Source organism: Nicotiana tabacum, chromosome 2, assembly GCF_000715075.1.
Source record: "Nicotiana tabacum cultivar K326 chromosome 2, ASM71507v2, whole genome shotgun sequence".
NCBI lineage: Eukaryota > Viridiplantae > Streptophyta > Magnoliopsida > Solanales > Solanaceae > Nicotiana > Nicotiana tabacum.
The window spans coordinates 100,302,033-100,374,121 of NC_134081.1; the positions used below are offsets into that span (position 1 = coordinate 100,302,033).

Below are 72,089 nucleotides of genomic sequence, written 5' to 3' on the forward strand. Positions count from 1 at the left end.
TATATAGAGAAAGAGAGAAGAGATTCGTATTTCTTCTTCAATTGTGTGTATTTTTCTATCTATTACAAGGCCTTTATACAAGTATGAAAAGTGAATAAAATATGTCATTGAATATGTCATTAAGCATTTGAGATGAAGATCATGGAGGAAGAGTAGGCATCCACCATAATTTGATATTTCTTATAACACTCCCCCTTGGATGTCCATAGATAATGTATCTCGTAAAAACCTTATTAGGAAAAAAAAATTCTAGTGAAGAAAAAAGAGTACACGTGTTTAGGAATACGCTTTTTGGTTGCCTCATTAAAAACCTTGCAAGGAAAATCGAGTGGGACAAAATCTTGTAAGAGAAAAAAAGTACACCGTGTATTAACTTCCCCTGATGAGAGCATCAATTCACATCCTTAAGCATTCTCATCCCAATCTTGTACACTAGTTTCTTGAAGGTTGACGTCGGTAGAGATTTGGTAAACAAATCGGCCATATTATCACTTTAACAGATCTGTTGCACACTGATATCACCATTCTTTTGAAGATCATGTGTGAAAAATAACTTTGGTGAAATGTGTTTTGTTCTATCTCCTTTTATTAATCCTCCCTTCAATTAAGCCATGCATGCTGCATTGACTTCATACAAATTGGTGGGTAGTTTGTCACACTTTAAACCACATTTGTCTCGAATTAGGTGTATTGTAGACCTCAACCATACACATTCTCGGCTTGCTTCATGAATAGCAATTATCTTAGCATGATTAGATGAAGTAGCCACGATTGATTGCTTAGTTGATCGCCAAGATATTGCAATGCCTCCACATGTAAACACATAGTATGTTTGAGATCGAGCCTTATGTGGGTCAGATAAATACCCATCATCGGCATGACCAACAAGATCGGGACTGCAATCATTGCCATAAAATAAGCCTATATCGGTAGTCCCTTTTAGATACCACAATATGTGTTTGATTCCATTCCAATGTCTCCTTGTATGAGCAGAGCTATATCTTGCTAAGACATTAACTGAAAAAGTTATGTCAGGCCTTGTAGTGTTAGCAAGATACATTAGTGCACCAATTGCAGCAAGATATGGTACTTCAGGACCAAGAAGCTCTTCATTCTTTTCTTGAGGTCGGAACGGGTCCTTATTCACATCAAGTGATCGAACAACCATCGAAGTACTCAATGGATGTGCTCCATCCATGTAAAACTATTCCAATACATTTTCTATGTAGGCAAATTGATGAACAAAAATCTCGTTTGCCAAATATTCAATTTGCAAGCCGAGACATAATTTTGTCTTTCCGAGATCTTTCATCTCGAATTCATTCTTTAAATAATCAATTGCCTTTTGGAGTTCTGTAGGAGTTCCAATCAGGTTTATGTCGTCAACATATACGTAAAGTACAACAAACTCCGATGTTGTTTTTTTTATAAAAATACATGGACAAATGGCATCATTTATATAACCTTCCTTTAATAAATATTCACTAAGGCGGTTATACCGCATTCTTCCTAATTACTTTAGACCATACAAAGATCTTTGCAATTTGATTGAAAAGATTTCCCTGGATTTTGAATTATGTGCGTCAAGCATTTTAAATCCATCGAAAATTTTCATATATATCTCATTATAAAGTGAGTCGTAAAGGTAGGCTGTAACCACATCCATTAAATGCATGCCAAGCTTTTCATGGACAGGAAGACTAATGAGATAACGGAACGTTATAGCATCCATAACAGGAGAATACATCTCTTCATAATCGACACCAGGCCTTTGTGATAATCCTTGTGCAATAAGGCGTGCCTTATATCTTTGTACCTCATTTTTCTCATTCCTTTTACGTGCAAAGACCCATTTATAGCCAACATGTTTAACACCATTATGTGTTTGGACTACAGACCCAGAAACTTCACGTTTTGCAAGTGAATCCAACTCATATTGGATTGTTTCTTGCCATTTTGGCCAATCACGTCTTTGTCGACATTCTCCAACGGATTGAGGTTCAAGATCCTCATTATCTTGCATAATGCTAGATACAACATTATATGCAAATACATAATCCACAACTATATTCAATCGATTCAAATTTGTCTCAATATCGATTGAGTTTATTGATAGTTCCTTATTTTCTTGAGTCTCAGGCTCATTGATTTCCTCATGAATTTCAGGATTGGTTAAATCATGGGTTTCTTTATGAGATTCATTCGTAGTATCGTCTTGATTATTTATTTTCCTTTTTCTAGGATTTCGATCCTTAGAACCCAACGGTCTGCCACACTTTAGGCGTACTTTTGACTCAGTAGCTATGACACTAGAAGATTGTCCAACAGGGACATCAATACGGATTGGAACATTCTATGCATGGATATGTGATTTTGTTATCCCTTTCACATCCGTAAATGCATCTGGCATTTGATTTGCTATTTTCTGCAAATGGATAATCTTTTGCACATCTTTTTCACAAATAGAGGCACGTGGATCAAGATGAGACAATGATGTATTTTTTCACAAAATTTCACGTTTGGTTTCACCAATTTCTCCCCCTAATTTTGGGGAAAATGTCTCATCGAATCGACAATCTGCAAATCGAGAAGTGAACAAATCTCCCATTAATGCTTCAAGGTAAGAATAATGGAGGGCGATTCAAACCCAACATATATTCCTAACCTTCTTTGGGGACCCATATTGATGCGATATGGCGGTGCTACAAGCACATATACAACGCATCCAAAAATTCTTAGATGGGATATATTAGGTTCATGACCCAAAACTAATTGCAACGGAAAATATTTATGATAATTTGTCGGTCTGAGACGAATTAGCATTGCTGCACGCAAAATGGCATGACCCCAAACAGAGGTGGGTAATTTCGTTTTCATGAGTAACAGTCTTGCTATTAATTGCAAACGTTTAATCAAAGACTCTGCAAGGCCATTTTGAGTGTGAACATGAGCTACAAGATGTTCCATTTTTATCCTAATTGATAAGCAATAATCATTAAATACTTGGGATGAAAATTAAGCACCATTATCAAGTCGAATAGACTTAATTGGATTATCGAAAAACTGTGCCCGGAGTCGAATTATTTGTGCCATTAATTTTGCAAACGCCAGGTTACGAGATGACAATAGGCACACACGAGACCATCTAGAGGATGCGTCTATTAAGACCATAAAATACCTAAACGACCCACTAGGTGGGTGAATAGGTCCACAGATATCCCCTTGTATACGTTCAAAAAACGCAGGGGACTCAATCCCAACTTTTATTGGTGATGGTCTAATAATTAACTTGCCTTGATAACAATAAGTGCAAGAAAAAAATATTACTTAAAAGAATCTTTAAATTCTTTAATGGATGCCCATTTGAGTTTTCTATAATTCGTCTCATCATAATTGATCCAGGATGTCCCAATCGATCATGCCAAAGTACAAAAGTATTGGAATCAGTAACCTTTTGGTTTACGATAGAATGTGCCTCAATTGCACTAATTCTTGTCCAATACATACCATGAGATAAAATAGGAACTTCTCAATAACCCTTTTCTGGCCAGAGACATTCTCGGTAACGACGAGATATTCGATATTAATCTCATATATTGTCTCAATATGAAATCCATTTCGACGGATATCTTTAAAACTCAACAAGTTCCTCTTGGACTTGGAGGAGAACATTTCATTCTCTATGATAAGTATTGTTCCATTAGGCAGAGTTATAGTGGCTATTCTAGAGCCTTAAATTAGATTACTACTACCAAAAATTGTAGTAACATCTCCCTTAGACATACCTAAATGAGAGAAATATTTTTTCTATTTGAATATTGTATGTATCGTACATGAATCAATTAAGCAAATATTTTTACAATTGAAATTTGATCCAAGTTTGCTTTGAGAGATATCCATATTTTCTTCCCATGGTTTGACATATAAAAGAAGTATATGAATAAATATTAGTATTTTTAGAGAAAAAGGAAAAGAAATAAAGTTAAACCAATAATTCAATAGTGATCTTTTAGTGTATTTTCTGGCAAATTCTAATTATTATACAAATAATTACGCAGCAAAAATAATACAATTACAAGTACATTACACATATGACTAATACAACTATAACAAATTTATTTACATGTATAAGTTATTTGTATTTTTCTACACATTGTGTGAAAAATAATTGATCCGTGTAAGAAAAGAACATATTTAGCTGCTTCTCTTTTCTTTATTCATAATATTTCAGCCATGTATATGAAAAAGAAATTGAGGGTGAAGTAACAAAAGTTGTTCTAGGGTGCTTGTAAACCTTTTCTTAAAGAGAATTAAAGTAACGTAAAGAAAAATCAAAAGCGTTAAAAGATTACTGAGACTAGGACCCTAATTACTTAGATATTACTCATTGTTTTGTGAAATTTATGGAATCTCGGAAATACATATATTTTTAAGAACTACATAAGAAATATTATTATGTGCAATAAAAATTACAAGATGTTTATTCATTAGATACTACGAATAGGAAAACATAAAAACCAAACTGCTCAATCATCTTTAACCACAGATCCATCACCGATCGAGTGGTTTATTTTTCCACCCGAGCGCTCAAAAAAATATGCCACGTCCAAGTGGGTGATGTCAAATTCATTATCATAGACAAAATTAACTTCGGGGGCTTTATTATTTAGAGATGCTTGATAAAGCTCAACCAAATATTGTAGTATGCGACAAATATTTGCCCAATGCCCTTTTCCACCGCAACGATAACATTCGGTTTCTGAACTATTTGCCTTTGGCCCTTTCCACTTTTGGCGATTATTTTTCTTTAGGGGGTGATTAACACCAGAAAAAATTCTTCTTTGGCCACGGCCACGACCATGACCACGAACAGGGCCACGACCTTTTTCACGTTTAGAATAATGAGAATACACCTCATTTCATTTCAAGTAATGGTGTAGACCCAGTGGGTCGATTTTCGTGATTTCTCATGAGCAAGTCGTTGTTTCGTTCAGCCACAAGGAGAAGAGAAATCAACTTAGAATACTTCTTGAAACCTTTCTCTCTGTATTGTTGTTGCAAGACCATATTGGAGGCATGAAACGTTGTGAACGTTTTTTCAAGCATATCATAGTCAGTGACAATATCTCAACAGAGTTTCAATTTAGAAGTAATTCTGAACATCACAGAATTATATTCAGAAACATACTTAAAGTCTTGGAGCCTCAGATGAGCCTAATCATATCGTGCATGTGGAAGAGTGACCAACTTTAAGTTGTCATATCTTTCCTTTAAGCCATTTCACAAAACAAGTGGATACTTGACTGTGAGATATTCTATCTTCAACCCTTCATCAGGGTGATGGCGCAAGAAAATCAAGGCCTTAGCACATTCATGGGTAGATCTTTATTTCTATCTTTAATGGCATCTCCAAGACCCATTGCATCTAAATGGATTTCAGCATCTAACACCCATGTCATATAGTTCTTGCCCGAAATTTCAAGGGCAACGAACTTTCTTTTCATAATATGAGTCATAATTAAAAGAGGAGAAACGTTATACCTTAGTCTTCTCAAATAGCTTCTTGAGACGGTAGAGTCTCGTGCTGATAACATGTTATAAAATATAACTCAAAGTAATAATATATAACAAGGAAAAACAAGCTAAGAGATATATAGAGAAATGGAGAATAGATTCTTATTTCTTCTTCAATTGTGTGTATTTTCTTATCTATTACAAGGCCTTTATATATGCATGAATAGTGAAGAAAATATGTCATTGAATATGTATTTGATATTTTTTATAACAACTAACAAATTGTTCTTCTAGTCTTCAATTAAAAAGTAAACTTGTTCTTTTACGTGTAGGTTGATCTGATTTATATTTAGTTGTTTTAATTTTTTATAGGTAGAAATCTATTGCAGTAATCTATTTTTTTTATTAAAATAATACAGTAAAAGGTGAAAATTTGTCGGAATACAAAAAGTAAAAAACATTTAACTAAAAAGAAGAGAAATGAAAAAAAAGAAAAGTTCCGGATGCACAAATAGAGAAAAAATGGTGCAAGAGAAACAGAAATCGCCGCGCTGAAGCATTTTCAGTCCGCCATTGGCGCGAGCTTCCTCTTAGACAAAGCTATAAATAAATCAACTCAATTTACCAGCTTATTTGGGCGCCAACCCCTTTCACCATGTTTCGAAGGTAAACCTAAAGCAAATCTGAATTTGTACCGTATCAATATCTACTCTAATATTCATAGGTTTTGTTCATTAATTAGGTTATTAAGAACATAAATTATGCTAATTCTTCCGGATTATGGATAGTTAGTTTGTGATTGTCCATATTATTATTGATTTTACTAATTAAAAACACTAGTAGTATTAATTTTACAAAACTATTTGAATTAAACGAATTAGGGTTCTGAGATGAATTTTTGTTGCTTGAAATGAGAACAAAGTCGTTGAGCTAATTTCTTCTACTTTTCTTTTTTAGGTCCATCCTGCGACTTTCGGCTGGTCAATCAGTAAAAAGAATTCCAATAGAGGTTACAACACAGGTACTTTTAGACTATCCTCTTATTTTCATGTAAAATCAGATAAAGATGTTCTCTATTATTTATTTATTTACTATTTGTTTATCTTTTGTCGGTGCTGGGGAGCCAAACAAAATTTATTGATTGGTGATTAACATATCTCCGGCACTTTTGGTGTATCACATTATGCAGCAGCTTTGTATGGTGTCTCCATTTCATGATTACCATTATGGAAATAAATGTTGGGTGGTGTTAATGAAGTAAATTTGTTATCTTCTGCCACCCATTATAGTAATTTTAACTAGTTTATGAGGATATTGGATTTGCATAATGAAATACTCCTAATTAAGTGGTGCTGGCTATACATATAGATGCTGAGTATTTGGCTTTCAGACAAAGGCACAGGGAAAAGGTTTTGTTCATTAAAGTTTAAAAGAAGGTGGATCATAGGTGATGGTTGTTAATCTAGTTGGAAGCACAGATGAAGGATGAGAGAAGATGTTCCATAAAGGGCGCGGTCCTTAAAAGTTTCCTGTTTAAGTGAATATGTGGTGATTATCTTATCTTTTCTTTTGCTTTCCTCCTTAGCACAAGCAATGAGGGATTAGGGAGGGAAATGTGAAGGGAAATGCAGTCTTGGGTGGGTATCACATTTTCGTCTACTGTAACATAAGTAAAATTGGAAAAGAACATAACCAAAAATTTGTTGGATGTTAGCATTCTGTACTAGTTTGTGTTATTTTCTTCTTTGCAAAATTGAATACCCAAGCCATTGTTGGCATAGAGAAGTTTTTCTGAAGAGTTCACTACAGAAGGTAAACATATATATCTTTGGTTAACGAAATAAAACAACTTTCTGAAAGACAAACATAAAGCTAAAAAAAAACAACCAAAAGACTGTCAACCAAAAAAACTTACTCCTACTATAATCCAAATATTTTTGAATGTTATCTCTACGACTATTTTTATGAGCTTTTACCTTTTTCTATTTTGACCTATTTTTCCATCTTTGACATTAATTTATCTTTTTTGTAATTTGTTTTATCTTTTGTTAAGATAAATAATTTTATTGATTTGAAAAACTCTCGTGTACAAGTAGTTTACCAAAAAAAATGAGAGCACACACCAAAATATAGTTTTGTACGATGACACACAATCTTATGTACAAACAGGAACCTCATAGGTGCAAAAGCTAATTAAGAATTATTGGCTTCTCCTTAAATATAGAAAGAAAAAATATAGGAAGTTATTTTCTATCCCCTCAAAAGTTATGCTATTTCTTCCCTTTCATAGGACCCGCATGATAGCTAGACGGGCATCATTATATGCCCTAACATCTTCTGTTCCTTCTTATAAAGGCTCAGTCATGTAGCGCATGCTTAGTTGACATAACGTCATCGAATGCACCCTGAACCAATTCAGAGCTACCTTCCTCACCAAAAATCTGTGATGGCATGGCTTTATTGTAAACATTTCATAGCTCCTTGCACCTAACTTCCACTAGTCATGTCCATGGAATGTGGCGTTCTATTTGTAGAGCTTATTGATCAGCATTTTGAAATTCATTATCTTGATGACCACTTAAAGGTCTGTCACCTCAAGTCCTTCCCTATTATTGTAGTCGTTGTACTCTCCAATTGACCAAGTGATACTTGCCAGTTTCATCTGCCGAATGGGCCTTTCCACCTTTTCCATCATACTAGTGTTGTAAATAGCGCTCGCCTCAGTGCTAATAGCGTGAGGCGATGCGAAGCGGAGGCTTAACGCTATTTTCATCTGAGGCGTAGCATTTTCTGACAAGCGACAGCGAGGCGACGAAGCGGCAACGAGGCGACGAGGCGTGGAGGCGACAGAAGCGTTGCTTTTTTAAACTAAAAAAAATGACAAGAGACATAAATAAAACATTAGGGTTTCTTCTCTTCAAACCACTTCTTCCTCTTTCAGCAGTCAGCACAGCCGCAACTCTTCTTCGAGTTTCAGGTACTGATTTTTCTTCTTTCTTTCTTTTTTCTTCTTTCTTTCTTTTTCTTTTTCCGGCAGTAAGCCCTCTATTTTCTGGCAGCAAGTCCTCTCTTCTTTCTTCTTCCGGCAGTAAATCTTCTTTGTTCTTCTTCTTTGCGGTAGCAACTGATTTCCGGCAACAACTGATTTCCGGCATAAATGTTCTTTCTTTCTTTTCTTTCACCTATGTTTTCTCTCTTTTCTACTCGTCTTTCTTCTTCTGTTTCTCTTTTACTCTATTTTTTCAGTTTTTGTATACAAGTAATTGCATATTAACTTCTCTCTATAATTATAATTAGAATTAACTGTTCTTTTCTCTCTTTAATTACAATTAGTTTCTCTCTTAAACAGTATATTCAATGAAATATTTACTAATATTTTATTATTATTGAGTTTTTGGTTATTTATATATGCAAATTTAATATTTTATTTTTTTTGTATTAATTGGCGCTTCACTGCAAAAAGGCGAGCGCTTCGCTTCTTGCTTCTCGCCTCAGCGAAGCAGGCACTCGTTGCTTTTTATTGCCTCTCGCTATTCAAAACACTGCATCATATTAGATCAATACTTTTCCATCATGCTCTTTTTTAATACTTTTTTCTCCCTTTTGACAAGTACCTCCTTTGCCACGTTGCTTGTCTCTTCTCAAATCTTTGAATTATCAGGTTCCGCACATATTGGTCCTTGTTTAAAGCACCACAAGGCAGTTTGAAGTAAATCGTCAGGAGAGGTCCAGTCCTGCAATCAAACACTTGTACTAGGTTTTCAATATTGTCCATATCGCTCATTAGTATTATCTCACACTTTCTGAGGCAGGTCTTGAGTCCTGACACTTTATGGAACCATACAATGATCTATCTCAAGGATGTCAACTGGGAAATATCTGCATCGCAGAACACCAATGTGCCATCCATGAATATAGGTGTGATTGATTGTCACTCTACTCTGTTTCCCGATCGAAACAGTGAACCCCTCAAATAGCCTGCTGCAACTGCTGTGTGCATCATTTTGCTCAAAGGTTTTATTACTAAGGTGAACAACATAAGAGATAACGGGTCTTCCTACTACACGTCCCTTGAGCTTCCAAAGAACCAAATGAGCTTCCATTTACTAAGACAATTTTTTTGTTTGTTCAGATACAAGACTTGATCTACTTACTCCATCGATCCATGAACACATTTCCTCATTGCAACAGAATCCAAGAACTGTTAATTCACATGATCATATGCCTTCTCAAGGTCAATTTTGCACAAAATCCCGGGCTTTCCCTCCGTACTCCTTGATCCACTGTTGCGTTTGTCACCAAAGTCACGTCTCAAATCTCTCTCCCTCTCACAAACACGTGATCTCTGAACTCTTCATAATTCTCCTAGCCACCGCGAACAAGATCATAGCTTCCGAGTTGGCGAGTTCCGACTAGCCGACCCATCTAACGAAGTGTCTAACTAGGCTATTTCTCAACAAACAAAAAGCCTTTGCTCTTTTGTTTGTGTTTGTGAGATACACGTAAATGGGTTGTTTTCCAGTTTCCAATCTTTTGCAGTTTCTTTCCAAATCTAGCATTAGTCATGTCAAACAATCTTTGTATGTATGTAGTTTGAGCTTTTGAGCCTATTGAGAGATAAACAAGCCATCCTCTGAATCCTATCAAATTAACTCCAAACGACACCAATTTTTATAGACAAGTTCTAAATACCATAACTGACCTATTCCAAGTCCCAAAATCAAATTCCAAGCTCGAAAGCTAAAAGTTAACCTACTGTCAAACTTTTTAACTTCAAATAGCTATGTTTCGCCAAATTAATCTACGGACTTCCGAAATCAATTTCAGGCATACGCCTAAGTAGGAAATCACGATACGAAACTATCGAAGCCATCAAAATACGGTTCTGGGATCTTTTTCACAAAAGTCAAAGTTTGGTCAACATTTCTAATTCGATGAGGACTCAACTACATAGTAGGTACCTAGCCAGTTGCTGAAATTCGGCACATGCACTGGTGTGTAAAGCCCTCTCCCGAAAACCTGCTACTCTGAGTTCAGATTTTTTTATCCCGTGCTGCTTCTTTTAAATGTAAAATTTCTATCATATTTTATCGTTTTTCATAGTGATATATGATACAAACTTACTTTTTCTTCTTGCAGATGTTACTCTAGCAATACTGTTAGAACATTTACGTATTGTATTTGGAGTTAACAATGTAGAAGTTGATTAATAGATTTTGCAAAGTACAGATTTGCCAATTATAGTTTTATGTTGAAAAACATCCAATCCAATACCAATTTTTTCTATTACTTTTATTCAAAAATCAGAGACCTAAACACAAATTGTATCTTGTAAAATAAAACCTGTTCAAATGCCTCCCAGATGTGGGTCTTTCTATGTTTCTTATCAAAATTCTCGAGCTTCAAAAAAAGGTCTGGGCTAAATTTGAAGAAGTCTGCTCCTTGTTGTGTATTTTGCGTTGTTTATAGTGCTTCTTATGACAAGAAGAAGAAAGAACCATTTTTATTAGCTGTGACATGGGCAAACTTGAATATCTTGGGGGTCTCATGGTGACGGGGTAAAATGTGGAACTTTTCAGAATTTTGGATGCTGTAAGTGGTTTTTGTGCTTTTTTGTTTTTTGTTTTTTTGTTTCATTCTCTTACATTAGCATTTTCATAAAGGAAGAGTAAATATGATTTTGAAGAGAGTAAAACGTTGTCTAACCATGAGGTTATGAGTTTGAGTATCTAAGGGAGCAAAAATGGGGGAGAGCCACTGTTAATTGATAAGGAGATTGCCATTGCTGCAGGTTTTGACAAAATGGGCGATGTGTTGGATTGCCTTGTGGGTAAGGGGGTTGTAGGGTAAGGTAGGTTTAGGTTTACCATATCAAAAAAATAAAAAGAAAAATGAAGAAAGAATAAATATTGGACAAACTCTTTTGATTAGTGCTACCAAAATGAGTTGGTGCATTGTTGTTAATTGTGATGCATCATTGGAGGTAGAACAAATCTAATGCCATTGCAGAAAAACACAATGATCTGGCATAAGTGGACCTTCCTGGCAATGCTTAGAATTTTGATTTTAGTCTTCGATTCCCTTGCTTTTTCCTTTTTCCCTTTATCACACGAAAAAAGAAAAAGGAAAAAAAGGATTCATTGCATTTTCTTTGAGTACTGGTGTTATGTCTTACAATAAGTAGATCACATTGAATTTCTGTATACCCATTTGTTTCTCTGTATATTGGTTCAGGTGCCTTCCTATCTTTTTTCCAGAAGAGAGTTCTCAGTCTCACCCAAACAAAATGGGCCACCACGGGGGCCAGGTTCAACTGGCAAGCCCCCAGAGACAGAGAGTCTCTTGCCAAGATTTATTATTGGATCTGTTGCTTTAGGTGCTGGATTTATTGCAGCTTATCAAACTGGATATTTGGATAAATACCTCGTTAAAGAGCCACATTCTACCCCCGAATTAGCCAGGACAGGAACTGCCATTCAAGATGGGAAGGAGCTAAAGGGTAGTAGTGAAGTTTCACAAGATAGTGAAACTTTAGAAAGACCAGATCCTGAGTCTAAATTTGTAGACTCTGATAGTGTGGAGCAAACTGACAAGAACATTGGAACTCTACAAGATCCCCCTGGACCAGAAGAGCCAAGTAAAATGGAAGCAGAAAGTCAATTTCAGTTAAAATATTCACCAGAAACTACTGGTGGAGAAGCCAACTATACTGAAGTAAAAGAATTATCACCCAGCTCCCATCAGGAAAGTGTGACACCTGATGAAACAAGACTTAATTATACTCAATCACCTGAAGACACGTTGGACACAAAGAGCCCAGAGGTAACTACTGATGCCGTGCAGCCTGAGGCAATTGAAATCACTCCAACTCTTACGCAGGCTGATACATTTCAGAAGGAAAATGAGGCTAGTGCCATGCCCCCAGAGCATGTAACCAGTCAAGCCAAGATGGAGGTATAAAGCAACTTGTGCTAACACTTTTAACTTGTGAATTACAAGTTTTTGTCATGGTTCTCTAAAAAGCTACTTTTTGAAGGATGCTCCTCATCATGATGAAAATTCTAATTCCCTCCTTGATCAATACTGTTTAAGAGATGGGGGTGGAGCTACCACTACAGCCTCCTCTGACAAGCATAAGGTATATTCTCCTTCCTCATGCCCTCCCCCCCAGAAAAAAGCAAGAAGGAATAGACAAGGATATGAGGGAGAGAAAATCTCCTATTTGGTTTTCCTTAATCTCTGTGTTATGACTCTGAAGGTTATTGAAGGTCTGGGTGATGCCTATATATCAAAGGATGGAAAATTGGTGCTTGATTTCTTACAAGCGCTTCATGAAGCTGAGAGAAGACAAGCAGAGATAGATGCTCGTTTATTTGCTGAAGAAAAGAAATATATGAAGGTGTGAGACCTTTGGGAATTCAGCACAAATTTGAAAATAGGATGTAACGTTATTGTGGTGATGCTTTACTCTTAAGATTTGTGTTATTTCTTCCGCATGATTTGCTTTTTAACAGTGTTGCTGCTTATCATTGTTGTTATTGTTGTTATTATTATTATTATTAAAACCTTTTCTGCTCACCTGATTTAGGAGAAATATGAAAAGGAACTTAAAGATGCCAGGGCCAGGGAACTAATGTATGCTGAACGAGAGGCTTTACTGGATAAGGTTGTAGCACATTTGTTTCTGGTTTCATATTTTACCCTCATATACGCTGCTGCAGTGCGTCATATCTTTTGTTCTTTATTCAACTATTCATGGCCACATTTCACTTTTTTTTAGGATCACGTGCGTGAATGGTCATCTTGGTTGATGATTTATCATTGCCTCTTCATGATCTTAATCTTTTTGTTGAACTGATTAATGATGGACCACTTTATTAGGAACTGAAAAAAGAAAGAGCAAAAGCCATCGCAGCTTTGAAATCACTTCAAGAAAAATTAGAAGAAGAATATAAGATGGAGCTCGAGGAAAAGGTGCTATTTGATGTTGAAAGTGTTTGCCAACTCTCTTAAGAATATATTTTCTGTCCAGCAGACTTATGGAGATTCGTAATTGCAGGAAGCTGAAGCAGAACTAAAGCTGAAAAAAACTCAGGAGTTAGGTAAAGCAGAACTGGATGCAGCTATTGCAAGTGAGAAAGCATCTCAAATTGAAAAAATGGCTGAAGCCAATCTCCATGTACAGTTTCTTGCTGATATTAATTTTCCACATATAGAAGTTACTCTTTTCATTTGATTTTACACCAATCTTTGTTATGCACATTCCAATTCAACTGAGAGTTAAAAACTTTCACTGCCTTGAAACATCTATACGAGGAGATTTTGGACCACAGTTAATGAAACCAGATAACTTGCTATCCTAAATTCTGTTTAGACCAACACCTGCATCTAGTTTTGTGCTAAACGGAAAAAACTTACTCCATCGTGACTGCTTCAGTAAAGTATTGTCGGTGTACAAAGCTCTCGTTTTGATTCATTTTTGTTTGTCAGATACAAGTACAATGTTTGTCTGATGTGCTTTTGGGAAATAACTGATGTAATTGACTGCAGTTATTTCTTCATTTTTTTTCATGAGTCTGTATTGCTTTATGTATGGGTTCATTTCTTGCTTTGGCTATGGGATTAGATTTCACATGACTGTAAGTTCAATAATGTTTAAGGCAGGAGATGCTTTGTACGTTTGGTGCGAGAACAAATTACATTCTTTGTCATGTTATTTAGCATTCAACGTTTATGGGCTGCTTAACGTATGTTTCTTCCTTCTTCCCAGTAGGAATCTTACTACTTGCAATAAAGGTAAATTGCAGAATTGTCCTAATGCTGAATGCTTGCTGAAAGGTCTATATCATAATCCTTTACAACAACAATAACAATTACGCCTCAATCTATATGAATCATCTTTGTATTTTGTTCCGTTCAGAACCGTTCATACCAATACTCAATAGTTCGGGGTTCTAACTCTAGACTTTCTCTACATACTCCTGGCATAAGAATCTCTAACCATACTAAAATAGCTCCTACCGAACTTTGGACTTGTTGCAAGTGAACCAACCTTGCAAGCTTTAATTCTAACTAGTTGGTGTCACCTACATTGGCTTTTGCTTCCATCCAATTTTTGCTAAGTTGTATGGAGAAATTGTCGGTCTTTAGAAAATAACTTCCTTCCGGCTTCCATATATCTTTAGGTCTCCCTCATCCTCCTTTTTACACCTTAAATTATGATGGTGTCAGTCGGAAAAAAAACTTCATGGTGTCATACTTACAAGTCGGTGCATTTGGAAATTTACGTAGGACATATCCAAACAATCTCATGTGATCTTCTCTTATCTTATCCTGTGCTACTTGCACTTTCTGTGAGATGTTATGATTTTTTATTGTCTAACATGGTGTGAGTGCGTATTCATCTTAACATATGCATCTATGTGATGCTCATCTTGTGAATATGTTAGCATTAGAGGCCCAATATTTTACCCTGAGAAAGCCCAAGATTCACTCCCACATAACATTGCTATTCTTAGAACCGTTCTATAGAACTTGTCTTTCTTTGGTAGGTATCCTCCTACCGCAGAACACTCCAGCAACATTCCGCTTTTTCAAACAATCTTTTCAATTTTATGTGTTGCATCTTCATTTATACCATTCTGAGCATTAACCTAGATATCTTCTTATGCTAGCTAAATTTGCAGTGTATATGTTCGTACGTCTACTTATCTTAAAACACTATTCTCTAGAGTGTTTCTCCATAGTTCATTTGTCTAAGTGCTTGACATTTTCTATGGCTGATTTGATTTGATTTGATTTGAATTGTTATTCTTTTGCAGATAAATGCTCTGTGCATGGCATTTTATGCACGGTCTGAAGAGGCTCGCCAGAGTCATTCTGTTCACAAGCTTGCCCTGGTAACGTATCTACCTCTGCGCTTTTCTTTTTATTTTTCTATTCTCTCTCCTTTTTAAAAAGTGTCTTTTATCCTGAGGTTGGGCGTTAGACAATATATAAATAAATTCCCTCATTCTGAAGAAGAATCTCGCCATCAGGGATGAAATTACATCCTTAATCCAGAGTATTGTTGAACTACTAACAGAATGTTATCGTATATGGTTGCTATATTTCCATCTGCACATATGTTTGTGTATATGGGTTTGTTACATTGCCCTCTCCACATATATGACGCCACTGCAAGACCTCTTACTGGTAGTCCTTTCTTTATGTATATGACTGCCCTGCTAGAATTTGGGAACATCTGGTATCATGTCCAAAAAGTCTAAAGCAAACTTTTAAGTTCAATTCGAATTTTCAGACGATCAATTTCAACTCAACTAGAAACACCTCGGAAGTTGAAAGCCATAAATCAACCATTTTAATACTTGATAACATCCATTCCATCCTTTCTCAGCTGATTTTCAGTTCACTTCTGTTTACTAATCATTGCATGATTGAGGTTGGTGCTACTGGACTCGCTTTGCCCTGGCAAGGAGGTTAGTTAAAGACTCTAATATCTGTTGAATGTCACCTTTTAGAGCCTGTTTGACCAAGCTTCCGGGTGGAAAAAGTACTTTTTGAAAAATTTAAGGTGTTTGGCCAAAATGAAAAAGTACTTTTGAGCAACATAAGCAGTTTTTCCGTTTTGGGGAAAAACTACACATTCTAGCTTCTTCTCCCTAGAAGCAGAAGCAGAGAATCAATTTGTTCAAGACAAAAATAACCTTACGATAAATTTATATTTTCCAAATTATCTCTCATTAACATTTTTCTTTTCCTTTTCCTTTTTCTTTTTATTTCTACTATACATTTCTTCTCTTTTTTATTTTAATCAAATTTTTATTCTCTTTCTCCTGTTCCTAAGAGTAGGTTTTAAATTTATATTGAATGATGTATTTTGAAGTATTTAAATTATCATGTAAACAATATGTAATCCAAACACTCAATGTTATTGCTTTGGAATAACTATATTTTATATTGACTGGAATTTTTAAATTATTATTTTACTTTACGTTTTGTATTTTAATTGAATTCTTTTATAATAGTTATTTAAACTTATTTTCTTTTCTAAATAAAACTAATTGCAAATTAAACCTTTACTCTCCTTTTTCGTAATTTGATACTTAAAAGTACTTTTTTAAAAGATTGACCAAACACAATGAGCTTCAAAAAGCACTACTCAAACGAATTGGCCAAACATAAACTCCTATTTTGCAAAAGTACTTTTTCAAAACGCACTTTTGAATGAAAGCACTTTTCAAAATAAGCAGTTTTTGGCAGCTTGGCCAAACGGGCTCTTAGTAATATCAACCATTGGTTTTCAACATTTCATCTTCGGTCTCTAATTTCCTTAAATTGGTGGTGTTGAAATTTGGAAGGGACTAGTTTTGTGTGTGTGTGTGAGAGAGAGAGAGAGTATTAAGAGAAAGAAATTCAGACTGTAATACAAGGTGATATATTACTCATTTTGACGTTGAAAGTTAAAACCATATTGATGTTACCTTACTGAAAAAGGAACAGAAAAGGGGAGGCTAAAACCATATTGTCAATAAAAACAAATAACTTTTGGAATATACACAGATTATCCATCTAAAATACAAGAAACGTAATGCATCCAACCAGAATAATAGCACAGTGGTTGTTAATGAGGAAGAACGGGGGTGTTCTGACACTGATTTGGTCTTTGTTTGTTGAGCTGTTTAACCAGTTAATTTCTATAATTGTATTGTCAGGCCAACTGCTTAAGTATCCCTTTCTTTTAAGTGTTAGCGAGGGTATTCGAAGGGAAAAAATGGGAACAAACAATGCTAACCCACTTACTCAACCCTGTATAAGTCTACAGGCTATACATGCGATCCTTTGATTGTTTATTGTTGCAGGGGGTGCTTGCTCTGGAAGATGCACTGTCGAGGGGTTTACCAATTCAAAAAGAAATAGAAGTTCTTCACACTTCTCTTGAAGGAATAGATAACAACTCACTGCTGGAATTGGTTCTATCATCTCTTCCTGAGGAAACACGGAGATATGGTTCAGATACTGTTTTACAACTGAATCATAAGGCAAGTATCTGAAGCACTGCGATATTATGCATTGTACTGTGATTTAGTGTTGAACATTTCCTTTTTTTACCAAGTAATAAGATTTTATAAACTATGGGCAGAAAATCACCCATATACAACAAGTATACCAAAAAGTAGAAAACCTTACAAAATGATATGATTTTCACGAACGACACCCAATCTTCTATACCTATAGGGACCTCATGGGTGCACCTAAAGAAAATAAGGGATAGAAGACTATTCCTCAAGTGTAGAAGGTCCTCTCTATTTCATCAAAAGCTCTTCGTACCGGTGTAGGGCTAGTCTCATAATGTCTTGTCTTAGAATGTTAGTAGTACATGTTGTTTTCATACTATTTTTCCGCTCCGGTTTCCTAGTATCTTGCCATTGTTACTGCATGTTGCTATTGCTTTTTCCATCTATTTTTCTGGCTCTTAGGGTGCTGGTACTATCTTTCTGGCCTAGTATCTTGCCATTGTTGTTGTTACCACTAAGTGCAAGTGGAGCAACATCCCACGACTTGTGTCTTCTCTTCCGTCTTCTAGGTCCAGCTAAATAATACATTTCTGATTGTGCCTGACATCACCCATTGAAGATCAAACCAGCATAGTATTTCCCACCACAATCGAGACGCTATCCAGCAACGTAAAAGGAGGTGATTGACGTCTTCACCCGATTCTTTACACATGTGAAATTGCTAGCTGCTTGCAACCTATGTTTTACCAAATATTTTAAAGCCTTGATGGTATATCCACTTAGTAACTTCTCTCTCCCTTCTAGAAGAAAACAAAAAGGAATATTTTTTTTGCTTTTTCCTTTTAGCATAGTGCTCTTCCTGAGTGACACATTGCTGTTTCCTTTTGCTATGTTTTTACTGCTACAACAGGAGAAGTCTTCCCTTCTACGCTGCGTTCTTTTGTTTTCTGAACTTTCATGCTAAGTCCCCAAAAAAAAACAGAAGAACCTGATACAATTACCTTCTCTCCATGTTGGTGAAGAAGAAACCATTAGCAATGGAATGGTACTGAAGGTGATAAATTGGTAAAGCAAAGATCCTCGTTACAAAGGAACTAGATCATTTACAACAACAACGACGACCCAGTAAAGTCCCGCAAGTGGGGTCTGAGGAGGGTAGTGCGTACGCAGACCTTACCTCTACCCTCTACCCTGAGGGGGTAGAGAGGTTGTTTCCGATGGACTCTCGGCTCAAGAAGACGGAAAGAGACAATATATTAGTACCATCAACAAAAACCATAGAAATAATAACAAGATCACAAAAATCAGTAAATAGATGGAAAGCAAACAATAACCAGTAAATAAGACCCGACACTATGAATACGGAAGAGTAGTGTGAACACAACATTGACCACTAGCAATCTAAGACAAAATCCTATCAGATTAGCCTCACATAGTTATGAGTTAGAAATATGCTCAAGTACCTCCTAACCTACAATCTTAATGCTCGACCTCCACAACTTCCTATCGAGGGCCATGTCCTCGGAGATCTGAAGCCCCGCCATATCTTGCGACTCGCATGATCACCTCTCCACAATACTTCTTAGGCCGCCATTTACCTCTCCTCGTATCCACCAACGCCAACCGCTCGCACCTCCTTACCAGGGCATCTGGGCTTCTCCTCTGTACATGCACGAACCATCTGAGCCTCGCTTTCCGCATCTTGTCATCCATGGGAGCCACGCCCACCTTCTCCCGAATATCTTCATTCTTAATCTTATCCATCATAGTGTGCCCGCACATACACCCCAACATCCTCATTTCTGCTACTTTCATCTTCTGGATATGCGAGTTCTTAATTTGCCACACTCAGCCCCATACAACATGGCCGGTCTAACCACCGCTCTATAAAACTTACCTTTGACTAGCGGTGACACTTTCTTGTCACACATGACTCTAGACGCTAACCTCCATTTCATCCACCCCACCCTATACGGTGTGTGACATACTCGTCGATCTCCCCATCCCCCTAGATAACCGACCCAAGGTACTTGAAACTGCCTCTCTTTGGAATGACCTGCGAACCAAGTCTCACGTCGATGCCCGCTTCCCTCGGCTTGACACCGAACTTACACTCAAGATATTCCGTCTTAGTCCTGCTCAACTTGAAACCCTTGAAACCCTTAGAATCAAGGGCCTGTCTCCAAACCTCCAGCCTCTCGTTAACGCCGCTTCGTCTCGTCTATCAGAACTATGTCGTCAGCGAATAACATACACCATGGCACCTCCCCTTGAATATGGTGTGTCAGTGTGCTTATCACCAGGGCAAATAAGAATGGGCTGAGCGCATATCATTGGTGTAATCCCATAGAATCACCTCCCACTGTCTTAACCCGAGTCTTAGCTCCATCATACATGTCCTTAATCGCCCTAATGTAAGCAACCAACACACCTTTAGCCTCTAGACATCTCCAAAGAACCTCTCTAGAAACCTTGTCATACGCTTTCTCCAGATCAATAAACACCATGTGCAGTTCCTCTTCCTATCCATGTACTGTTCCACCAACCTTCGAATAAGTTGGATAGCTTCCGTAGTAGAACGACCCGACATGAACCCGAACTGATTGTCAGATAGACACCGTCCTCCTCACACTCGCTTCTACCACCCTCTACCAAACTTTCATGGTATGACTCAATAATTTGATACCCCTATAATTGTTGCAACTCTGGATATCACCTTTGTTCTTGTACAACGAAACCACCGTACTCCACCTCCACTCATCCGGCATCCTCTTCGTCCTGAAAATAACATTAAACAGCCCAGTCAGCCACTCCAAACCTGCTTTACCCACACTTACAAAATTCTACCTGAATCTCGTCAGGCCCGGTAGCTCTACCCCTGCTCATCTTACGCATGGCACCCACGACTTCCTCAACCTTGATGTGCCTACAGTACCCAAAGTCACGGTGACTCTCGGAATGCCTCAACTCGCCTAGCACAATATCCCGATCCCCTTCTTAATTCATAAGTTTATGAAAATAAGTCTGCCATCTCCGCTTAATCTGGGCCTCTCCCATCAATACTCTACCGTCCTCGTCTTTGATGCACCTCACTTGGTCCAGATCTCTCGCCTTCATCTCTCTCGCCTTGGCCAGCCGAAATAACTTTTCCTCCCTGCCTTTGGCACCTCCTAAGGAGAAGATAGTCAATCTGAGTCTTTGCCACCGTACTCTGAAAAGTAACCAAATGCTCCTCCCTCTTCGGAAAACTAGAGTTCACAATCACCAGCTCAAATGCCTTAGCGAAATCCAACAGCAAAATACTTCCTGCGTTCCTATCCTCAAAATCGAAGCCACCATACACCTCGCCATAGCCGCCTGCAGTCGACCCCCCTCTCAGCAGACATAATATTATGCACAATCTCATCCAACCCCTACCAAAATCGCCTCTTAACCTCCTCATCCAAGCTCGCTTGCGGCGCATAAGCGCTAACGACATTTAGGGTGCACTCTTAGATCAACGAATCAGGAGATGACGAGTGAATAGATTGACCTTGAAACAACAACGATTAATTACTGCGCTCCTGGGAAGGGTTCCAACCACCAACTTAATAGACATTAACCAATCATTCACCCGCCTAACCTCTACCACAAACTCTGTAAGTTCCCTATCCACCAAAATACCCACCTCATTCTTACCCTTCGGGACTCCAGAGTACCACAACTTATACTCGTCCGCATCCCTCGCCTTCGATCCTACCCACCTAGTCTCCTGGACATACACTATATTGACCTTCCTCTTCTGGAGGATCTTTGCCAGCTCTATAGACTTACCCGTCAATGTACCTATGTTCCATGACCCAATTCTCAACCTATAGGCTCCCTTGTGCCCCTTACCTCCCTTGCCTCCTGTCCCACCCCTTGTCCCCCGCCCCACCCCCTGGCCTCCTCGAGGACATGACCTTACTCTACCATCCCATACTACAGTCACTATACCTACAAACAGACTAAGGAGAATCACCAACACACCATAGGCAAACGGACCAGACTAGGAGAAAACAAGTTGTAACTACAAGCACGCTAATTATATGATTTAAACAAATACGAACTAAAAAAGCAACAATTTAACTAACACAAAGGAAGAGAAAACAAGAAAGCGGGAGGTACCAACTCCCGGGAATAGAACCTGGAAATTGTCTTGGTGAACACGACGCTGTTGCGGCACCTGGCACGTTCACGTCCAACTTTCACCGCCCCTTACTGCTACTCGCCCTAGGAGCTCTCATATGTTTGCACGCGCGCTCCTCGCTCGTCTCCAATAGCCACCGCGTATTACCTGAAAGATACATAAAACCCAAGAACCAAAAAATGGGCTGCCTCCGCTACCGCTGGTGAAGCCCCAACAGAAACAAAGAAGAGAAAAACAAGAGAAAAGGAGGGAGAAAAAATAGTGGGGGTAATGTCCAAATAGTCTAACACACAAGTACAAAGAAAAGGAAAGAAAGGGAAATAAGTGAAGAACATCATTTAGTTTACAATTTTTACGTAGTGATGCTTTTAATTCATTTATCTGTATGTGAAGTGTTAGAAGAGCTTTAACCCTGGTTCTCTTTGTTGTCCATCCAAGATTAGTGTTGTTCTGAGACCAGCTGTCAGGAAACCTAATCTAATTTGGGACTTCCAAGTTGTATTCCTGTTAATTTAATTCAATTTCAATTTCCACGATTTATAACTTCGTGTAGGACCGGTACTAAAATGAACCTGGGGAAGTTTCAAAGGTGGAACTCCATGGACGCGGTTGCATTGCAGTTTTTGGTTAAACTTCAATTCCTTTCTAAAATATTCTAAGGAAGCTTGTTAGACATTGAATTTTTCCATACCAAATCGGTTTGTATATGGGTGATAAGACTTGCAACCAATTTAGATATGATAATTGTTGTGAAGGTGCCATGATTGTTTGTTGAGAATGACAATGCAAAGAGAATGAGGAAGGGGCACAAAAAGATAAAATATTCTGGGTATGGGGCTAGGGCCAAACTTGACATTACACTGGCCTCTGAGTGGAAGACTGACAAGACTTGTGACGTGTCACAGAGTTACTGCAACAATTGTCTGACCAAAGTCTTCCCCTTGCTTTCCTTTTCGACTGGCATTATCACACCGCCATCACCTGAATTAATATGCCTTGTACAAGTTATTAGTTTGAAAATTGTGGGTTGGCGTAGGACCAGTAGTATTTAAGCTCTAAGGTTTGATATGATTCTTGTTGCCATCTGCAATATGCATGCATTTCCTTGATCTCGTAAAGGTTAACCGCTACTTTGCTAGGGTAACTGATCGGCTAGCTTGCTAGGCCCTGTTATCTCTCACAGTATGAATATGCCAATCAATAGAATGGTTGGCGATGTCAACCTGGGCTCTGAAGCCTTTAAGCAACCCTGATGGAGATGATTCCATATATGTTTTAGGAGAAGACATTCTTCACTTTTCCATTTGATAATCCAGGCTTCAATTTCCTTGGCAACGTAGAATGGATGCCTTCTCATTATCAGTACTTGGAAGCTAAGTCTGCCAACTTGCACGTCAAGTATGCGTTGACTGTCTATGAAGGCCGAGTTTACCTTCTGAGGTTCAAATGCTTGATGTAGTGTTGAAGACATAATTAAGTAAATAGAAATGTGCTCTCTAGCTTTTAGATGAGATTGTCACACACTTCAACATGGTAACAGAGCAAATATTACGACTAAGGGAATGGCGAACGACAAAGAAATTAACCCTGCTAACACCCAAGCCAACGTCACCCAGGATGCCGCTGGCAAGAATGGCTGCAACAGAAAGAGGAGTGTCGTCAATAAGAGCCAGGAGGTGCCGCACAAGGTTGTGTCAAACGAAGGGCTTACGCCCCAAGAACCATCTGCCACTAAGGCGAGCGAGGATGAAGTGGAGGTCCTGCATGAGGGCGTCTCGCTCGGTAAAAAATGAGTTATAGGAGTGGACGTCTTGGTCAACGCTTGGGGAACAATACAAAAAGCTTCTTTTGACAATTCTCTTGTGTTCTTTCTATCATTCCCTTAGCGATTCTTAGTGTCTTAATTTGACTTGAAATAGCAAGATCGTGAGCAAGTTGTGCAAGAACATGAGCGAGTTATCAAGTGTTGCACATGCACTTAGTTTAAGACTAAGTATGGTACCAGAGTAGGCAAAGGTTCTGGGTTCGAGTCTCACCGTCACCCAATATAAAAAACAATTTCCACGTGTTTGACTCATATAAGAGAATCAAGCTCGCACGTGACGGAGCGTGTTGAAGACATAATTAAGTAAGTAGAAGTGTGCTCTCTCTAATAGCTTAAGCTTTTAGATCAGATGGTTAAAGGGTTTCTGAGTGCTTCACTATAGTATAGTTATTGTTGTCCTACCACGGCATATCAGAGTTTGAATTAATTTATGCTTCAAGAATTGAAAGCCTTACAATAGAATTCATTGGACCATTAGTTAAGACCATTTCTTCTGAAGGACTATTGTCACAAAATGGGATTTCACGTTGTTTGCTATCAAATTTAAAGCTAAAGATTTTCCCTAATGTTTGAGCAAGAAGATGCAGTGCTGTCAAAAAAATCCTAGAATTTCCCCTATACAGTTGATATTCTTCTGCAAGCTCGATGGATCTTTTTCTGGTTCCTAATTTCATGACCTGGTTGAATCTTCTCTCTTAAACAATATGCATGACTGTGATCGAGGAGGTTTGGTCACTGTTTAAATTATCCGAGTTTTCTATTTGTCTTTTTGATTATCTAATTAGCATGTCAACAGTTGACTTGTTCCTCAAGAATTGAAACTTAGGTTTCTGCTGGAAAGGTCTTTCTCTCCTTGCGCCTAAAATGTTTTTTGGTTTTTTTTTCCCCCCCCCCGGTGGGGGAGGGGGCAGATTTTTTCTTTATTGGAATTTGTAGCTCTTACATTGAAGTCTGCAGTTCTTTTCTTTGCTGTTACAATTTGTTGTTGTTACTTCTACAGTGAGCACAACATGGATGGTTCTGTGTCTAATTACTTATCATTTTAACAGTTTGATACATTAAAGGGGACACTTCGTCACTTTAGCCTGATTCCTCCAGGTGGTGGTGGGATATTGACACATTCTTTGGCTAGTGTTGCTTCCTGGTTAAAGGTTTCTTTGCTGTACCCTCCTTTGAGTTAAACTAATCTGATTATTGAAGTTTATTAAGTTCATATGAGATAATTTTGTGTACTGATTTCAGGTAAAGGAGGCTGACCGGTCTGGCGATGGAGTTGAATCCCTCATAAACAGAGTTGAAAGTTTCTTGGCTCAGGGGAAACTATCAGAAGCTGCTGATGCACTTGAGAAGGGTTTAAAGGGCACTCAGGCGGCGGGAGTTGTTGATGATTGGGTTAAGCGTGCTAGGAATAGAGCTATAACAGAGCAAGCACTAACCTTACTGCAATCTTATGCCACCACTATCAGCATAACTTGAAACCATGATTATTATAGCATCAAGGTTCAATTTATCTGCTGCCTACAGAAAATTGCTCAAGAATGGCGTTTTGATGATTAACATGTTGATATTTTCAGTGATTGCGACACTTACTTTTCATTTTTGTTGCAATCCAAGTAAAAGTAGTTATGCCTTTCTTGATCCGGGAATAATCTTCGTTGAAAGATACATCACTATTGAGCAGCATTGTCGTAAAACGGGCTACTTTTGTTCATTTCTTTTAGGTCAACCATGAAAAGGATATATTTAGCTGGAGTAACCATTGAATTTTTTTTTTTTTGGTGATGATCCTGTTAGCTGTTACCTTGTTTGGTATGTATAATAAAGGCAGCTCAGTCAACTGGATACTTCTTTGGCAGTTTTCCGTGGGAAAGCCAAGCATTTTCTCTCCTGTTTGAGGATAAGTGGACGTAATTCAACTTGAAACAGAAGCGGTTGAAATTTCTCAAGAAACATGTACATTCTAACAATTCTGGTTGAATTCATTGTGAAATTGTAATAAGGGCTTGAAGTTTCATTTGGATTCAGAAGTTCTAAAATATCGACTTAGAAAGCAAAAGGTTTCTTGTGAAAGTGTAACTTTAATGGGATTACGTGTTTATTATTGCACTTCCTTTTAATTGTTCTTAGTACCCGTGGGATCGTTAACCTTTTTCGTATCTAAAACCTGAAATTTTGATTGAGCTTCTTTCAGGCCTGTAGATAATAAGCTTCTGCAGAATCTGGACGCTACGCTTGCAGAAAATTCTTTTTATTGCTTTTAGAGTTTTGGAAAAATTACACGGTATAGCCACTCTAAAAATTAATAGTGCCAAATGTATAACTTGCCCTTTAGTTTTTGGTGTTTAATGCATTTTTCTCCCGTTAATATAGTTGTTGAAATAAAATAAAAACAGAACGATGTTTAAAATGATTGTAGTAATAATTATTTAACTTTAGCTACAATTGCAAGACTAATATTTGCATGCTCTGCCATACTAGGTGGCAATTTGACAGTACAGTAGGTATAATAGATGCTCAACTTGAAATGTCAATGTGAATTGCAGACCTCGAATTTTAGCAACTATGTGATGTGGACGGGAGGCCGTAAAAAGATACCTTTGCTTGCTTACAATTTGAAGTTACACAAAATAAATACCTCTAAGTGAATAACTTCATTAAAAATGTGGCAAATGTACTTACCAAATGGTATAACGTGTGTCTCTATGCGATTAGCCGATAACTTCCTTAAGAATGCGATATCATTAAGTTAACTGAAAAATTTATAAATCCATTAAGATGTTACTTAATATGATACCCCCAAGAAAGCATTGCTTACAGAGGCTCATCTAATTCCAGTGCGAGATAATTTCCAACTTATATATATAATGTACCTCTAACTGACAACTCCATTAATAAAAGAGTGATACCATAAGTCAAGACACATTACTCATTTAGGTTCACCTAACTCCATTCAGAAATAGTCCAGCTTAAATATAGAACGTGTACTTTCAAGTGATAACTACACTATGAATGCATAGTTAGTACTAAAAAGTTTGTACCTTCAAGTGATAGCTATGTTTAGGGACAGAAAGGTGCTGATACGTCTCTTTTTCTCAATAAAATATATAAAGATATATGCTACCATGAAAATGAAGACGAAGATTCAGGAATAAACTTCGATAAAGAGACGATTAGTAAGGAGAACAAGACATAAAACAAAAGAAAAGACTGTCGAACGATAAGGTAAAGGACATATATATAATGTGTGTGTTAAGAAAGTTCCTTCACCAAATTAAAAAAATTACCTACTGTAATTGATTGAAAGCTCATGTTAATTTGACTCTCTCCTCATGCTCTCAGCGTACGTTAGCTAACGTACGCTGGCGCGGCTGCCATGGGAAGAGGGCAAGGTCATGGACGAGGAAGACCCAAAAACCACCCATAATCGCGTTCGGAAGCTCAGTTAGTGCTAGAACACATGCAACAAAACTGAATTAACCACAAGAACAAGATCTGTCGACACCGCAAATGCAGAATGGGATGATGGACTCAAGGAAAAGTGAATCAACATCGAAGACTACTGGGGTAAGTAAACAATTGAATCTAAGCGCTCTGCTGTCAATTACTTAGAAGGAACAGTCAAACAAGGAGAAATCCCCTGAGAAAATCAATGGAACAGTAACTGCACCTAACCTTAACTTGGAGATTGGGACTGGAGATAACAGTAACAAAGGAAAAATACATGAGCGGGAAGTGATAAGTGCAATTGAACCAATTGAACCTAACATAGATCCGATTGAGAGTGAAAAAACCCAGGTGCCTATTACTGAAACAGACAAAGCCACCACTAGAGGGCCCAAGTGTTGGACAAGTCTGTTTCAACAAAACAGAGCAGCAACACATGGGGATTGCACTCAGCTATATTCTACCAGCAATAGTGGATGGAAAAACAGTGGTGCAACTGGAATTACAGGATGTAGCAGAAGAGGAAGAGAAATAGCGATGTGCTATGATTGCATACATAATTGGAGATACAATGCAATAAAAAGATATATAGCTCAACACTAGCCGGACATTGCAGAACCAAATCCATTCCTACACGAGGAGGGATACAACATTATTAAATTCCAGTCGATGGATGATTTGGTCCCTCTACCATCGACAACAGACCGATCATCCTGAAACCATGGAAACATGACTTTGACCCGAGCAAAGAATTTCTCACAGAAATACCACTGTGGGTGATCTTACCTAAGCTCCCAATGAATTGCTGGGTGAGTGCATCTTTAAGTAAGATTGCTAGTACAAGTGGGAAACTATTATTTGCTGATGAGTGTACAACCAAACGAACAAGGATCTCATATGCGAGGATGCTGATTGAAACTAATATAACCAAAGCCTTGCCAACAAAAGTCACTGTGATGGATCCTAGAGGAAAGCAATTCCAACAGAAATTAGTGTATGAGTGGTGTGAACATGTAATTTTTACCCTACCAAAATATTCCTACAAAATGACCTAGAATACAACAAGTGGAGCAACCCAGAAGAAGAAGAGAACTAAAAAAGGTTACTTATGAATGGAGAACTAAAAGACCTATGGTAGTAGCAACAAAACCTATGGCAGTAGAAGCAGAACCTTAAGGAGATCAAAATGGGATATCCACTGTAATTCAGCAAAGTCAGAGTATCTCCCAAGTTGAGACTCCAAAGATCTCCCAACTAAAAGAAGGTAGAGTATCAGAGAAACCTGAAATGCAGCAAGATAAGGATAAGGGGGTGATTAGTCCAGCACTGAAGTTGATCAACTTTCCAATACTATCACCTTATACAAGCAGGAATGACATGGTGGATGCAAGAAGGGGTCGTGGTGTAAGTCAGTCCTTGACTCATGAAAGAGGAGGGGACAAACATAACACACAATAACTTGGTTATTCTGGAATGTTAGGGGTATAAATAAATGGTATAAGCAGAAGGAAGTGAGGAACTACTTGAAAGCCAATACTATAAAGCTAGCCGGTATTGTTGAGACTAGAATTAAGGAGCACAATGCAAGTAGAACAAGTAGTTATATTGCCCATGGCTGGGATGTAATACAGAATTATAGTCATCCTATTAATGGAAGGATTTGGATTTTGTGGGATTCTAGCTACTATACAGTTACCTTGATAATGACAGAAGCACACATATTCCAATGTCTAGTCAAAGGACCTGCTAGGAATATTGACTGTTACTTGACAATCGTATATGGGTTTAATACTATTGATCAAAGGAAACTCCTATGGGATAACCTGAAAGAGGCTGCTCAAGGAATCACCAAACCATGGCTAATTGGTGGTGATTTTAACTCAATACTATACACACAAGATAAACTTTGTGGATGCACAGTCAACAATGATGAGATCAGGGATTACGCCAATTGTATACAAGCACTGAGGCTAACTGAGATGGCATGGGAAGGATAGTACTACACATGGTCCAATAAGCAACTTGGTTTAGGTAGGATATTGAGTAGAATAGATAGGGTATTTGGGAATTATGAATGGATGTTGACATGGGGACATATCAATACTATTTAGGGTATGCCTTACATCTCTCATCACTCTGCCATGACATTAAAACTAACTCTACATCAGAGAAGTGGAAAGTCACCCTTTAAGTTCTTCAATGTGTGGGCAGATGTCACGACCCCAAATTCACCCTCCGTAGGATGTCGTGATGGCACCTAATCTCTAATACTAGGTGAGCCTAACAATTTTTGTGGACATACGTAAAATAAAACGGAAGCCAAATTTCTCAACGTATGGAGTAAATATAAAACTGCAATCCAATAATTTTAACTCCCAAAACCCGGTAGAAATAAGTCACAAGTTTCTAAGAATTTATTTTTGAGTATCCCGATGAACCACTTCATAGGCTCCACATCATAAGTCAAGTTACCATCCAACTGCACTATGCTGAAATACAAAACATGAGACGGATCCCCAACATACTTCTGGAGCATAGATACATGAAACACTGGATGAACACCCGATAGACTAGGCAGCAATGCAAGTTCATAATCCACCCCTCTAATCTTTTTAAGTATTTCAAAAGGCCCAATATACCGAGAGCTCAATTTTCCCTTCTTCCCAAACCTCAGCACACCCTTCGTGGGTGAAACCTTAAGCAGAACCTTCTCACCAGCCATGAATGCAACATCACGAACCTTCCGATCCGCATAAATCTTCTATCTAGATTGGGCTGTACGAAGTCGATCCTGAATCAACTTAACCTTTTCCAAAGCATCCTGAACCAGGTCTGTACCCAATAGCCTAGCCTCGCCCGGTCGAACCAACCCACTGGAGACCGGCACTGCCTCCCATATAAGGCCTCATACGGAGCCATCGGAATGCTCGACTGGTAGCTATTGTTATAAGAAAACTCTGCAAGTGGAAAGCACTAATCCCAAGAACTCCCAAATCTATCACGCACGCACGAAACATATCCTCCAATATCTGAATAGTGCGCTCGGACTGTCCGTCCATCTGAGGGTGAAATAATGTACTCAACTCTATCCGAGTACCTAACTCACGCTGTAAGGCTCTCCAGAACCATGATGTAAACTGTGTACCCCGGTTAGAGATGATAGATATCGGTACACCATGAAGCTTGACAATATCGCGAATATAAACCTGACCCAACTTCTCCGAAGAGTAAGTAGTAACCACATGAATGAAATAAGCTGACTTGGTCAATCTATCCACAATCACCCAAACTGCATCGAACTTCCTCTGAGTCCATGAGAGTCCAACAACAAAATCCATAGTGATCCGTTCCCATTTCCATTCTGAAATCTCTAACTTCTGAAGCAATCCACCCGGTCGATGAAGCTCATACTTCACATGTTGACAATTTAGGCATCGAGCTACATATTCCACTATGTCTTTCTAAAATCCGCCTCCACCAATAGTGCTGTCTCAAGTCCTGATACATCTTTACAGCACCCGGATGAATGGAGTACCGCGAACTGCGAGCCTCATGAAGAATCAACTCACGTAAACCATCTACATTGGGCACACATAGCCTGTCTTGCATCCATAATACACTGTCATCTCCAATAGTGACTTCCTTGGCATCACCGTGCTGAACTGTGTCCTTAAGGACAAGCAGATAGGGGTCATCATACTGATGTTCTCTGATATGATCATAAAGAGAAGATTGAGAAACCACACAAGCCAAAACTCGGCTCAGCTCGGAAACATCCAATCTAACAAACTGGTTGGCCAAGGCTTGAACATCCAAGGCTAAAGGCCTCTTTACTACTAGTAAATATGCTAAGCTGCCCAAACTCTCCACCTTATGACTCAAGGCATCAGCCACTACATTGGCCTTTCCTGGGTGATAGAGAATGGTGATATCATAATCCTTAAGCAACTCCAACCACCTCCGCTGCCGCAAATTAGGATCCTTCTATTTAAACAGACGCTGTAGACTCCGGTGATCGGTATAAACCTCACAATGGAACCGTACAAATAATGCCGCTAAATCTTCAAGGCATGAACAATACCTGCTAACTCAAGGTCGTGGACATGATAATTCTTCTCATGTACCTTTAACTGTCTGGACGCATAGGCAATCACCTTACTGTCTTGTATTAACACTGCGCCGAGAATAATACGCGACGCATCACAATACACAGTATAAGATTCTGAACCTGTAGGCAACACCACGACTGGGGCTGTAGTCAAAGCAGTCTTGAGCTTTTGAAAGCTCTCCTCACGTTCCTCGGTCCACCTGAACGGAGCACCCTTCTGGGTCAATTTGGTCATAGGTGCAACAATAGAAGAGAAACCCTCTACAAATCGACGATAATACCCCGCCAAGTTAAGAAAACTCTAGATCTCTGTAGCTGAGGATGGTCTGGACCAACTCTGCACTGCCTCAATCCTCTTTGGATCTACCTTGATCCCCTCGCACGAAACTATATGACCCAAAAATTCCACTGAATCAAGCCAAAATTCACACTTTGAAAATTTTGCATATAACTTCTTTTCTCTCAAAGTCTGAAGCACAGTCCTCAGGTGCTGTTCATGATCCTCCCGACTCCGGGAATATACCAGAATGTCGTCAATAAACACAATGATGAATGAGTCAAGATAGGGATGAAATACATTGTTCATCAAATGCATAAATGTTGTTGGGGCGTTAGTCAGCCCAAATGACATTATAAGGAACTCATAATGACCATACCGAGTCCTAAAAGTAGTCTTCGGGATATCTCGCTCCCAAATATTCAACTGATGATAGCCTAAACGCAAGTCAATTTTAGAGAACACTCTGGCACCCTGAAACTGATCAAATAGGTCATCAATACTTGGCAATGGGTACATGTTATTTACTGTAACCTTTTTCAATTGGCGGTAATCAATACACATCTGCATAAAACCATCCATCTTCTTCACAAAAAAACAGGAGCACCCCAAGGCGATATACTAGGCCGAACAAAACCCTTATCAAGCAGTTCCTGTAACTGCTCTTTTAATTCTTTCAATTCTGCTGGGGCCATACGATATGGTGTAATAGAAATGGGCTGAGTGCCCGGTAACAAATCAATGCCAGAGTCAATATTCATATCGGGTGGCATACCCCAAAGATCCGCTGGAAATACATCGGGAAAATCCCTTACTACCAGAACTGACTCCACGGTAGTAGTATCAACACTAACATCTCTCATATAGGCCAGATATGCATCACACCCCTTCTCAACCATTCATTGAGCCTTAAGAAATGAAATAACCCTACTAGGAACATAATCCAAGGTACCTCTCCAATCTAGCCACGGTAAAACCTGGCATAGCCAATGTCACCGTCTTGGCGTAATAATCAAGGATAGCATGATAGGGAGACAACCAGTCCATGGCCAAAATAATATCGAAATCTACAATACTGAGCAATAATAAATCAGCTCTGGTCTCAAAACCACTGATAACAATCAAGCACGACCGATATACGCAATCAACAATAATAGGATCACTCACAGGTGTAAGTACATAAACAGAAGAACTCAAAGAATCACAGGATACGCCCAAATACATGGCAAAATAAGATGACACATAAGAATAAGTGGAGCCTGGATCAAATAAGACTGATGCATCTTTATGACAGACCAGAACAATACCTGTGATAACCGAAGTAGATGCAACTGCCTCCGTCCTAGTAGGAAGGGCATAATATCTGGCCTGGCCTCCCCCTCCAGGGCGACCTCTACCTGTCCAACCTCCACCTCTAGATGGCTGTGCAGGTGGAGTGGCAACTGGTGCAGTAATCATGGCCTGAGAAGCCTAAGGGCCCTGTGGAATAGGTGGGGCCTAAGAAATATGTGGAGGTGCACCCCTCTTGAATCTTGGGCAATCCCTCACCATATGATGAGTGTCACCACACTCAAAATAAGCTCTCGGAGGACGTGGCTGCTGTGACTGGATCGGGCCTGATCGACTGGATTGATCATTGGAAGCACCCCATACAGGAGGTATACTAGACGCTGGCGGTGCATAATAGGGATACTGGGGCCTAGGAGTGGCCGGAGTACCGTTGGCGACTGGAAGTGCGGAATGAAAAGGGCGACTCCCATAACCCCTACCCTGAAGAGCTATAGCTAGGGCACGAGAACTGTTATACATGCCAGAATCTCGAGGTCTCTTAGCTTCTCTCTCTTCTCTCTCCCGGATCTGCATACCCTTCAATCTCCTAGCAATTGACACCACCTGCTGGTATGCGATGTCCATCTCTATCTTTCGGTCCATACTGAATCTGATACTAGGGTGGAGCTCCTCAATAAATCGATGAACCCACTCTCGAATAGTAGCAACCAAGGCCAGTACATGCCTAGCTAAATCACTGAATCAGACTGCATACTCTGACACGGTCATAGAACCCCGGCGCAACTGCTCAAACTCTATGCGACATGCATCTCTAAGACTCTGAGGAACATATTCTCTCAAGAACATATCTGAAAACTGAGTCCAAGTGAGTGAAGCTGCCTCAGCCAGACTATCCAACTCGTATGCCCGCCACCACTAGTAGGTCGCTCCTCTGAGCTGGAATGCCATGAAAGAAATCCCACTAGTATCCACAATACCCATAGTACGAAGGATGCCATGACATTCTTCAAGACAACCCTGAGCATACTCTGAAGCCAAACCGCTGAAAGTGGGATGGTGGTACTTCTTGTACCTCTCGAGCCTGAGCTGCTCCCCCTCCCAAACTGTTGCCCTAACCTCGGGCCAAACTGGGTAACTAGATGCACTGATATAACCTCTGGGACATGGTCAACCTGGGCCCGTGGCTCTGGGGTACGGGCGGCAGGAGTCTGTGCTCCTCCCCCGGCCTGAGATGTGGCATGAGCAAGTGGAATCAACCCTGTCTGAGCTAGAGTGCCAAACATACTCAAAAACTGGGCAAGAGTCTTCTGAAGTGTCGGGGTAGTAATAGGAGTCTCACATGATTGCTCTCCACTGGAGCTACTGGTGGCTCTACTGTAGCAGCTCGTGCAGGTGCTCTGGCTGTACCACGTGGTCTTCATCGGCCTCTGGCTCGGCCTCTGCCCCAATCCCGACCTCTTGCAGCTACAACATAGGGCATGGGCGTCTAATCATCGGATCCAGTTGTGCATTTCCTCACCATCTGTGAGAAAATAGAGAGACAAGGGTTTAGAATTTCGAAGTCAACAAATGCGCACGATAAGGAATCAAAGAAGCGAACATTTTCCTAACAGTTCCATAGCCTCCCAAAGATGAGTACAGACATCTCCGTACCGATCCGCGAGACTCTACTAAACCTGCTTGTGACTCACAATACCTATGAACCTAGAGCTCTGATACCAACTTGTTACGACCCCAAATTCACCCTCCGTAGGATGTCGTGATGGCACCTAATCTCTAAGACTAGGTAAGCCTAACAATATTTGCGGAAATACATAAAATAAAACTGAATCCAAATTTCTCAACATATGAAGTAAATATAAAACTGCAATCCAATAATTTCAACTCCCAAAACTCTGTAGAAATAAGTCACACACTTCTAAGAATTTATTTTTGAGTGTCTTAATACATTAGAGTCTAAAGAGAAATCAGGAAGACAACATAATAAGGATAGATGGGGACTCCGAGGTCTGCGGATGCTGGCAGATGTACCTTGAAGTCTCCGTGTACAACTAGTTCACGGATACCTGGTCTGATAGGAAGTACCTGGATCTATACAAAAAGATGTGCAAAAGTGTAGTATGAGTACACCACAACGGTACCCAGTAAGTGCCAAGCCTAACCTCGGTAGAGTAGTGACGAAGTCAGGTCAGGCCCTATTGAAAATAATAATAAATAAGACAAAAATTTATAATAGTGTAATGAAGTGACTGAGAAATAAATGAAATTTATAGAAAGATAACAACACAACAATTAGAGGTAAACAACAGGGGCACTTCCGAGGTACCTCCTCATAGTCCCAAAAGTAAATCTGCAGTACTGGAAAATCTCCCGAGGAACCGCCTCATAGTCCCAAAAGTAAATATGCAGCACAGGGGGATCTCCTGAGGAACCGACTCGTAGTCCCAAAAGTAAATATGCAGTATAGGGGGATCTCCCGAGGAACCGCCTCGTAGTCCCAAAAGTAAATATGCAATAGGCAGTCGGAGGAACAACAAATTTTCAGCAAGAAATCTTACAGTTAAAGATTTAAATCAAATCAAGGAAAGCAGGTAGTTTAGCTGAGCATGTTGCATATATTGCACGTAAGAGTTAAGGCACGTAGACATGTGATACTAGGCTAAACATGATCACTACATATGCTAAGGCAATTCAGTTAAAGAATTTAAATGAAGACTACTCAGCAAGAACCGATATTTCCAAATTTAGCCCGTGTACGCACTCGTCACCTCGCGTACACAACGATCACATATCATAAAATGTTACAACAGTTTAAAATCATAAGGGGATTTCCCCCCCACATGGTTAGACAAGCCACTTACCTCAAGCCAAGCTCAATCAGTCAATAAACATGCCTTTACCTCAATTTTTCGGCTCCGATCGGCTTGAATCTAGTCACAATTAATTCGATTCAGTCAATACAAATTATAGGAATTAATTCCATATGAAAATACAGATTTTTCAACAAAAACCTGAAATTTAACTCAAATATTGCCCATGGAGCCCATATCTCGGAACCAGATAAAATTTATAAAATATGAACGCCCATTCAACCACGAGTCCAACCATACCAAATTTATCAAATTCCGACATCAACTCGACCTCCAAATCTCAAATTCTTATTTTGAAATCCCTAGGCCCAAATCTTCTAATTTCACCTAAAAAACATGTAATCTAGTCAAAATACTCAATGATAATCTAATATTATTGACTAACAATGATCACAAGTGACTTACTTCAATTTTTCCCGTGAAATCCCTCTGAAAGATCGCACAAACCGTGTGTTTGAAGTCCAAAATTGAGAAACAATCTCGTAACTCCTCTTTTTAACACTGCCAGTGCTTTCGCACCTGCGATGCACTTGGCCGCATCTGCACTTTCGCAGATGCGAAGACCTCCCTCATTTCTGCGGACTCGAGGTCCACTTCTACGGACTCGCTTCTACGATGAAGCGTCCGCTTCTGTGGTCCCAAGCGGTCCTGCGATCCCTCGTCCGCATTTGCGGGCGCGCAAATGCGGAAATTTTCCTCCGCACCTGTGGCCACTGCTCCACTCCCCCCTTTCCGCTTCTGCGCTCCCATGATCACTTCTGCGAGCTCGCACTTGCGAGCCAAATTTTGCAGGTGCGATTGCATTTGATGACAGAAGTTTCCAGCTTTGTTAAAAGTCCAAATTTCGATCCGTTAACCACCCGAAACTCACCCGAGTCCCCCGGGACCTCAACCAAATATACCAATAAGTCCTAAAACATCATACGAACTTAGTTGAAACCTCAAATCACATCAGACAATGCTAAAACCAAGAATCATACCCCAATTCAAGCTTAATGATCTTAAGAATTTTCATCTTTTACATTCGCTGCCGAAACCTATCAAATCAAGTCCGATTGACCTTAAATTTTGCACATAAGTCATAAATGACATAATAGACATATTCAAATTTCTAGAATCATATTCTGACCCCAATATCAAAAAGTCAACTCCCCGGTCAAACTTCTAAACTTAAATTTCTATTTTAGCCATTTCAAGCCTAATTTAACTATAGAGTTCCAATTAACAATCCGGACACACTTTTAAGTCCAAAATCACCATACGGAGCTATTGGAATCATCAAAATTTTATTTCGAGGTCATTTTTACATAAGTCAACATCCGTTCAACATTTTCAACTTAAGTTTTCAACCTTGAGACTAAATGTCTCAATTCATTTCAAAACCTCACCGGACCCGAACTGACTATCCCAGCAAGTCACATAACAACTATAAAGTATAGAATGAGCAGTAAATGATGAAATGGGGCTACAACTCTCAAAATGACCGTCGGGTCGTTACAATAGAACATGAATATTTCCTGAACATTGTGCAACTACACTGGAATCAAACATTGAGTTACAGGAAAATGAACAACATCTGGCTCAAATTGAAATCTCTTAGACCACTACTCAGAAAGTTAAATATTCAAGAGTTCAAGTATATCAAGCAGAAGATTGAAATAGTCAGGGTAGACTTTATTACTGTACAAGAAAGAATCTATACACAATGCACAAATGATTTGCTAATAGAGGAAATGAGTATTATGCAAAATCTAAAGAAATGGGATCTTCTATAGGAAGGTGCTTTAAAGGAGAAGGCCAGAGCAAAATGGATCAAGCTAGGTGATTCTAACTCCAAGTATTTTACAGCAGTGATCAAGGATAGGCAACATAAAAATCAGATAGTTGAAATGAATTCTTTGACAGGAGATAAACTCAATGATCCTGAAGGCATCAAAGAGGAAATAATAAGCTTCTACAAAGGTTTAATGGGAGCAGCTGCTCATAGGTTACCAGTAATTGACAAGGATATAATGAAAAAAGGACCCACCCTATCACAACAACGGAGAATCTTATTATGTAGGGATGTCACTGAGCAAGAAATTTATCAGGGTTTATGCTTTATTAGTGATGACAAAGCCCCTGGTGTTGATGGATTTAATGCATATTGTTTTTAAAAAGCATGGAGTGTCATCAAGAAGGAAGTCACTGAAGTTGTTACAGATTTTTTTACTACATGGAGCATGTACAAAGCTATTAATTGTACATCTATCACTCTAGTGCCCAAGATTGCCAAGCCTAAGACAGTTAAGGTGTTCAGGCCAATTGCATGTTGCACAGTCTTATATTAGCTTATCTCCAAGATTCTAGCTTCAACACTTTAGGCTGTTATCTCCACTGTTATTAGTGACTCATAGGCTGGTTTTATTCCAGGAAAAAAGATTGCAGACAATGTAATCCTTGCATATGAATTGGTTAAAGCCTACTCCAGGAAACATACCTCTCCCAGATGCATGGTTAAGATTGATCTCTAGAAGGCTTATGATTATGTTGGGTGGCCTTATTTGAAACATGTTATGGAGGAGCCGGGATTTCCTCAGTTATTCACTTCATGGATTGTGGAATGCATATAGACTGTTAATTACTCTATTGTAATTAATGGTGAACACTCAAGACCTTTCAATACTGCCAAGGGTTCCAGACAGGGTAACTCAATCTCACCTGTAATGACCTGACCGGTCCTTTTGAGCATTTGCACCTCGCTCGATAGTTTATGAGTATGAGTAGCTCCATATGATGTATTATGACTTATATGAATCATCGATTTTGGTTTTCAAGTTATTCAAAATCGATTTGGAAGAATGAATTTCATTGTTGAGGCTTTAAGTTGAAAGAGTTGACCAAGTTTGACCTTTTGTGCGTTTGACCCCGGAACAGAGTTTTAATGGTTCCGTTAGGTACGGATGGTGATTTTGGACTCGGGAATATGCCCGTATTCGCATTTCGATGTTTCTAGAAGGTTTCAGCACAAATTGGCAAAAATTAGGAATTTGAAGGTTTGGAAAGTTTAAAAGTTTGACCAAGAGTTGACTTGTGGATATCGGGATCAGATTGTGGTTTTGGGAGTTTGAATAGCTTCGTTTTTTCATTTGGGACTTGTGTGCAAAATTTGGGTTCATTCTGGATTGATTTACTATGTTTCGGCACGAGTTTTGGAAGTAGAAAAGTTTAAAGTTTATTATGTTCGATTTGAGATGCGATTCATTGATTCGATGTTGTTAAGCATGATTTGAGGTCTCGCGTAGGTCCGTGTTATGTTATTGTACTTGTTGGTATATTCAGACAGGGTCCCGAGTGGCTCGGATGAGTTTTAGACGAGATTCAGATCACATTCGTTGCATAGTACATTGCTGAAGGTTGCTAGTTCTTGTGTGATCACACCTGCAGCTGGTTTTGCACAGGTGCGATGGCCATAGAAGAGACAAAGGTGTTGTAGAGGCGAGGTGAGTTCTGGGTGAGGAAGACCACAGAAGCAGAGATTTGGAGTGCAAGAGCGAGGTATTTTGCAGGTGCGGATGGTGGCTCGCACCTGCGATGTCGCAGAAGCAAATATTTTGTCCGCATGTGCGTGGGTCGAGTTCTCAGCTGATTCTACAGAAGTAGAGGTTATGTCGCAGAAGCGACGACGCAGAAGCGGCTAATGTGCTGCAGGTGTGAAAATGCTAGCAGAAGCTATAAATTGAGGGTTTTGGTTTTTTCTTCATATTTTGAGACGTGGGACTCAGATTAAGGCAATATTTGGAGAAGATTTCATCACAAGGATTGGGGTAAGTATTCTACACCTAGTTTTGATCTTATTCCACGAATCTATCTTCATTTTTGGCAATTGGTTGATGAATTTTAAAGAGAAATTGGAGGTTTTAGCCTAAAGTTTCATAAAACAATTTTTTGAGTTTTGAACACCGATTCGGAGTCGGATTTGAATAAAACTAGTATAGTTGGACTCGTAATTGAGTGGGCTATCGTATTTTGTGAGTTTTGTCGGGTTCCGAGGTGCGGGCGTGACATTTTGCCGCTTTTGGATTTTGATTAAGGATTCGATCTTTATCATTTGGAATTGTTTCCCTAGGCTTTATTTGTTGTATTTGAGTTTCTTTTGGCTAGCTTTGAGCCGTTCCGAGGTCGGTACGCCCGAGATGGAATTTTGGAGTATCGCTTGCCTGCTCGGTATTTGAATTAGCTTGTTCGAGGTAATTAACACTTTTAAACTTAGTGCTGAGGGTATGAAACCCTGAATTACGTGTTATGTGGTTGATATTGAGGTGACGTACATGCTAGGTGACGGGCGTGTGGGCATGCACCATGTGAATTTTGACTCCGTTATTTCTGTGGTACTGTATAGTTACCTGATCTTACCTGTAACCATGAAATTTCTACGTTCTTGAGCTATTGAGCTGTGATCTATGTTAGAAACCATGTCTAGGCTACATGCTTATCCCGTTGGGACCCACTGAGGTCATTTATGCTGTTGAGTTATCTGCTTTCATTGCATTACATACTTAGTCATACGCATTCAAATGCATATCATATCTCAGTCTCTGTTGCTATTTATTGATATATCATATCATCATTTTTGGGCTAGTTTGATGACATTGTGAGTCTGCGAGATAGAGAGAGACTGGAGAGATTGATGACTGAGTGAGGCCAAGGGCCTGATTATGAGTGACATTATGGGATTGGGCTGCACACCACAACTGTTATACTGATTTATGATAGCGCTTGGGCTAAAGGTGCCCCTCCGGAGTCTGTACATACCCCAGTGAGCGCGATTGATTTATATTAAGGTATGGATCTTCCCTGGACATGGATCTTGTCCGAAGTATTTATACCTGTAGATGGATCTTCCCCACAGGCTGGATTGGTCCTACTCAGTACTGAGTAACTGATGATCAGTTGATGTATACATTTCGGGATGGATCTTCCCTAGGCCGGATTGTCCATATACTATACTGAGTGATTGAGCATGATGAGTGGAAAGTGTGAGCCAGTAAGATTGAGTACTCTAAGAGTGTGAGTACATAAGTTCATCTCTGAGATACATTGAATTGACATGCACACATGATATACATGTATATAAATGTATTTTCCTCGTGCTGTATGGTATCACGTCATTCATGACTTCTCACATATATTGTCATAAGGATGCATTTTACATTGGCTATCTGGAACGAAAATGAAACATCTTATTTATTGTTAAGAGGATTTTTTGGAAAATTACTGTTTTCAAACTTACTCATACTTTTGGCAACTTCGGTAAACGACTTGGGTTTTCACTGATATATTTGAAAAGCAGAACTATTTTTCGGGAAACTATGAATAAGCTGAGCATTTCATCTCTGAGTTACTTCTTTTATTACTTGCTTTACGTTGTTACGAATTGTTGTTGGCTATTGGTGTTGGACCCAACCTTGTTCCAGCTCGTCACTACTTTCAACCTAAGGTTAGGTTTGTTACTTATTGAGTACATGAGGTCGGTTGTACTCATACTATACTTCTGTACCTTGCGTGTAGATGTTGACTGATGATGTTGCTGTGTTCGACGAGAGCTGGACTTGAAGACGTACCTGCGTTCCGATTGCAGCTGCCTCTTGTTCATGGTAGCCTTAGATTCATAAAACTCTATTTATGTACTTTTCGAATAGATGATGTATTTATTTCATACAAGTTTTGTAAATTCTATTCTTAGAAGCTCATGATTTGTACTACCAATCTTTGGGGAGTGTAGAAAATTCATATAATCTCTTCTATTTAATTGTTTTATTAATTTCATTGGAATTGGATATTGTTAATTGGCTTACCTAGCGGGTTGGGATTAGGTGACATCACGACTAGTTGGATTTTTTGTCGTGACAGATTAGTATCAGAGCTCTAGGTTCATAGGTTCTACAAGTCATGAGCAAGTGTTTAGTAGAGTCTTGCGGATTGGTATGATGACGTCCATACCTATCTTCGAGAGGCTACAGGGCATTTAGGATATATATTTCCCATCATTCTTTCCTTATCGTGCAGAATTGATTCATCTTAAGATATAACTCTTTGAATTCCTTCTATGCATTCGTATGCGCATGTGAGTGCTTGGTATCAGCCGTGCATTGACGGCTTATGATTCCATGGATGAGGTGCGAGATGTGATTTCTGTGTGCTGATGAAGGGCCAGTCAGGAGAACTTGAGGTCGGGTTTTGACTGTAGCTTGCGCACGAAGATTTCAGTTGTGTAAGCTCGTGCTTTTGGACTTATACGTTCTGTAATGTCTCTATGAGTGAACTTTGTGACTAGATGAGTGGTTTGATGGCTATATTTTGAGTATGAAGTGACTGCGGGATGTGTTCCGATATATTGAATTTGACGAGAAGAGTTTGTTTGTGATGTATAAAGGACTATTTGGTGCTTGATTTCTGTCTTGATTTGATGTACAGTCTCAGGTTATGGGTGTGTTGAAGGATCTTTCATGATGGTTAATTGTGGAACGAATTAGATTCTCATGCCTTGTTGGTGAGTTCAGACTCAGGAATATTAAGTGATTGCGTAGTAGTTGTGACTCTGAAAGGGTATAAAGAGATGTCAGTTGAGGCTAAGTAGGTGGGCTATAACCTGTGAGGTGATCTACAGATGTGTGATTTTTATGATATTATGTGGAGGATTTCTTTTTTTTTGATAACCGTGGTGTCTGGGCCAACTTGCGCACACCTCGACTAATTCCACGGGATATCTACCACATCCCACCAGCAACAGGTACCAGGTAACTCTATCCACCAAGGCTTGGATAGATGGGAAGAAATCACCTAGTATTTGCCTCCGCTGGGATTTGAACCTGAGATCTCCTGGTTCTCACCCACTTCATTGGCCACTAGGACACACCCTTGGGTGCATTGTGTGGAGGATTTCTTATCCACCAGTGGGTTATATTTGTGCGATTTGAGTTTGGATCGGTTGCAGTAGTTGACCTGACTGTCACAAGGGTGAATGCGAGATTTGCAGATAATTTGAAGTATTAGATGATTTGTGTTATAGGAGCTCATGAAGGATTTAGTTGAATCTCGTTGCGGTATTATGACATTAATAGAGTATGGTCATTGTGTGTTGTTGATACCCAATGTTTCCCTATATGTGTGTGTGTGTGTGTGTGTGTGTGTGTGTGTGTGTGTGTGTGTGTGTGTGTGTGTGTGTATATATATATATATATATATTTAAAATAGTGCATATGCATCATCATTTGATTTATAAGCATACACAAGTATTTTCATAATTTTCCATGATTTTTAAAAACTTTAAACCAATCTATTTCTGCATTTTTATTGAATAAATACCCAATATTTATCCTCCAAATTATTTTATGATGATTTAATTATCTAAACTTATCATTTATACCAATATGAGGTTTTAAATATTTTCAGTGTATTTCTTATAATTACATTTGCATTTTAGGGCTAATTGCACATTATTTGCAACAATAGCCCATATTCATGTATAATTATATTATTTATGCAAAAAATAACTTTTTATATTTTATAATATTAAGTTATTATTTTTAATCATTTTAGTATACAAATGATATTTTTGATATTTATTAATTACTTTTATAAATTATTTATTTATTAAACATTGTGTATTTAAAATCTGGCCCAAACCTTACCTATTTTCGGACCAATTACTGGCCCAAAATCTAACACCCTAGCCCAAATAACCCCCAACCCAATCAATTAACCCAACTCTACAACCCAGTTGCGACCCATCTAAACCAACTCGACCCAAGACCCCTTCTAATCGTGGCCGTTGATCTCTAAGATCAACGACCCACATTACTCCCTCCCTTTTAATTACCCTAAGCACCCTTAACCCTAATCACTCTCCCCCGTCCGCCGCCCTGATATCCTCTCAACCCCTTCTCCCTCTCTCAAGAACCCTAGCGCCGCCTCCCCTAAAATCTCTCCTAACCCCACCTATTATGGGATTCCATGGCTACTACTTACCATATACGGCCTCCTCCTGGTACTGGCCATCCTCCTATACTGCTTGCCTAAACATGGCAAGCAGATCTCATCAAGATCGAACCAAAATAGGTTCAAATCCTTGATCTTTTTGCTATTCTGTCTATATTCACCCCCGTTCTATTGTGAGTACGAATCTTTGTGTATTATTCGTTGATTTTTTACTTACCCTAAAACTAGGGTTTACAGAATCGAACCAGAATTGGTTCAAATCTCTGATTTTAAGTGATGTTTCTGTCTATATTCATCTTATTATGTGCAATGTTTGATTTTTTATTTTTAGATTCTGCGCATTTTTTGTACTTTCCCTAAAATTAGGGTTTTGAAATTTCTCTCTTTTCCTTATTGATTTTGATTGCATGTGGTGTTCTTTCTTTTCTAGTGTTTGATTGATAGTTTTCCATGTTTATGTGTTCGATTTCTACACTATATAAACCCCTCCCCTTCCCCCTTTAAAAGAGACTTCAATCACTATTTGTTTTTCCACTAAAACTGAAGCTTTGCTCTGTGCTCGTTGAGTATCTTGTTCTGTTTTGGGCTCTTGGCTGGCTGAAATCCAAGGCCACCGAATTTCATTTTTCGACCTCTCTTGGGTGTGAGCACTGCTCTGGGTTCTTGAGACCCTTAGGAACTTGACGCATTTGAGACTCTGGGTCCTATTTGCTGTTCTTTCCTGTTTCTTGAACAATCACTGGTTAGTTTCTAAACCTTCACAGTGTTTATTCCATTATGTTAGCATGTTTTCTGAAACTGCATGACTTCATGTATTCCCTTGACTCTTTTCCTATCTAAATTTTGCCTATAATTACTATCCTAATAATGTCTTTGCACCTAGCTTAGTCAATTTGGACAGATTGAAGCATGTCTAGCTTGGTGATTGCTGATAATCTGAATGTTCTGCCTTGATTATATGGCTTAATCCACGTGTTATGTCTAATTCTGAATCTCTAGTGATTAGTTTTTGTCATTAATATGCCTTAGTTTGTTTAAGACCTTCATTCTAAATGTATAGTGTGACCCTACGAATATGATTGTCACTCTATGTGTTCTTGCCATATCCAATTCTGCACCTCCAATAACATGTTATCCTTTCTTCCTTGACTGATGCCCTCTATGGTACCTGATCCTGTTTGTATTATGCTGTTTAATCCTGAGTTTGGTATAATCTAATCCTTTAAGTTATAAACTGGTTGTATTAACTGGTTTTACTAGTCTAATATCCTTGCCTGTTAACTTTGCAATCCCAAGCTGCTTGTTTCTTATCATATGTAACTCTGCCCCAATGTATTAGTTTGCTTCTCGAGTTCATGTTCATTATGTGATTATCTTAAAGTGTCTGCAAATGCTTTTCCAAACCCATTACTTTATTACTATTTTCATTGGTTGTTTCCCTATTCTGAGTCTCTAATTCTTGACCGGCTGAAAGCCAAGGCCTTCTAAAACTTCTCTATTAACCTCCCTAGTGTGAGCACTGCTCGGGGTCCACTTTGAGACCATTGTGAACTCTGACACACTAGGGCCTAAGGTTATTGGCCATTTTCTTCTGGACTGCTCAATTCTGTCCCTCTCTATGCCTACTGAATAAGCCAATTGGCTTGTGTAAATGACTGTTTTTATGAATATTTTGATCAACTATGGATGTTGGGTATCATCCAAGTTCTCTTGTGGTTTCTGGGTTGTGTTGAAACCTATATGGATACAAAACTTAAGGCCTGGCTGGGATGGGTATACTTTGGGCCCGTCTTAGGCCCAATATAGTTATTTGTATCATTTTATTTTGTATTGGGCCTGTAATAATTCTGTAATAACAATTGGGGTATTAGTAAAATTGGGAAAGGGGGTTTATCTTAATGATTGCATTGAAACGGGTATAAATCCTGCTTATAGGTGTTATACTTTGCTCAAATATGTTCTGCTATTGTGTGTGTTAGATGACCTGCCTATAGGTGTTTAGTTTGCTCAAATATGTTCTACTACTGTGTGTGTTAGATAACCTGCCTTTATGTATTTAATTTGTTTGACATATTTTGCTTCCACATGCTAGAAACCATGCCTATAGGAAATTAAATGACTAATGTCTCAATGTGCATTACAACATACTCATTAGGCGCTATAGGATTCTGTTAATTTACATGCTATCTAGTCTGCAATTAAAAATCCTGCCTATAGTCTTAATTATTGATTATAGAAATCATGCCTATAGGATCTAAAATCAGTCTTAATTATTCTTGCTCGTTTCCTTTAAGTGCTAATGTTCAACTTTCAACACAGTGTCATTGTCACTATTAGAAAGCATGCCTATAGGATCTAACTAAGCAATTCTGAATATTCTCATGCAATTATCATTGCTAATTACTACATAAATCACCTAGATATCATGCATATAGGTTTAAACCTCTTATAACCTATAATTAGTAGGCAACTGCGTAGTCGCCTAGAAGTCGTTCTAAAATGGCATCTTGCTCTGAAACTGCCTGCACGCTTGAATCCCAAGGTCACATAGAAACCATGTCTATAGGGCTTAATGGCTTTAACTTGTCTCAATTCTGAAACTGTCAAACGCCTAATTTGTTTGCGTGCATTTGTTGTCTAAGTGTGGAGGCTAACTTGAGCCCTTAATTGCCATCACATGAAGTCCAACTTGTTTTGTATGTCGCCTAGTTTTATCATTTTGAGCAACCTAAGTTAAGTCTAGAACCACCCAAGATAGAGGTCCAAATGCCTCCTAGACTATAGGTATGGGACGGGTAGTGCACACATAAGGTACGATTTAGAATCAACTAGTGCGCTTTAGGTAAAAAAACTTAAAGATAGTAATCGGGTAGCAGGACATGATAGTCTGTGCCCGCTGAATAATACGAGTAACACCCCATCTCGAGGGAGTTACGAAGTATTATTTATGTTGCACGGGGTGATCCTTGACCTCCCTTATCTTGTCTTTAAACCAATTATCTGTGTTTACTCAAGGACTTTCTAATAATGATTTTTTTTAAACTTCTTATTTTTCTCTCTGACTATTTGACTAATTCATATAATTCGAGTTCGGGCGGGACCCATAGTTGTGGACCTCGAGGAATGCCTAACACCTTCTCCTCGAGGTAATTTGAGCCCTTACCCGATCTTTGGTGACGCAAACTAGTTAAACCAGAGTTACTTGCAAATAGGTGCCGTAACACCCAAACCCGTTAGGTGGCGACTCTCCCTTTTAACACTCCTTCCTTTAAAAGAGTTGTCACATGTCGAATCCCGATTTCGCGAGAAAGAAGGGTTGCGACAGTATGGCGACTCTGCTGGGGATGTTTTTTAGGCTATTACCATAGTGAACTTGGTCTATATAAATTAGACTTCTCTAATAAGCGTGTCTTTGTTATTTTGCTGTTACATGAATATCCCGCTCCCGTTTCCCTTTTATTGCTACATGCACATCCTTTCCCATATTTTCCCTTTATTTGAATTCGTATTAACATGCAAATCTCTTCTTGGTTTCCCTTTAGTTATGTTTACTTGCTCCAAATCATTTTTAAATTTTCTACATCATGTTCCTCCCTACCCCTACTCCCTTGCTTACTTTATTACAATTTTCACATTATGCGAACTAACTTCTTCCTTTTTTTCCTTTCTTTTTATGTCTTTACGTTTCATTTAATACTGCATTTATTGTCTTCATCATGCAAAATACTTGACAACATATTGTTTTATCTTTACATAAAGCATGCTCCACATCATATTCCACTCGTGCGTAATTAATACCATAACGGCACTTGATGAGTGTCCGCGCTCTTCCTAAATCACCCTTTAAATTTGGAAAGGCTTATTTGCGGTAAAACTAGTCGATCAACGGTGCAATCGACAGTTCCGTGCCTTCCCCTATCAAGTTGTCCACTTGAGGGTACCAGTCTAGACTCTTCTAGAAACCCCCACTCTAATATTAACTGTGCATGCATCATGTCTAAACCTAGTATGGGTTAGAACGCTGTCCGCGCAATAACTCTCTAAGGCAAGCCTTGTCCAAAGCCCGTCGGGATTTCCTTAAATCCCCATGGGTACAATCATGATATGTGCATTATTTGGAGAAAACGTGCCGATATGCTAATCATTAATATGTAAATAGTCGAATCCGAAGGGGGAAAGGGCTAACTCTATTTGTTTTGCAGAAATGAGGCACGAAGTCCCCAGGTTCGGCATGGTTCGAAGTATCCCACCTTTGTTGTTAGATTGGTGGGAAAATCTCTCGCCAAGTGACAAAAACCATGTGAAAAGAGTTCTCGGGAATTTACCTTCTTTGTTAGATATTCAGCCAAACAATGTGTTAATTGAGGCTGCCACCATGTTCTGGGATGAGAAGAGGGTTGTCTTCCATTTTGGTGATATAGAAATGACTCCCCTTCTAGAGGAAATAGGAGGGTTCGCTGGGCTCCGATGGGATATCCCTAGTTTGTTGGTACCGGAAAACCATACTTCTCGAGGTTTCCTAAAAATGATGGGTTTCAAGAAAAATGTTGAGTAGTCTGTCTGAAGAAATCTTACATACCATTCGACTTTCTTTACGAGCGTTATGGTCACAGCAAGTCATATCGCCTTTACCATGATGAATTTGCCATCACTTCTTTGGGTTGGACTCACCGCCGAGTATTTATATTCATTGTCTGTTTCCTGGGGATGCTGATATTCCCGATACAAGGAGAAAGGATCCACACTCACCTAGCTATGGTCACTAAGACCCTAATGGAAGGAATTGAGGGGCAAACTTACACTATTGTCCCAATGATCGTGGCTGATATGTACCGAGCCTTAGACCGTTGCAAAAAGGGATATAGGCATTTCGAGGGTTGCAATCTGTTGCTGCAAATATGGTTGTTGGAACACCTTCAGAGAGGACAATACCTTCAGAGAGGACAATGCCGCAAGTGCGAAAATGCTAGCAGAAGCTATAATTCGAGGGTTTTTGGTTTTTGCTTCATATTTTGAGATGTGGGACTCGGATCTAGGCGCTCTTTGGAGAAAATTTCATCACAAGGATTGGGGTAAGTATTCTTCACTTGGTTTTGATCTTATTCCACGAATCTATCTTCATTTTTGGCAATTGGTTTATGAATTTTAAAGAGAAATTTGGGGTTTTAGCCTAAAGTTTCATAAAACAAAATTTTGAGTTTTGAAGATCGATTCGGAGTCGGATTTGAATGAAACTAGTATGGTTGGACTCATAATTAAGTGGGCTATCGGATTTTGTGAGTTTTGTCGGGTTCCGAGGTGCAGGCCTAGGTGTGACTTTTGGCCGGTTTTGAGTTTTGATTAAGGATTCGATCTTTATCATTTGGAATTGTTTCCTTGGGCTTTATTTGATGTATTTGAGTTTCTTTTGGATAGCTTTGAGCCGTTTGGAGATCGGTACGTGCGAGATGGCATTTTAGAGCATCGCTTGGCTTGCTCGGTATTGGAATTGGCTTGTTCGAGGTAAGTAACACTTCTAAACTTAGTGCTGAGGGTATGAAACCCCGAATTACGTGCTATGTGGTCGATATTAAGGTGACATACATACTAGGTGACGGGCGTGCACCGTGTGAATTGTGACTCCGTTATTTTGTGGTACTGTATAGTTACCTGATCTTACCTGTAATCATGAAATTTCTACTTTCTTGAGCTATTGAGCAGTGATCCATGTTAGAAACCATGTCTAGGCTAGATGCTTATCCTGTTGGGACCCACTGTGGTCATTTTTGCTATTGAGTTATCTGCTTTCATTGCATTAAATACTCAGTCATACACATTCATATGCATATCATATCTCAGTCTCTGTTGCTATTTATTGATACATCATATCATCATTTTCGGGCTAATTTCATGACATTGTGAGTCCGCGAGAGAGAGAGAGACTGGAGAGATTGATAACTGAGTGAGGCCGAGGGCCTGATTATGAGTGACATTATGGGATCGGGCTGCACGCCGCAGCAGTTATACTGATTTATGATAGTGCTTGGGCTGAAAGAGCTCCTCCGGAGTCTGTACACACTCCTAGTGAGCACAGTTGATTTATATTGAGGGATGTATCTTCCTTGGATATGGATCTTGTCCGAAACATTTATATTGAGGGATGGATCTTCCCTGGACATGGATCTTGTCCGAAGCATTTATACCTGGGGATGGATCTTCCACACGGGCTGGATTGGCCCTACTCAATACTGAGTGACTGATGATCAGTTGATGTATACATTCTGGGATGGATCTTCCCTGGGCTGAATTGGCCATATACAATACTGAGTGATTGAGCATGATGAGTGGAAAGTGTGAGCCAGTAAGATTGAGTACTCTGAGAGTTTGAGTACATAGGTTCATCTCTGAGATACATTGCATTGACATGCACACATGATATACGATCATAGCGATGTATTTTTCTCATGCTGTATGGTATCACGTCATTCATGACTTCTCACACATATTGACATATGGGCATAGGGATGCATTTTACATTGGCTATCTGGAAAGAAAATGAAACATCTTATTTATTGTTGAGAGAATTTTTGGGAAAATTACTGTTTTCAAACTTACTCATACTTTTGGCAACTTCGGTAGACCACTTGGGTTTTCACTGATATACTTGAAAGGCAGAACTATTTTCCGGGAAACTATGATTAAGATGAGCATTTCATCTCTGAATTATTTCTTTTATTACTTGCTTTACGTTGTTACGAACTGTTGTTGGCTATTGGTGTTGGACCCGACGTTGTTCCAGCTCGTCACTACTTTCAACTTAAGGTAAGGTTTGTTACTTATTAAGTATATGGGGTCGGTTGTACTCACACTACACTTCTGCACCTTGCGTGCAGATGTTGACTGATGATGTTGTTGTGTTCGACGGGAGCTGGACTTGAAGACGTACCTGTGTTTCGGTTGCAACTGCCTCTTATTCCTGGTAACCTTAGATTCATAAAACTCTGTTTATGTACTTTTCGAACAGATGCTGTATTTATTTCATACCAGCTTTATAAATTCTATTCTTAGAAGCTCATGATTTGTACTACTAGTTGTGAACAACTAATTTTTGACCACACCCAAATTCTATATCATTTTAGTGTAAATATTTCTTTTAGATCTAGTATTAATATTTTAAACTTTTATCTCACTTTTAGTAGAACTTATCTGAGAAAATTGAATATATATATATATATATATATTCACCTTCTTAGACTACAAGTTTTATTTCTATTTTTAAAAAAAAGAAAGATGTGATATATATATATATGTACACACACACACACACACACACACACACACACACACACACATATATATATATATATATATAGTAAGTTTTTAATAAATAAGCTATGGTATTTTAGTTAGTATAATTTAACTATAGTGTAAATATTTAGTTTTCTTATGTATATGATATTTACGTCTCAAAGTAGTTGGCTAATATTTTTAGTTACATTTACTCTCTTTTCTTTATTTCTTATATATATATATATATATAAACAAAAGTCAATAACAAAAAGAACAAGAAAATCAATTAAAAACAGGAAGTAAAAGATTTCTCCAAAAACTACCTAAACACTCACGTCCCCCAATCCCCTGACTTCTCATATTCTTGCTAAACTCCCCTCTCCCTTACGTTCCTTTCCCCACTTCCCCCACTCAGCACTACTTCCTCACATCAATTACTACAACCCACATACATTTATATATAATTGACATCTTGGAACAGAGGGGGGGATAAAGAGAATTGAGTAAAGAGAAGAAGAAAGAGCATTGTTCTTTTAGAGTAAATATTCATTTGGAAAACTATTTAGTTAAGTTAATTAGTAAGAAGCCGGAGTTCAAGATTTCGTTCGTGGTTCTAAAAAGCATTACTAGCTTTGAAAATCAGTAGATTGTAGGTGTGATTTTGTTGAAATCTTCACAAAAAGGTTCATCTCCGTCTCTTTAATATTTGGCCTCATTAAAGCTTAAGTATGATGAGTAATTTATGTTTTGCTTGAAAATTGATAAATGATCGTTGGAATTTAAAGTCTAACTCAAAAGTGCCATGGAGCCCATTTCATCCATTTTTTTTTTGCTTAATCTGGCTTTGTTTCTCGTGTATAAATGTTGGAGTATTTTCTCTTGTCAAAAGGTTTAAAGCTCTTAAAGATAAGTACCCAGCGTGACATTTTTTTCTTTAGTTGTTCTTTTAAAAGTTCTTTTGTAGTGTTTGGTTAAAGAAATTCTCTAGTCCTTTAAAATATGTGTTGGTTTTGGATCCTGTTTATTGTTTCTAAGTGCCTGCTGTCATTTAATTATTTTCATGTTCTTGAAGGAGCCCCTCCGGAGTCTGTACACACCCCCAGTGAGCGCAGGTACCTACTGAGTGCGAGTGCCGAGTGCTGAGTGACTGGGAGGCATGAGTGATTGTGAGGTATGCCCGAGTGGCAAGAGTGATTGTGAGGTATGCCCGAGTGGCATGAGTGACTGTGAGGTTTGCCCGAGGGGCTGTATATGAGTGATGTTCTGCCCGAGGGGCTGTTTATGATTTTATCACTGAGTTGTATCGCATTGGCATGCACACATGACATACATGTATAGAGATGTATTTTCCTCATGCTGTACAACATCACATCATTCATGATTTCTCACACATTTTCGACAGATGGGCATAGTGAAGCATTTATTTTACACGGGTTATCCGAAAGGAAAATGAAACATCTTATTTATTATTGAAAAGATTTTGGGAGAAATTTTTTTGTTTTTAACTATTCATATTTTTGGCAATTTCGGCAAACGATTTGGGTTTTCACTGATGTATTTGAAAGGAAAAACTATTATTTTTGAAATCATGATTTGCCTAAGCATTTTATCTCTGAGTTACTTCTGGTATTATTTGCTTTATGTTGTTGTGGACTATTGGTTGTGGACCCGACCTTGGTAGAAGCTCGTCACTACTTTCAACCTACGACTAGTTTTATTACTTATTCAGTACATGGGGTCGGTTGTACTGATACTACACTTCTGCACATTGCGTGCCGATGTTGGCTGCTGTTGTTGCTGTGCTTGATGGTTGCGGGACTTGAAGATGTACCTGCGTTTCTGTTGTAGCTACCTCTTATTCAGGGTAGCCTTAGATTTATAAAAGTTCTGTTTATGTATTATTCAAACAGACTATGTATTTATTTCATTTTCGCTTTGTATACTCTATTCTTAGAAGCTCATGATTTATACTACCAGTTCTTGGGGGATGTATAAGATTAAGATGTTTATTCACTTAAATTACTTTAATACTCCCTCCGTTTCAATTTATGTGAACCTATTTCCTTTTTAGTCCGTGCCAAAAAGAATGACCTCTTTCCTTATTTGAAAATAATTTACCTTTATGCAATGATTTATAGCCACACAAAATATATGCGCCTCATTTTACACGACAAGTTCAAAAGTCTTCTCTCTTTTCTTAAACTCCGTGCCCAGTCAAATGAGTTCACATAAATTGAAACGGAAGGAGTAATTGTTATTGGAATTGAATAATTGAAGGTAGGCTTACCTAGCGGGTTGAGTTAGGTGCCATCACGACTAGTTGGATTTTGGGTCGTGACAAAGAATCTCTTCATGGACTGCACAGAAACTCTCTTATGCCGGAAGGATCCAACTAGTTCAAAGTGTACTATTTAGGATACAAGCTTTCTGGGCACAATTGTTTATCATTCCTACAAAGGTGATAAAAACAGTTGAAAGCATGTGTCGATCCTATGTCTGGTCAGGAGCTAATATGGTCACAAGGAAGGCTCTAATAGCATGGGATAAGGTCTGCCTACCTGGGGGGGGGGGGGAGGAGAATAAACCTCACTAATATGCAACTTTGGAACAAGGCAGCCATAGCCAAGATATGCTGGGACCTAGTTCACAAATAAGATAAACTGTGGATCAGGTGGATTCACACATATTATATTAAAACCCAACAGTTTACTAGTGTACCAACACCACCCCAGCAAGCATGCTGGATGGTGAGAAAAATATTTGAAGCTAAAGGAAACATCGTGAATGTGCAGTGTGATCAGAAGGCAATGAACAGTTTGATAAGGCAGATATACTTCAACCTGCTCGGTGACTACCCAAGAGCTGAGTGGAAGAGTCTTGTGTTCAACAATGCAGCTCGTCCAAAAGCAAGTTTATAATGTGGTGATGATGCACGATAAAGTTTTAACTGCTGATAGACTGAGTAAATATGGGATGAATGTCAACACACAATGTGCATTGTGCCAGATACAGGAGGAGACACGAGACCATTTCCTTATGCAATGTGACTACACAAGGAAAATCTGGCACAAAATATGGCAGTGGATAGGGATATTGGGGGTGAACACCATGAACTGGGATGACTTTAGTCAATGGACCATTAAATGTGCGAAAGGGAAATCTCAACAGGCTCAGGTCTTTAAATTGGTGTATGTAGAGATTAGTTACCATATATGGATCGAGAGACATTTTAGGATATTTGAACACAAAAGCAAGTGCTGGGAAGACATTGCCAAAGAGATAGCCTATGTCTGCTATGCACGAGCCTCTCCCGGGATTGTCCACCAACTTAGGAGCTGTCTTTTTTGAAATATCCTGGTAGTTGAGTAGATATTATATTGTGTAGAAAAGTTTTGTTTGTTTTCGGTCTTTAGATAGTTAGCTTTGTTGGCTTAGCTACGCCTTTGTAAATACTTACATTGGTGATTAATACCTATGTTGCTCGGACTCTCCAAAAATGTTACCGTACCCGTGTCGGATCCTTTAAAAATGCACTAAATTTGGAGGATCCGACAAGCACCCAACAACATTATTGAAGAGTCCGAGTAACATAGATTAATACAATTAAATTAGTTACAAAAGAATGAAAACAAATTATGTATTATCAGATTGTTTAGTTATTTAATATGATGGCTACTCACAAACTTCCCCTTAAACTAAAATATCCATTTTTAACAAGGAATTATCTTTATTTTTATGTTGATGGGCTTTTAATTTTTATATATAATTAACTTACTTATTTTATAATAATAAGACTATAATTTTCTTTACCACTTTACTAATAATCTGAAATCCAAATTGCAAAAGTTGAAGAGTTAGGAGCAATGGATTATGTTAAGGACCCGTTTGTCTATGATTTCTTTTCTTCTTTTTTCCGGATTCTTTTTTCAAAAACGTGTTTGTCCATAAAAATTTATAAGTTTTTGGAGATTTTTCGAAAATGAGTTTTTCAAAAACTAAAAAACCATCTTTTCAATTTTTCAGATTTATTTTCATTCACGCAACTGCAATACTTTTTTTAAGTGAAACGCATGTCTAAACATAATTTTAAATTTTAAATATCATTTTTCAACTTATAAACTCTAATTTTTTTGTAAATATTTTTTTATAATTTTTATGTCCAAACACCTACTAAATCTCCAGTAGTCCTACGTCAAATAGTCTTTTTATTAGAGGTGATTCAAGAGAACATTTCCTAGAATAGAGAGAAATAAACAAATCGGGTTAAAAGTAGTTTGTCCCTCTTGTAGCTTTTGGAAGTCGCATATTACCCCTTCAGATGTTGAAATATTGGCATTTGGTCAGTCTTTCAAAGAAAACATTCACTTGAACCAAAAAAGGAAAAGAAAAAGAAAACATTCGCTAGCATTTATAATACTAACACTTTACGAAAACATAGTTATTTGGATATTTATTTCTAAATCTAAAATAGTTACTACTACGTACTATTTGTATTTGAGTCAAAATATGTTTTCCCCGTTTCTTGGAAATGTTTAGTTTGACATCTAAAAAGAAACATTAAAAAATGAACAAATTTATAATTTCCAAGAAAGCTCTTTTCCCAAAAGATTTGCTTAAAATTTATTTAATTTGATAAATGATTGCACTGAGTCATTTGATATAAACGAAAGTTATATACTTATGGATTTTTAACTCGGTGAAATTCATGGAGAAATGGTGACTTAAAACACAAAGCGCTAACACTACATTGCAATTGACAGGAAAGTGACATGGTGATTATAATCGTAATTTACATGTGGCACATGGCAAAACAACTTATATGTCTACTAATGGGCAAAAATAATTAAAAATAAGAACAGAAAAACACCCCACAAGGTGGAACCCACAACAAAAAATTCTGCTTTCACATTACTACTTAGCTAATGATTTGATTCCATGGCTTGTAATTTATGGGAAGGGCCATAAAAAATAATCAGAAAAGCAAAGAAAGGAAAAATAGATGATATTGTGAAATTTATACGAAATATTAAAATATATTCGTGGTTTAAAAAACTAAGATTCTGTCACAGTTATTTAGTATAACTCATTTTAAGAGAAATGTTTTGGATTATTTCACTAGTTAACTTTTACTAAAATAAATTTCATAGAATAGCATAGTTTACCTATCATATTTTTGAAAAGATATATTATTTGAGCTAATAGCACGAATTGTTTAAATGGATTATTAATTCTACGTAACTTACCCAATAATTTTCCAAGTTATTCCCCAAATTGCATGTGAAGTATTTATTGATTAAGTTGCTATTCTAATTATTAATCATGTGGGATGCTGTTACCACCTTAGTTACATGCACGAGGGAACATGCAATTCAATTACATAAATCCAACATAGAAGCATCCTCATTAGGTGTATCTTATTGTCTTATTTTTTTATGCCAATTAAAAACTTCAAATAATATAATTGTGTTATGAAATATAGCTCAAAGTAACAACATAAAACAAAGAAAAACAAGCTAAGAGATATAGAGAGAAAGAGAGGAGAAATTCTTATTTCTTCTTCAATTGTGTATTTATTCCTATCTATTACAAGGCCTTTATATAGGCATGAAAAGTGAAGAAAAATATGTCATTGAATATGTCATTAAGCATAGAAATATATCATTCAATATGTCATTAAGCATTTGAGAAGATCATAGAGGAAGAATAGACATCCACCATAATTTGATTTTTCTTATAACACTCCCCCTTGGATGTCCATAGATAAAGTGCCTTATTAAAACCTTATTAGAAAACCAAATCTATGAAAAAAGAGTACACATGTTTAGAAATACGCTTTTTGGTTGCCTCGTTAAAAACCTTGAAAGGAAAACTCAGTGAGACAAAACCTTGTAAGGGAAAAAGAGTACAACGCGTATTAACTCCCACTGATGAGAGCATCAATTCACATCCTTGAGCCGTCGCATCCCAATCTTGTATACTAGTTTCTTGAAGGTTGACGTCGGTAGAGATTTGGTGAACAAATCAGCCATATTATCACTTGAACAAATCTGTTGTACATCGACATCACCATTCTTTTGAAGATCATGTTTGAAAATAACTTTGGTAAAATGTGCTTTATCCTATCTCCTTTCATGAATCCTCCCTTCAATTGGGCTATGCATGCTGCATTGTCTTCATACAAAATTGTGGGTAGTTTGTCACACTTCAAACCATATTTGTCTCTAATAAGATGTATTATAGACCTCGACCATACCCATTCTCGACTTGCTTCATGAATAGCAATTATCTCAGCATGATTAGATGAAGTAGCCACGATTAATTGCTTAGTCGATCGCGAAGACATGGTAGTGCCTCCACATGTAAACACATAGCATGTTTGAGATCGAGCCTTGTGTGGGTCAGATAAATAGCTAGTATCGGCATAACCAACAAGATCAGGATTGCAATCATTGCTATAAAATAAGCTCATATCGGTAGTCCCTTTTAGATACCATAATATGTGTTTGATTCCATTCTAATATCTCCTTGTATGAGTAGAGCTATATCTTGCTAAGATATTAAATGAAAAAGTTATGTCAGTCCTTGTAGTGTTAGCAATATGTATTAGTGCACCAATTGTACTAAGATATGGTACTTCAGGACTAAGAAGCTCTTCATTATTTTCATGAGGTCGGAATAGATCTTTATTTATATCGAGTGATCTCACAACCATCGGGGTACTCAATGGATGTGCTTTATCCATATAGAATCACTTTAAAATCTTTTTAGTGTATGATGATTGATGGACAAAAATTTCATCTTTCATATACTCAATTTGTAGACCAAGACAAAATTTTGTCTTTCCAAGATCTTTTATTTTAAATTCTTTCTTTAAATAGTCTACTGCTTTAGGAAGCTCCCTAGGAGTTCCAATGATATTTAAATCATCAACATACACGGTGATTATAGCAAATTCAGATCCAGATCTTTTTATAAAGATACAAGGACAAATTGAATCCTTCTTGTACCCTCATTTCAACAGGTACTTACGTGGGCGATTATACCACATGCGCCCTGATTGTTTCAATCCGTATAAGGATTTTTGAAGCTTTATTTAATAAATTTCTTGGAAACATTAATATGCTTCAGAACAATTTAAATCCTTCAATGATTTTCATTGTACGCATATCAAGTTTTTCATGTATTGCCGGATTAAAACCTGAAATGACTACATCCACCATAAGAGGACATGTCTCCATATAATCAATGTGAGGATATTTACTAATTTTCTTGTGCCACAAGTCGTCTTTATGTCTATCGACTTGAACTTTTCGCACAAAAACACATTTATACCTCCATTGGCTTTATACTTTTAGGTGTTGGGACTATCTGTCCAACTTCATATTTTTCAAGTGAAGTCAATTTTTATTTGGCCAATCATTTATCTGCCCAAATTTCATGATAGGTTTGAGCTCAAGATCCTCGTTAATATTAATAATATTGAGCGCTACATTATATTAATAATATTGTCGACGATCATTTTATATCGGTTCTATTATTACCCAATAAAGACATAATTTATTGAGATATCTTTATCTCATTATTTTCAGGTACCTGAGCCTCTCCCATGGGGTCTTATGAAGTGTTATGTTGTGGTGCTCTTCTAGAGCACTTGCCTCCTTATTATGACCATCTTGAACATTTGCTCCTCTCCTTCTTTAAGGAGTTTTATCTTTGGAACCTATTAGTCTATTATGCTTCATGCATGCCATAGACTATATTCATTATGAACTTTATTTTATTTCGAGTATTAGCAGCTGAATATGATATTTAACTTTGGGTCAGCAAATATACCTGGCAATATTTTGCAAATGAATTATCACTTGAACTTCAAGTTTACATTTGCTCGTACGAGGATCTATATGTACTCATAATAATTCACTACATGCATTACTTTTTCAGCTGCCTATTTTTTCCCCCTATTGTTGAGATCACTAACACATATCCCTAGCCTTATTTGGTGATCTATCTTTATGCATTGTGGTGGAACAATTAAATCATATAGAACATTCATTTTCTAGATGAAAATTATTTGGTTCCTGACCCTGAACCTATTGTGATAGGGATGACTTATCATAACTTGGGTAGATGCGTACAAGTGCTATTGTATATTAAATAATACATCACATACCAAATTTTATTTTGGCAGTTTTTTTCTCATAACCAATGGTTTAGATATAATTGGAGGCATACAATTTCTGCTAAACCAACTTGGATTTACACCAGTATTATCAAGATAAATCATCATAATTTATATTTTGGAACTGTGCTCTAATAATTTGAGCAATCAATCTTGCAAAAGCCAAACTGCAAGTTGATAACAAATGCACATGTGACCATAGAATATATGCATCTATTAAAATCATATAATAGTAACAGTCCACATGGCAGATGACTGGGCCCATATATTTATCACATTTTATTCGTCCCAAAAATCAAGGGATTCAATCCCAACCTTAACTGGTATATCATGAGAATAAGCAGCACAAGAGAATTCTTGAAGAATCTTATATTTCTTCAATATATGCCAATGTAATTCTCAATTAATATTTCGCATCATAATTGAACCGAGATGGTCAATCGGTTACGCCAACTAATATTTGTTTCAGTAAACCTCTAGTTTACTTGTGACATATGATTCCATCATCATGCTTATATTTATGTAGTACAAATAGAAAGAAAATCGGGGTAATCTTTCATATTTACCCGTTATGATTATAGAAATATGAAGACATTCAATATTCCTTTCATTTATAGTTTCAATATAATAACCACTTTGACTTATACATTTGAAACTCAAAAAGTTTCTTTTGAGACTTTATAATATCAATGTCGTGAATAATTTTATTCATCCGGGTAGTAATAAATTAATTTTTCTGGAGATCTTAACAACTTTTGTACTACAAGATCTTTTGTCACACCATTCATATGGTAAATGTCTCCTTCACGGAGAAAATTATATCACAATAAATTGTCATGGTCAAAATCAACATAAATAAAGTTATTTCTTGCTTTAATTTTGCCTTTAATAACCTTTTATAAGGCACAAGAAAATATGTTTTTGGCGTATCACATGTACGCGACCAATGACATATTCATGTAACCACACAATAATATTTATTCTCTTTATTTTCACTCAAACCTCCTTTAGAAGTGAGTTGTGTGGTATTCATATAATCATGAATTGCATGTCTTTATTCATTGCTTTTATCACATATTACCACATTCAACTTTAGGAATGGGTTTGCATTCTCAATGCTTATCACAAGTCACATTCTCTTCAAGGAATGGATCATAATCAGCGACGTGCTTTATTATTTTCATACCAATTTGATGGTAAACATTGCCTTCACATTTTGAAGGACTATTTTGAGAACCCTTATTGTTCTCCTTTTATAATCATAGTGATGATTATTATTATTTTGATATTTGGAACGCCCACGTTCATTGTTCAACCACTTGTCTTCATTGAAACTTATTATGCACTATTATCACATTCACTTCAAGAATGGAGCAATACACCCTTATTGTTCAACCACTTGTCTTCGTTTAGACTTATTATGCGTCGCTACCACATTCACTTCAAGAATGGAGCAAATCAAGTGGGACAATATTCATGCCTTTTCATGAAAAATATATTATTTTTCTTTAGTCATCATTATATCATCAATATGGTATAGTGGGACTCAAACCCAATATCTTACCAATATAAAGGCATGCTAGACCACAATGAATTGGGACTCAAGCCCAACTCTTAACATCATAGAGCATCAGGACTTGATCCTGATGTCTTACTCTTATGGTGCATTGCGACTTGAACTCATTGAAGTTGATATCATTAATAGCAAAGGACAAAAATAATTTCAAATACGAAGGAAATGCTTACATCTTGAGTTAAACTCTTCATAATATCATTTGGATATAATTCTCAACAATAGACTTTCGTTTACTCAAATCAGCTAAGTAATTAGTGTCAAACAGATATATAAAAATACAAAATAATATTGAAAATTCATATGTGGTCTTTGCTGCAATAAGCCTACTTCAAGATGAAAGTGATATGACAAAAAAATGATATATCAAATAGAATAATAGTACTACTAGTTACCGTGCACTTTTGTGAAAACTAAGTATTATGCTCCCTAAAAAAATAAAGAGATATAGCAGAACCTTTAGGTTAATCAGGAAATCAAAAAAAAAAAATAGGGGACAAATCTCTGCCTACTATCTACTACTATATGCTTTCCATATAGAAATGATTCAACATGTTAATTTGATAAGAACTATCATCAATGAAAAATTTGGTGTAGTACATACTTCTTGTACTAATATTTTATCTTATTAAAATAAAATAGTTACGATTATTATTATTATTATTATTCTTATCAAAATAAAATAGTTAAGAATATTATTATTATTATTATATTATATTTGACAGTAAACTAATGTATAATCATTATACTAGGCATACTAAAATCGTATTATAAGGTAAAACCATAAGCATACATAATAAAGTATAATTTTAATTTTGTAGATTATTTAGTCTACCGCATGTCACCTATTATTAAGTTCATAAAAATTTAACAATGGTAACATCCTTAGCAGCCACATAAATACTAATTTTTTAATAACCAGACCATTACTTATTCCAAATATTGGTATAAACTTATCTGGTTTAAAGCTCGGACTTGTTGCTGTAGCAGAAATACGTGCATGTATACATACCTTTCTGAATAAAATTTGGATTTAATATGCGAATAAGACTCAATAACATATGGACTATAATGGTAGTATTACTGTCCCAATCCATGTGCTAATACATGTAGATATATGTTAAGTTAGACTGTTAAGACTATCAGATATAAGATCACTTTAATCTAATTAACCTGTAGTTGTTTAATCCACCGATTCGAGAAACAAAAATTATCTGATATGTTATTCTAGAAAATCTTGTCTTATTGACAGGACCAATATAATAGAAAACTATGCAGTTTGATAGGGTACTCCACATTACCAATACATCTATTTGATCTAAGGAATTAACCAACATGTTTTCAGGTACAATGTTGTCACTTGATATGTATATCTTACGAGAAGTGGAATTCAACCTTGAGGTTAGAGACTTCGTACTGATAACGTATTATGAAATATATTTCAAAGCAACAATATAGAACAAGGAAAAATAAGCTAAGAGATATAGAGAGAAAGAAAGGAGATATTCTTATTTCTTCTTCAATTGTGTGTTTCTTCCTATCTATTACAAGGCCTTTATATAGGCATGAAAAGTGAAGAAAAATATGTCATTGAATATATCATTAAGCATAGAAATATATCATTGAATATGTTATTAAGCATTTGAGAAGATCATGGAGGAAGAGTAGACATCCAATATAATTTAATTTTTCTTATAACAAGTGGATTATTTTTTGCCAACCCACAGAAATCAGAACTGAGAAATGGAGAGGCTTGAGGCAGGTTGTAATTCAGCTGCCTTAGCTGAAGGCTAGAAGCTGTGCTTTAGTAGTTAAGTACCTTTCTTGATTTCTTTTCTTCTTTTACTAAAATGATAAGTAATACATAAGCAAATATATTGTTCCCATCTCATTATAAAAAGACTTCTCGGTCACCTACATGAAATGAGTCGAATCATATTATATTTTATGTACGTAACATCACCTTGTACGTATCCTTACCTTACAAAATTCTACAAAATATTGTGTCTATAGCTTAAACATGTGCTTCCTTATCATATGACAACAACTTTTACCTTTACATCAATACTTCTCCTTATGCAGTTCATGTCTCTTTAATTCAGATATCTTATACTCCCTCCATTTTAATTTATGTGAACCTATTTGACTGAGCATGTGTGATGACCCGATAGGTTATCTTACATTTTAGAATCAAATTCCGTGTTTCTAAGCCTTTAGAACCTTATTCTAGCCTTCCTCAATTTGCATGCGCAGTCCGGGTATTGACCCGGAAGGCTTATATGTTAAAAATTGATAAAAATAGGAATTTTACCTTAAAAGTTAATTTAAGTTGACTTCGGTCAATGTTTTGAGTAAACGGACCGAATTTGTATTTTGACGGTCCCGGTGGGTCCGTATCAAAATATAGGACTTGGAGTATACCCGAAATCGAATTCGGAGGTCCCTAGTTCGAGTTATGAATTTTTGTTGAAAATTAAAAGTCTGAAAATTTAATGGTTTTAAGAATTGATTGATGTTTGATCTTGTTGATACCGGGTCCGTATTTTGGTTTCGGAGCCCGGTACATGTCTAATATAATATTTATGACTTGTCTGTAAAATTTGGTAAGAAACGGAGTTGATTTGTCGTGATTCGGACGTCCGGTTGTAAAAATAGAAGTTTTAAAGCTTTCTTGAAAATTTTATTCGATTTGGTGTTCAATTCGTAGTTCTAGGTATTATTTTGGCGATTTGATCGCGCGAGCAAGTTTGTATGACGTTTTTAGACTTATGTGCTTAGTTGGTTTGGATCCCTGATGGCTCGGGTGAGTTTCAGATAAGCTACAGAGTGAAATAAACTTAGAAATCATAGATGGTGTGCATCAAAACTGCAGATTTCGCATTTGCGAGATCTGGCTAGCAAGCCTGACTATCGCATTTGCGACCCTCTCTTGTTCTCATTTGCGAACATTTGTTCGCATTTGCGATGACTGCAGGTCTAGGATCCCTTTCGCATTTGCTGGTTTGCATTTGCGAACCTCAGGACGTAAATGCGATACCTGCAACTGAACAAAAGATGACTTAGACGGGATTTTTGATTTATTCTTCAAATTTTCAAACCTAGAAACACAAGATGTGATTTTCCAAAGAATGTTTCTTCCCCAAATCATTGGTAAGTGATCTTAAACTAATTTATTTCAGTCTTCCACTACTTTTTACTAAGATTCAACCTAAAATCTAAGGTTTTCATGGTAGAATTGGGGGGTTTTGGGGTAGAAACTAGGGATTTGATAAATTGGGGATTTAGACCTCAAATTGAGGTCGGATTCCAAAACCAATTATATAACCGGGCTCGGGGGTGAATGGGTAATTGGGTTTTGGTCCGAATTTCGAGTTTGGACCAAGAGGGCCCCGGGTGTTGACTTTTTCAAAATGGCCTAAATTGAATTCTTTGCAATCGTGGTAGTTCCTAAGGCTTAATTGAATCGTTTACTTGGTAATTTGCTGGATTCTATTGGTCCGGAGGCTTGTTTGAAGGGAAAGGCTGTGGTTGAGCTTTGAGTTTGGCCGTTGGAGCGAGGTAAGTGTCGTTGTTAACTTGGCTTGAGGGATTAAGACCTATTTGTCTATTTACTACATGCTTAGATGCTGGGTACAACGTATAGGTTAGGTGAGGTGACAAGTACCTATGCGTTGTTGTCGGGTTATAACATGCGGGTGAATCTTATTCTTGTAATTGTTGTCTTCCTTGATCATATTATCCATGCTTAGACTAGTTGCTCGTTATGTTGATCATTCTTATCATGTTTACGGATTTTGGTATTGATTGAGTATTGACTCGAAGTTGAGGTTGGTATTATGGAACCAAATGTTGAAGTAAGACTTGTTCTTGTTATTTCTATCTCCCTGTTATTATTGTTCATTGTTTTGGTGAGGGAGAGTGTTAATGCACGAAGGGTGATGTCGTGCATTGATTTGTGAGTGTTAATTCACGAAGGGTGATGCCGTGCCATTTTGTGAGTGTTAATGCACGAAGGGTGATGCCGTGCCATATTGTGAGTGTTAATGCATGAAGGGTGATGCCGTGCCATGTTATGAGAGAGTTAATGCACTAAGGGTGATGTCGTGCCATCTATTGATTTATATGGTGAGGTTGAGAGTATAAACACAAAGTGTGATGCCGTGCATTTTCTTTTACTGTGGTTACTTATTTCTATTTGCTCAAAGTACATCGGTTGATCAAAGTGCTTATTACTGCTGTGATCCTTTATCTTGTGATCCCCTCAACATGTCCCCCTCCCAATATTACTTGTCTTGTTTCTTTCATAGCTGTTATTGGTATATATATTGTTATACTGCATAAGTTTATTTGTAGGTGTCTTGTCTTAGCCTCGTCACTACTTCGTCGAGGTTAGACTCGACACTTACCAGTACATGGATTCGGTTGTACTGTTACTGCACTCTGCTTTTTCTGTGCAGATTTTGGTATTGGTCCCAGCTGATCGAGAGGCGTAGTAGCTCGGAATGGACCATCGGAGACTCAAGGTAGATCTGTCGGCATTCACAGACCTTGAAGTCCCCGTCCGTCTTTTCTGATTTACTGTTTATTTCGTTCAAACAGTTGTACTTCTGGACTTTTACTTGTAGTAAATTCTAGAATGTTCGTGAATTGTGACTCCAGATCCGGGTAGTGGTACATATGTTAAGGCTGTTATGAATTTACACTTTTATTTTAACTCGTTATAGTTTATTTGTTGTTAATCACTGAAATGTTTAAGAATTGGCTTAATGATTCTCTAACGTTGGATTGCCTAGCAAGTGAAATGTTAGGCGCCATCACGATCTCGACGGTGTGAATTCCAGGTCGTGACAAATTGGTATCAGAGCACTAGGTTGCCTAGGTCTCATGATTCACGAACAAGCTTAGTAGAGTCTGGGGGATAGGTACAGAGACGTCTGTACTTATCTCCCAGAGGCTACAGAGTTTAGGAACAATTACACTTCTATTCTTCTCTTTCGTGTGATTTTGTTCTCTCAGTGCTAATCGAACTCTTCTACTCTTGTTCTTTTGCATATGGCGAGAACACGTACCATATCTTCAGCTGAACAGTAGCCAGAGCCTCCAGCAATAGTTCCTATGAGGGGCAGAGATCGAGGCAGGGGTAGGGCTCAGCCCAGTGCTCGAGCAGCAGCACCGGCGGTGGAGCCTCAGGTAGAGTTTGATGAGGAGGCTCCATCCCAGACCGTTCCAACAGGACCAACTCAGGTCCCAGTGGGGTTCATTGCCACCCCAGTGCTTTAGGATGTTTTGGTCCATTTGGTGGGCCTTATGGAGAGTGTATCCCAGACTGACACTTTTCCTATGGCACTAGCCGTCTCACATACTGGAGGAGGAGCACAGACTCCTGCTACTCATACTCCGGAGTAGATGGCTCTCCAGTATCAGACTGTTGCAGCTCAGCCAGTTAGAGTGGTTCAGCCGGTTGTTGTGGCACAGGCCGGTGGTGGATCAACTATGTCTTCTGAGAGCTTATTGAGATTGGACAAGTTCACCAAGATCTTTTCAGTTCACTACAGCGGGGCACCTTCTGAGGACCCGTAGGATTATCTTTACCTCTATCATGAGGTGTTACGGAACATGGGGATAGTGGAGACCAATGAGGTCGATTTTGCTGTGTTCCAGATGACAGGGTCCGCCAAGAGATAGTGGAATGATTTTGTATTGACCATACTAGCTGGGTCGCCTGTGTTTTCTTGGGACCAGTTCTCTCAGATATTTCTTGAGAAGTTCCTTCCTGTTACACTGAGAGAGGACTATCGCAGGCAGTTCGAGCATCTCCAGCAGGGCAATATGACCGTCACTCAGTACGAGACCCATTTTTTGGATCTGGCCCGTCATGCTATTCTTCTGCTTCCTACTAAGAGAGAGAGAGAGATATAGATAGAGAGATAGAGAGAGAGAGAGAGAGAGAGAGAGAGAGAGATAGAGAGAGAGAGGAGGTTTATTGAGGGAATTGCTCAGCCTATCAGATTACAGATAGCTAAGGAGACTGGGAGTGAGATTTCTTTTCAGACAGCTGCCAATGTTGCCAGGTGAGTTGAGATGGTTTTAGCTCAGGGGAGTGGTCAGGGGCCTGACATGAGGCCTCGTCACTCCGGTGGATTTAATGGAGCCTCATCTGGAGGCCGGGGTACTTTTGGTAGAGGCCATCCTCCCAGGCCATTTTATTCAACATAGGCATCCCATGGTGCTTCAGGTGGTCGTGGCCCTCATAAGCATTATTTCGACCAGTTAGCCTACAGTGCACCACTAGATCCTATTAGTGCACCTCCGCTCCAGAGTTTTCAAGGTGGTTACTCAGGTCGACATGGTCAGTTTTAGGGTAAGCAGTCACAGCAGCCGAGATCCTGTTATACTTGTGGTGATCCGAGTTACATTGCTAAAGTTTGTCCTCATGCATCGGGCAGTTCTCAACATCAGGGTTCTCGTGCCATGGTCCCAGCACCGGGTGCTTCACCGCCCACTCAGCCAGCTAGAGGCAGGGGTCAGACAGTCCAGAGTGGTGGTCATGCCATTAGAGGTAAAGGTCAAGCTCCTAGAGGTAGAGGCCAGCCAACTAGGGCCTGTCCTAGAGATGTAGTCCAGAGTGGTGGGGCCCAGCCCCGATGTTATGCTTTTCCATCCAGGCTTAAGGCTGAGTCTTCTGACACCGTTATCATAGGTCCTGTTTTGGTTTGTAGTAGAGATGCTTCAGTTCTGTTTGATCCGGGATCTACTTACTCCTATGTGTCATCTTATTTTGCTTCATATTTGGTTGTGCCTCGTGATTCTTTGAGTGCCCCTGTATATGTGTCCACACCTGTGGGGGATGCTATTATTGTAGACCGCGTTTGTCGCTCGTGTGTAGTTACCATCGGGAGTCTTGAGACTAGTGTGGAACTTTTTCTTCTTGATATGGTAGACTTTGATGTCATATTTGGTATGGATTGGCTGTCACCTTATCACGCTATATTGGATTGTCACGCCAAGACGGTGACCTTAACCTTTCCGGGGTTGCTTCGATTAGAGTGGAGATAGACTCCTGGATATTGTACCAGCATGGTTATCTCTTATATGAAGGCTCCACATATGGTCGAGAAGGGGTGTCTAGCTTATTTGGCCTATGTACTCGATTCCAGTGTGGAGGTTCCTTCCATGGATTTTGTACCAGTTGTACGAGAGTTTCCAGAGGTATTCCCTGTAGACCTACCGGGGATGCCACCCGACATGGATATTGACTTCTGTATTGATTTGGTTCTGGGCACTCAGTCTATTTCTATTCCACTATACCGTATGGCCCCGCTAGAATTGAAAGAATTGAAAGAGCAGTTGCAAGATTTGCTTGATAATGGCTTCATTAGACTTAGTGTCTCGCCTTGGGGTTTGCCCGTGTTGTTTGTGAAGAAGAAAGATGGGTCGATGAGAATGTGCATAGATTATCGGCAGTTGAACAAAATCACTATCAAGAACAAGTATCCATTACCAAGGATTGATGACTTATTTGATCAACTTCAGGGTGCCTAGTTGTTTTCAAAGATCGACTTGAGGTCTGGCTACCATCAGTTGAGGATTAGGGCATTTGAGGTCCCTAAGACAGCCTTTTGGACTCGATATGGGCATTATGAGTTTCTGGTGATGTCATTTTGGCTAACAAATGCCCCAACAAAGTTTATGGACTTGATGATCCGGGTGTTCAAGCCGTATTTGGATTCTTTCATAATTGTTCTTATTGATGATATCTTGATCTACTCCTGCAGTCGAGAGAAGGATGAGCAGCATCTTCGGATCGTACTTCAAACTCTGAGAGACGGCCATTATATGCTATGTTTTCAAAATGCGAGTTTTGGTTGGACTCAGTCGCCTTCTTAGGGCACATTGTATCAACAAAGGGTATTAAGGTGGATCCTAAGAAGATTGAGGCAGTTCATAACTGGCCTAGACCTACTTCAGCCACAAAGGTCTGTAATTTCCTGGGTTTGGCGAGTTATTACCGTCGATTTGTGGAGGGGTTCTCATCTATAGTATCCCTGTTGGCCATATTGACCCATAAGGGTGCCCCGTTCAAATGATCAGACGAGTGTGAGGAAATCTTCCAAAAGCTCAAGACTGCTTTGACTACGGCGCCGGTATTGGTGTTGCCCACAGGTTCAGGATCTTATACGGTATATTGTGCTCCATATCGTATTGGACTTGGTGCGGTGTTGATGTAGGATTGAAAGGTAATTGCATATACTTTGCGGCAGCTGAAGGTTCACAAAAATAATTACCCTGTTCATGATCTAGAGCTGGCAGCCATTGTTCACGCGCTGATGATTTGGAGGCATTATATTTATGGTGTGCCATGTGAGGTATTCACAGATCATCAAAGCTTGCAGTACTTGTTCAAGCAGAAGGAGCTCAATTTGAGGCAGAGGAGATGGTTGGAGCTATTGAAAGACTATGATATCACCATCTTGTATCATCCTGGGAAGACCAATGTAGTGGCCGACGCTTTCAGTAGAAAGTCAACTAGTATGGGCAGCCTGGCGTACATTCCAGTTAGTGAGAGACCGCTTGCATTAGATGTTCAGGCCTTGGCCAATAAGTTCGTAAGGTTGGATGTTTCTGAGCCCAGCCGTGTCCTAGCTTGTAAAGTTGCTCGGTCTTCTTTGTTTGAGCATATCAGATAACGGTAGTATGATGACCCTCATTTGCTTGTCCTTAGAGAAACAGTGCGGCACGGTGGTGCCAAGTAGATTACTGTTGGAGATGATGGAGTTTTGAGGATGCATGGTCGTATTTGTGTGCCTAATGTGGATGGACTTCGTGAGTTGATTCTTGAGGAGGCCCACAGTTCCCGGTACTCTATTCATCCGGGCTCCGCCAAGATGTATCAGGACTTGCGGCAACATTATTGGTGGAGGAGGATGAAGAAAGATATAGTTGCATATGTAGCTCGGTGTCTAAATTGTCAGCAGGTAAAGTGTGAGCATCTGAGACCTGGTGGTTTCCTTTAGAAGTTAGAGATTCTTGAGTGGAAGTGGGAGCGTGTCACTATGGATTTCGTTGTTGGACTCCCACGGACTCAGAGGAAGTTCGATGCAGTTTGGGTTATTATGGACAGGCTGACCAAGTCGGCACATTTCATTCCTGTTGCAGTTACTTATTCTTTAGAGCGGTTGGCAGAGATTTATATCCGTGAAATTGTCCGTCTTCACGGTGTGCCCGTGCCTATCATTTCTGATCGAGGTATGCAGTTCACCTCGCACTTCTGAAGGGCAGTACAATGTGAGTTGGGCACGCAGGTTGAGTTGAGCACAACATTTCATCCTCAGACAGACGGACAGTCCGAGCGCACTATTCAGATATTGGAGGATATGCTCCGTGCTTGTGTTATAGATTTCGAAGTTTCTTGGGATCAGTGCTTGCCGCTAGCAGAGTTTGCCTACAACAACAGTTATCAGTCGAGCATTCAGATGGCTCCCTATGAGGCATTATATGGTAGGCGGTGCCGATCGCCAGTCGGATGGTTTGAGCCGGGGGAGGCTCAGTTGTTGGGTACAAACTTAGTACAGGATGCCTTGGATAAGGTCAATATAATTCAGGATCGATTTTGCACAGCTCAGTCCAAGCAGAAGAGTTATGCCGACCGTAGAGTTCGTGATGTTGCATTCATGGTCGGAGAGAGAGTGTTGCTATGTGTATCACCCATGAAGGGTGTGAGGAGGTTTGGAAAAAAAAGGCAAGTTGAGCCCTAGGTACATCAGACCTTTTGAGATTCTTGAGCGAGTGGGAGAGACTTGCGTTGCCACCTGGTTTACCAGCAGTGCATCCGGTGTTCCATGTGTCCATGCTCCGGAAGTATCACAGCGATCCATCCCACATGTTAGATTTTAGCAATGTCCAGTTGGACAAGGATTTGACTTTTAAGGAGGAGCCAGTGGCTCTTCTAGCCCGGTAGGTTCGTCAGTTGAGATCGAAGAGTTATCCTTCAGTTCGAGTGCAGTGGAGAGGTCAGCCCATTGAGGCAGCTACCTAGGAGACCGAGTCAGATATGCAAAGTAGATATCCCCACCTTTTCACCAGTCCAGGTACTTTTCTATGTCCGTTCGAGGACGGACAGTTGTTTTAGAAGTGGAGAATGTGATGACCTGATGGGTCATCTTATGTGTTAGAACCAAATTCCGTGTTTCGAAGCCTTTAGAACCTCATTCTAGCCTTCCTCGATTTGCATGCACAGTCCGGGTATTGATCCGGAAGGCTTATATGTTAAAAACTGATAAAAATAGGAATTTTTGCCTTAAAAGTTAATTTGAGTTGACTTCGGTTAATGTTTTGAGTAAACGGAGCCGGATCCGTGTTTTGACGGTCCCGGTGGGTCCGTATCGAAATATGGGACATACGCGTATGCCCGAAATCGAATTCGGAGGTCCTTAACTCGAGTGATGAATTTTTGTTGAAAATTAAAAGTCTGAAAATTTAATGGCTTTGTATGATGTTTTTAGACTTGTGTGCTTAGTTGGTTTGGAGCCCCGAGGACTCGGGTGAGTTTCGGATAGGCTACGGAGTGAAATGAACTTAGAAATCATTGTTGGTGTGCATCAAATCTGCAGATTTCGCATTTGCGAGATCTGGATCGCAAATGCGAGCCTCGCATTTGCGAAGAAACCATCGCATTTGCGAGCAGCGGGCTAGGGGTGGACCTTTCGCATTTGCGAAGTTTTGATCGCATTTGCGACCCTCTCCTGTTCGCATTTGCGATGACTGCAGGCCTAGGACCCCTTTCTCATTTGCGAAGAAAATGTCGCATTTGCGAACCCCAGGTTGAAAATGCGATACCTGCAGCTAAACAAAAGATGACTTAGACGGGATTTTTGATTCATTCTTCAAATTTTCAAACCTAGAAACACAAAAGACGATTTTCCAAAGAACGTTTCTTCCCCAAATCATTGGTAAGTGATCTTAAACTAATTTATTTCAATCTTCCACTACCTTTTACTAAGATTCAACCTAAAATCTAAGGTTTTCATGGTGGAATTGGGGGGTTTTGGGTAGAAACTTGGGATTTGATAAATTAGGGATTTAGACCTCAAATTGAGGTCGGATTCCAAAACCAATTATATAACCGAGCTCGAGGGTGAATGGGTGATCGGATTTTGGTCCAAATTTCGAGTTTGGACCAAGCGGGCCTGGGTGTTGACTTTTTCAAAAATTGCCTAAATTGAATTCTTTGCAATTGTGGGTAGTTCTTAAGGCTTAATTGAATCGTTTGGTTTGTAATTTGCTAGATTCTATTGGTCCGGAGGCTTGTTTGAAGGGAAAAGCTGTGGTTGAGCTTTGAGTTTGGCCGTTGGAGCGAGGTAAGTGTCGTGGTTAACTTGGCTTGAGGGATTAGGACCTATTTGTCTATTTACTACATGTTTAGATGTTGGGTACAACGTATAGGTTAGGTGAGGTGACGAGTACCTATGCGTTGTTGTCGGGTTATAACATACGGGTGGGTCTTATTCTTGTAATTGTTGTCTTCCTTGATCATATTATCCATGCTTAGACTAGTTACTCGTTATGTTGATCATTT

The 72,089-nt window shown here is 38.5% G+C and overlaps 2 protein-coding genes across 2 annotated transcripts; both read left to right on the forward strand.

The window, feature by feature from the left end:
* The first annotated feature begins 5,989 nt into the window (after positions 1-5,989).
* On the forward strand, positions 5,990-25,594 carry LOC107762466 (MICOS complex subunit MIC60, mitochondrial). Its single transcript, XM_016580829.2, has 12 exons — positions 5,990-6,180; positions 6,472-6,535; positions 11,749-12,468; positions 12,551-12,652; positions 12,773-12,913; positions 13,103-13,180; positions 13,396-13,488; positions 13,574-13,693; positions 15,336-15,413; positions 17,376-17,555; positions 24,574-24,675; positions 24,767-25,594. The coding sequence occupies exons 1-12, from the start codon at positions 6,170-6,172 to the stop codon at positions 24,998-25,000; spliced, it is 1,923 nt and encodes a 640-aa protein (XP_016436315.1). The 5' UTR covers positions 5,990-6,169; the 3' UTR covers positions 25,001-25,594.
* A 2,171-nt stretch (positions 25,595-27,765) lies between these two features.
* On the forward strand, positions 27,766-28,965 carry LOC142167787 (uncharacterized). The gene is made up of 3 exons (XM_075227679.1): positions 27,766-27,981; positions 28,178-28,372; positions 28,474-28,965. Exons 1-3 carry the CDS (start codon positions 27,766-27,768, stop codon positions 28,963-28,965), a joined length of 903 nt encoding a protein of 300 aa, XP_075083780.1.
* The last annotated feature ends 43,124 nt before the right edge of the window (positions 28,966-72,089 follow it).

Bases quoted from the DNA above. Each gene is read 5' to 3' on its own strand.
- LOC107762466 (XM_016580829.2), top strand. The intron at 12,914-13,102 runs GTGTGAGACCTT...CACCTGATTTAG, and splicing joins AAGAAAAGAAATATATGAAG to GAGAAATATGAAAAGGAACT. The intron at 13,694-15,335 runs GTACAGTTTCTT...ATTCTTTTGCAG, and splicing joins TGGCTGAAGCCAATCTCCAT to ATAAATGCTCTGTGCATGGC.
- LOC142167787 (XM_075227679.1), top strand. From the start codon at position 27,766: ATGAATTGCTGGGTGAGTGCATCTTTAAGTAAGATTGCTAGTACAAGT. The intron at 27,982-28,177 runs GTAATTTTTACC...ACTGTAATTCAG, and splicing joins TGTATGAGTGGTGTGAACAT to CAAAGTCAGAGTATCTCCCA. The intron at 28,373-28,473 runs GTAAGTCAGTCC...TGGTATAAGCAG, and splicing joins ATGCAAGAAGGGGTCGTGGT to AAGGAAGTGAGGAACTACTT.